Source organism: Saccoglossus kowalevskii, chromosome 1 (genome assembly GCF_978046115.1).
Source record: "Saccoglossus kowalevskii chromosome 1, keSacKowa6.1, whole genome shotgun sequence".
NCBI classification, from domain to species: domain Eukaryota; kingdom Metazoa; phylum Hemichordata; class Enteropneusta; family Harrimaniidae; genus Saccoglossus; species Saccoglossus kowalevskii.
Genome location: NC_140641.1, coordinates 3,057,203 through 3,129,291, shown reverse-complemented (window position 1 = coordinate 3,129,291; position 72,089 = coordinate 3,057,203). Strand labels below are relative to the sequence as shown.

At 34.3% G+C, this 72,089-nt stretch overlaps 3 protein-coding genes across 4 annotated transcripts in view; 2 read left to right on the top strand and 1 right to left on the bottom strand.

The window, feature by feature from the left end:
* Positions 1 to 14,144: 14,144 nt before the first annotated feature.
* LOC146750318 (uncharacterized) lies at positions 14,145 to 27,233 on the top strand. Its single transcript, XM_085502905.1, has 3 exons — positions 14,145 to 14,436; positions 27,092 to 27,178; positions 27,214 to 27,233. Exons 1-3 carry the CDS (start codon positions 14,145 to 14,147, stop codon positions 27,231 to 27,233), a joined length of 399 nt encoding a protein of 132 aa, XP_085359031.1.
* LOC146750317 (short stature homeobox protein-like) lies at positions 27,193 to 66,434 on the top strand. The gene is made up of 3 exons (XM_085497578.1): positions 27,193 to 27,306; positions 45,286 to 45,343; positions 66,067 to 66,434. Exons 1-3 carry the CDS (start codon positions 27,256 to 27,258, stop codon positions 66,378 to 66,380), a joined length of 423 nt encoding a protein of 140 aa, XP_085353704.1. The 5' UTR covers positions 27,193 to 27,255; the 3' UTR covers positions 66,381 to 66,434.
* Positions 66,435 to 71,751: 5,317 nt separating this feature from the next.
* LOC100374232 (Golgi-associated plant pathogenesis-related protein 1-like) overlaps positions 71,752 to 72,089 on the bottom strand; it is a 15,984-nt gene continuing 15,646 nt past the window's right edge. For both annotated transcript variants that reach the window (XM_002735567.3, XM_006817532.3), the window contains exon 6: positions 71,752 to 72,089. This exon is cut by the window's right edge and continues 51 nt beyond it. In XM_002735567.3, coding sequence (XP_002735613.1) covers positions 71,986 to 72,089 — 104 coding nt within the window. In that variant the 3' untranslated portion in view covers positions 71,752 to 71,985.

Genomic DNA, 72,089 nt, shown 5'->3' with positions numbered 1-72,089 from the left:
TGTAATTGCTATATCTCAGGACTGACCATTTCATATGTAATTGCTATATTTCAGTAATGTGCCATTTCATATGTAATTGCTATATCTCAGTACTGCGCCATTTCATATGTAATTGCTATATCTTAGTACTGACTATTTCATATGTAATTGCTATATTTCAATACTGACCATTTCATATGTAATTGCTATATTTCAGTACTGACCAATTCATATGTAATTGCCATATTTCAGTACTATGTCATTTCATACGTAATTGCTATATTTCAGTAATGTGCCATTTCTTATGTAATTGCTATATTTCAGTACTGACCATTTCATATATAATTGCTATATTTCAGTACTGACCATTTCATATGTAATTGCTATATTTCAGTACTGGCCATTTCATATGTAATTGCTATATTTCAATACTGACCATTTCATATGTAATTGCTATATCACAGTACTGACCATTTCATATGTAATTGCTATATTTCCGTACTGCGCCATTTCATATGTAATTGCTATATTTCAGTATTGACCATTTCATGTGTAATTACTATATCTCAGGACTGACCATTTCATATGTAATTGCTATATTTCAGTACTGACCATTTCATATGTAATTGCTATATTTCAGTACTGTGTCATTTCATACGTAATTGCTATATTTCAGTACTGACCATTTCATATGTAATTGCTATATTTCATATGTAATTGCTATAATTCAGTAATGTGCCATTTCACATGTAATTGCTATATTTCAGTAATGTGCCATTTCATATGTAATTGCCATATCTCAGTACTGACCATTTCATATGTAATTGCTATACTTCAGTACTGACCATTTCATATGTAATTGCTATATCTCAGTACTGACCATTTCATATGCAATTGCTATATTGCAGTACTGAACATTTCATATGTAATTGCTATATTTCAGTACTGTGTCATTTCATACGTAATTGCTATATTTCAGTACTGTGTCATTTCTTATGTAATTGCTATATCCCAGTACTGGCCATTTCATATGTAATTGCTATATTTCAGTACTGTGTCATTTCATATGTAATTGCTATCTTTCAGTACTGGCCATTTCATACGTAATTGCTATATCTCAGTACTGACCATTCATTATGTTAATGCAATAATTCAGTACTGTGCCATTTCTTATGTAATTGCTATATTTCGGTACTGACCATTTCATGTGTAATTGCTATATTTCAGTACTGACCATTTCAAATGTTAATGCAATAACTCAGTACTGTGCCATTTCTTATGTAATTGCTATATCTTAGTACTGACCATTTCTTTCGTAATTGCTAAATCTCAGTACTGACCATTTCGTATGTTAATGCAATAACTCAGTACTGTGCCATTTCATACGTAATTGCTATATCTCAGTATAATACGTAATGTGCCATTTCTTATGTAATTGCTATATCATAGTACTGGCCATTTCATATGTAATTGCTATATTTCAGTACTGTGTCATTTCATACGTAATTGCTATATTTCAGTACTGTGCCATTTCATATGTAATTGCTATATTTCAGTACTGCGCCATTTCATATGTAATTGCTATATTTCAGTAATGTATCATTCATGTGTAATTGCTATATTTCAGTACTGTGTCATTTCATACGTAATTGCTATATTTCAGTAATGTGCCATTTCTTATGTAATTGCTATATCTCAGTATTGACCATTTCATATGTAATTACTATATCTCAGGACTGACCATTTCATATGTAATTGAAATATTTCAGTACTGTGTCATTTCATACGTAATTGCTATATTTCAGTAATGTGCCATTGCATATGTAATTGCTATATTTCAGTACTGACCATTTCATATGTAATTGCTATATTTCAGTACTGTGTCATTTCATACGTAATTGCTATATTTCAGTACTGTGCCATTTCATATGTAATTGCTTTATTTCAGTACTGCGCCATTTCATATGTAATTGCTATATTTCAGTACTGTGTCATTTCCTACGTAATTGCTATATTTCAGTAATGTGCCATTTCTTATGTAATTGCTATATGTCAGTATTGACCATTTCATATGTAATTACTATATCTCAGGACTGACCATTTCATATGTAATTGTTATATTTCAGTACTGTGTCATTTCATACGTAATTGCTATATTTCAGTAATGTGCCATTGCATATGTAATTGCTATATTTCAGTACTGACCATTTCATATGTAATTGCTATATTACAGTACTGTGTCATTTCATACGTAATTGCTATATTTCAGTACTGACCATTTCATATGTAATTGCTATATTTCATATGTAATTGCTATAATTCAGTAATGTGCCATTTCACATGTAATTGCTATATTTCAGTAATGTGCCATTTCATATGCAATTGCTATATTTCAGTACAGACCATTTCATATGTAATTGCAATATTTCAGTACTGTGTCATTTCATACGTAATTGCTATATTTCAGTAATGTGCCATTGCATATGTAATTGCTATATTTCAGTACTGACCATTTCATATGTAATTGCTATATTTCAGTACTGTGTCATTTCATACGTAATTGCTATATTTCAGTACTGACCATTTCATATGTAATTGCTATATTTCATATGTAATTGCTATAATTCAGTAATGTGCCATTTCACATGTAATTGCTATATTTCAGTAATGTGCCATTTCATATGTAATTGCTATATTTCAGTACTGACCATTTCATATGTAATTGGTATATTTCAGTACTGACCATTTCATATGTAATTGCTATATTTCATTACTGACCATTTCATATGTAATTGCTATATCTCAGTACTGACCATTTCATATGTAATTGCTATATTGCAGTACTGACCATTTCATATGTAATTGCTATATTTCAGTACTGTGTCATTTCATACGTAATTGCTATATTGCAGTACTGACCATTTCATATGTGATTGCTATATTTTAGTACTGTGTCATTTCATACGTAATTGCTATATTTCAGTAATGTGTCATTTCTTATGTAATTGCTATATCTCAGTACTGGCCATTTCATATGTAATTGCTATATTTCAGCTCTGTGTCATTTCATACGTAATTGCTATATTTCAGTAATGAGCCATTTTATACGTAATTGCAATATCTCAGTACTGACCATTTCAAATGTTAATGCAATAACTCAGTACTGTGCCAATTCTTATGTAATTGCTATATCTTACTACTGACCATTTTATTCGTAATTGCTATATCTCAGTACTGACCATTTCATATGTTAATGCAATAACTCAGTACTGTGCCATTTCATACGTAATTACTATATCTCAGTAATATGCCATTTCTTATGTAAGTGCTATATCTTAGTACTGGCCATTTCATATGTAATTGCTATATTTCAGTACTGTGTCATTTCATACGTAATTGCTATATCTCAGTACTGACCATTTCATATGTAATTGCTATATTGCAGTACCAACCATTTCATATGTAATTGCTATTTTTCAATACTGTGTCATTTCATACGTAATTGCTATATTTCAGAAATGTGCCATTTCATATGTAATTGCTATATCTCAGTACTGACCATTTCATATGTAATTGCTATATTTCAGTAATGTGCCATTTCTTATGTAATTGCTATATCTCGGTACTGGCCATTTGATATGCAATTGCTATATTTCAGTACTGTGTCATTTCATACGTAATTGCTATATTTCAGTAATGTGCCATTTCTTATGTAATTGCTATATTTCAGTACTGACCATTTCATATGTAAATGCTATATTTAAGTACTGTGTCATTTCATACGAAATTGCTATATCTCAGTACTGACCATTTCATATGTAATTTCTATATTTCAGTACTGACCATTTCATATGTAATTGCTATATTTCAGTACTGACCATTTCATATGTAATTGCTATATCTCAGTACTGACCATTTCATATGCAATTGCTATATTGCAGTACTGACCATTTCATATGTAATTGCTATATTTCAGTACTGTGTCATTTCATACGTAATTGCTATATTTCAGTAATGTGTCATTTCTGATGTAATTGCTATATCACAGTACTGGCCATTTCATATGTAATTGCTATATTTCAGTACTGTGTCATTTCATACGTAATTGCTATATTTCAGTACTGACCATTTGTTGCGTAATTGCTATATCTCAGTACTGACCATTTCATATGTTAATGCAATAATTCAGTACTGTTCCATTTCTTATGTAATTGCTATATTTCAGTACTGACCATTTCATGTGTAATTGCTATATTTCAGTACTGACCATTTCAAATGTTAATGCAATAACTCAGTACTGTGCCATTTCATACGTAATTGCTATATCTCAGTAATGTGCCATTTCTTATGTAATTGCTATATCTTAGTACTGGCCATTTCATATGTAATTGCTATATTTCAGTACTGTGTCATTTCATACGTAATTGCTATATCTCAGTACTGGCCATTTCATATGTAATTGCTATATTGCAGTACCGACCATTTCATATGTAATTGCTATTTTTCAGTACTGTGTCATTTCATACGTAAATGCTATATTTCAGTAATGTGCCATTTCATATGTAATTGCTATATTTCAGTACTGACCATTTCATATGTAATTGCTATATTGCAGTACTGACCATTTCATATGTAATTGCTATATTTCAGTACTGACCATTTCATATGTAATTGCTATATCTCATTTCTGACCATTTCATATGTAATTGCTATATTTCAGTACTGACAATTGCATATGTAATTGCTATATGTCAGTACTGACCATTTCATATGTGATTGCTATATCTCAGTACTGTGCCATTTCATATGTAATTGCTATATCTCAGTACTGACCATTTCATATGTGATTGCTATATCTCAGTACTGTGTCATTTCATATGTAATTGCTATATTTCAGTACTGACCATTTCATATGTAATTGCTATATCTCAGTACTGACCATTTCATATGTGATTGCTATATTTCAGTACTGCGTCATTTCATATGTAATTGCTATATCTCAGTACTGTGTCATTTCATATGTAATTGCTATATCTCAGTACTGACCATTTCATATGTAATTGTTATATCTCAGTACTGACCATTTCATATGTAATTGCTATATTTCAATACTGACCATTTCATATGTAATTGCTATATATCAGTACTGCGCCATTTCATATGTAATTGCTATATCTCAGTACTGACCATTTCATATGTGATTGCTATATCTCAGTACTGACCATTTCATATGTGATTGCTATATCTCAGTACTGTGCCATTTCATATGTAATTGCTATATCTCAGTACTGACCATTTCATATGTGATTGCTATATCTCAGTACTGTGTCATTTCATATGTAATTGCTATATTTCAGTACTGACCATTTCATATGTAATTGCTATATCTCAGTACTGACCATTTCATATGTGATTGCTATATTTCAGTACTGCGTCATTTCATATGTAATTGCTATATCTCAGTACTGTGTCATTTCATATGTAATTGCTATATCTCAGTACTGACCATTTCATATGTAATTGTTATATCTCAGTACTGACCATTTCATATGTAATTGCTATATTTCAATACTGACCATTTCATATGTAATTGCTATATATCAGTACTGCGCCATTTCATATGTAATTGCTATATCTCAGTACTGACCATTTCATATGTGATTGCTATATTTCAGTACTGACCATTTCATATGTAATTGCTATATCTCAGTACTGTGTCATTTCATATGTAATTGCTATATCTCAGTACTGACCATTTCATATGTAATTGCTATAACTCAGTACTGACCATTTCATATGTAATTGCTATATCTCATTACTGACCATTTCATATGTGATTGCTATATCTCAGTACTGACCATTTCTTATGTAATTGCTATATTTCAGTACTGACAATTGCATATGTAATTGCTATATGTCAGTACTGACCATTTCATATGTGATTGCTATATCTCAGTACTGTGCCATTTCATATGTAATTGCTATATCTCAGTACTGACCATTTCATATGTGATTGCTATATCTCAGTACTGACCATTTCATATGTAATTGCTATATCTCAGTACTGACCATTTCATATGTGATTGCTATATCTCAGTACTGTGTCATTTCATACGTAATTGCGATATTTCAGTAATGTGCCATTTCATATGTAATTGCTATATCTCAGTACTGACCATTTCATATGTGATTGCTATATCTCAGTACTGTGTCATTTCATACGTAATTGCGATATTTCAGTAATGTGCCATTTCATATCTGATTGCTATATTTCAGTACTGACAATTTCATATGTGATTGCTATATCTCAGTACTGTGTCATTTCATACGTAATTGCGATATTTCAGTAATGTGTCATTTCTTATGTAATTGCTATATTTCAGTACTGACCATTTCATATGTAATTGCTATATCTCAGTACTGACCATTTCATATGTGATTGCTATATCTCAGTACTGTGTCATTTCATACGTAATTGCGATATTTCAGTAATGTGTCATTTCTTATGTAATTGCTATATTTCAGTACTGACCATTTCATATGTAATTGCTATATCTCAGTACTGACCATTTCATATGTAATTGCTATATGTCAGTACTGTGCCATTTCTTATGTAATTGCTATATTTCAGTACTGACCATTTCATATGTAATTGCTATATCTCAGTACTGACCATTTCATATGTGATTGCTATATTTCAGTACTGCGCCATTTCATATGTATTTGCTATATCTCAGTACTGACCATTTCATATGTAATTGCTATATGTCAGTACTGTGTCATTTCATATGTAATTGCTATATTTCAGTACTGACCATTTCATATGTAATTGCTATATCTCAGTACTGACCATTTCATATGTGATTGCTATATTTCAGTACTGCGTCATTTCATATGTAATTGCTATATCTCAGTACTGTGTCATTTCATATGTAATTGCTATATCTCAGTACTGACCATTTCATATGTAATTGTTATATCTCAGTACTGACCATTTCATATGTAATTGCTATATTTCAATACTGACCATTTCATATGTAATTGCTATATATCAATACTGACCATTTCATATGTGATTGCTATATTTCAGTACTGCGCCATTTCATATGTAATTGCTATATCTCAGTACTGACCATTTCATATGTGATTGCTATATCTCAGTACTGTGTCATTTCATACGTAATTGCGATATTTCAGTAATGTGCCATTTCATATCTGATTGCTATATTTCAGTACTGACAATTTCATATGTGATTGCTATATCTCAGTACTGTGTCATTTCATACGTAATTGCGATATTTCAGTAATGTGTCATTTCTTATGTAATTGCTATATTTCAGTACTGACCATTTCATATGTAATTGCTATATCTCAGTACTGACCATTTCATATGTGATTGCTATATCTCAGTACTGTGTCATTTCATACGTAATTGCGATATTTCAGTAATGTGTCATTTCTTATGTAATTGCTATATTTCAGTACTGACCATTTCATATGTAATTGCTATATCTCAGTACTGACCATTTCATATGTAATTGCTATATGTCAGTACTGTGCCATTTCTTATGTAATTGCTATATTTCAGTACTGACCATTTCATATGTAATTGCTATATCTCAGTACTGACCATTTCATATGTGATTGCTATATTTCAGTACTGCGCCATTTCATATGTAATTGCTATATCTCAGTACTGACCATTTCATATGTAATTGCTATATGTCAGTACTGTGTCATTTCATATGTAATTGCTATATTTCAGTACTGACCATTTCATATGTAATTGCTATATCTTAGTACTGACCATTTCATATGTGATTGCTATATTTCAGTACTGCGTCATTTCATATGTAATTGCTATATCTCAGTACTGTGTCATTTCATATGTAATTGCTATATCTCAGTACTGACCATTTCATATGTAATTGTTATATCTCAGTACTGACCATTTCATATGTAATTGCTATATTTCAATACTGACCATTTCATATTTAATTGCTATATATCAATACTGACCATTTCATATGTGATTGCTATATTTCAGTACTGCGCCATTTCATATGTAATTGCTATATCTCAGTACTGACCATTTCATATGTGATTGCTATATTTCAGTACTGACCATTTCATATGTAATTGCTATATCTCAGTACTGTATCATTTCATATGTAATTGCTATATTTCAGTACTGACCATTTCATATGTAATTGCTATATCTCAGTACTGACCATTTCATATGTGATTGCTATATTTCAGTACTGCGCCATTTCATATGTAATTGCTATATCTCAGTACTGACCATTTCATATGTGATTGCTATATTTCAGTACTGCGTCATTTCATATGTAATTGCTATATCTCAGTACTGTGTCATTTCATATGTAATTGCTATATCTCAGTACTGACCATTTCATATGTAATTGCTATATCTCAGTACTGACCATTTCATATGTAATTGCTATATCTCATTACTGACCATTTCATATGTGATTGCTATATCTCAGTACTGACCATTTCTTATGTAATTGCTATATTTCAGTACTGACAATTGCATATGTAATTGCTATATGTCAGTACTGACCATTTCATATGTGATTGCTATATCTCAGTACTGTGCCATTTCATATGTAATTGCTATATCTCAGTACTGACCATTTCATATGTGATTGCTATATCTCAGTACTGACCATTTCATATGTAATTGCTATATCTCAGTACTGACCATTTCATATGTGATTGCTATATCTCAGTACTGTGTCATTTCATACGTAATTGCGATATTTCAGTAATGTGCCATTTCATATGTAATTGCTATATCTCAGTACTGACCATTTCATATGTGATTGCTATATCTCAGTACTGTGTCATTTCATACGTAATTGCGATATTTCAGTAATGTGCCATTTCATATCTGATTGCTATATTTCAGTACTGACAATTTCATATGTAATTGCTATATGTCAGTACTGTGCCATTTCTTATGTAATTGCTATATTTCAGTTCTGACCATTTCATATGTAATTGCTATATTTCAGTACTGACCATTTCATATGTAATTGCTATATCTCAGTACTGACCATTTCATATGTGATTGCTATATCTCAGTACTGTGTCATTTCATACGTAATTGCGATATTTCAGTAATGTGCCATTTCATATGTAATTGCTATATTTCAGTACTGTGCCATTTCATATGTAATTGCTATATGTCAGTACTGACAATTTCATATGTGATTGCTATATCTCAGTACTGTGTCATTTCATACGTAATTGCGATATTTCAGTAATGTGCCATTTCATATCTGATTGCTATATTTCAGTACTGACAATTTCATATGTAATTGCTATGTGTCAGTACTGTGCCATTTCTTATGTAATTGCTATATTTCAGTTCTGACCATTTCATATGTAATTGCTATATTTCAGTACTGACCATTTCATATGTAATTGCTATATCTCAGTACTGACCATTTCATATGTGATTGCTATATCTCAGTACTGTGTCATTTCATACGTAATTGCGATATTTCAGTAATGTGCCATTTCATATGTAATTGATATATTTCAGTACTGTGCCATTTCATATGTAATTGCTATATGTCAGTACTGACAATTTCATATGAGATTGCTATATCTCAGTACTGTGTCATTTCATACGTAATTGCGATATTTCAGTAATGTGTCATTTCTTATGTAATTGCTATATTTCAGTACTGACCATTTCATATGTAATTGCTATATCTCAGTACTGACCATTTCATATGTGATTGCTATATCTCAGTACTGTGTCATTTCATACGTAATTGCGATATTTCAGTAATGTGTCATTTCTTATGTAATTGCTATATTTCAGTACTGACCATTTCATATGTAATTGCTATATCTCAGTACTGACCATTTCATATGTAATTGCTATATGTCAGTACTGTGCCATTTCTTATGTAATTGCTATATTTCAGTACTGACCATTTCATATGTAATTGCTATATCTTAGTACTGACCATTTCATATGTGATTGCTATATTTCAGTACTGCGCCATTTCATATGTAATTGCTATATCTCAGTACTGACCATTTCATATGTAATTGCTATATTTCAATACTGACCATTTCATATGTAATTGCTATATATCAGTACTGTGTCATTTCATACGTAATTGCGATATTTCAGTAATGTGTCATTTCTTATGTAATTGCTATATTTCAGTACTGACCATTTCATATGTAATTGCTATATCTCAGTACTGACCATTTCATATGTAATTGCTATATGTCAGTACTGTGCCATTTCTTATGTAATTGCTATATTTCAGTACTGACCATTTCATATGTAATTGCTATATCTTAGTACTGACCATTTCATATGTGATTGCTATATTTCAGTACTGCGCCATTTCATATGTAATTGCTATATCTCAGTACTGACCATTTCATATGTAATTGCTATATGTCAGTACTGTGTCATTTCATATGTAATTGCTATATCTCAGTACTGACCATTTCATATGTGATTGCTATATTTCAGTACTGCGTCATTTCATATGTAATTGCTATATCTCAGTACTGTGTCATTTCATATGTAATTGCTATATCTCAGTACTGACCATTTCATATGTAATTGTTATATCTCAGTACTGACCATTTCATATGTAATTGCTATATTTCAATACTGACCATTTCATATGTAATTGCTATATATCAATACTGACCATTTCATATGTGATTGCTATATTTCAGTACTGCGCCATTTCATATGTAATTGCTATATCTCAGTACTGACCATTTCATATGTGATTGCTATATTTCAGTACTGACCATTTCATATGTAATTGCTATATCTCAGTACTGTGTCATTTCATATGTAATTGCTATATTTCAGTACTGACCATTTTATATGTAATTGCTATATCTCAGTACTGACCATTTCATATGTGATTGCTATATTTCAGTACTGCGCCATTTCATATGTAATTGCTATATCTCAGTACTGACCATTTCATATGTGATTGCTATATTTCAGTACTGCGTCATTTCATATGTAATTGCTATATCTCAGTACTGTGTCATTTCATATGTAATTGCTATATCTCAGTACTGACCATTTCATATGTAATTGCTATATCTCAGTACTGACCATTTCATATGTAATTGCTATATCTCATTACTGACCATTTCATATGTGATTGCTATATCTCAGTACTGACCTTTTCATATGTAATTGTTATATTTCAATACTGACCATTTCATATGTAATTGCTATATTTTAGTACTGACCATTTCATACGTAATTGCTATATCTCAGTACTGACCATTTCATATGTGATTACTATATTTCAATACTGACCATTTCATATGTAATTGCTATATTTCAATACTGACCATTTCATATGTAATTGCTATATATCAATACTGACCATTTCATATGTAATTGCTATATCTCAGTACTGACCATTTCATATGTAATTGCTATATGTAATTATTTGCTGGACTAATGTCCTTACTCCCTGGTCGATGCATGTGGCGAACTAGATAAATTGAATGGTCTATGCAAGAAATTGCAAAGTGGTATCGCAAAGCAATGTTAACAAACAAGCAAATATGAATTATATGAACTCGCATATGTTGCACAATTCTGTCATAAAATTAGAAAATATGACCTCTTTTAGTATTATAGTGTGAACATGCAGAGAAGTGTTACATTGTATGGGTTGTCATGGTAACCCTTATATGGTAAGTACAGCCCCATGGATTGAATGGGTTATGATAGGTTAACAGTTGTTATGTTTTGATAAGTAATTAGTGTGTATGCTGCGAATTCAATCTGATCAAATTAATTAGCGTGTAGTAGTATTGCTACATTGTGCCCTGCAGCGATAAGTCGAAGCCCGACAACCTAACGATCACTACTCATAAGACCCCCTAAGAAATGCGAATTAAACAAGCTCTGACAATAGTCATTGTGCTTCGTATAAGCCGTGTTTTAATATTGGGGTGTTACGCTCGGATCGCGCAGCGGACACTTCATTAATATTCACGCTACGTGCGACGATGCACTACGTAAAATACATAGTTCATCTGTAAACCAACATTTTTTGAAATGTCTTGATTGCAGCTTCTGGGATATATAAAGTGTTAAATTAAGTACCATAAAATAAATTAATAGTCACGTGTCTATGAGTACCGGGTGGCACTTGCAGATAACGCTATTTTAATTCACTTTCACTGGATATCGCATTTCAAATTGAAAATCAATCGTTATTTAATTTGAAGTTAAATTACATTTTTTTAGAATGCACAATTTTAAATGAATGTACGAGGAGTAAGTTCCAATTAATTGTCAAAATAAAGTGGATTGTTGATAAATAGAAATCATACATAATTAATATATATTATTTTAGGAAATGTGTATTTAGAATCTTCACAGAGACAGTAAGTATTGTACACCTACACAAATTGGTGTCAAATATCCCGTGCTTTGATGAGACAGATTTTTGCACACGATAATAACATTATGGTTCGTTAATTTAACGTATTTTATTTACAATTTGTGAAACAGGTTTTTATATTCTATTTGAAACATGGCATAACGTATCCTACCATCAGCCTTGATCGCGGCTATCCCCATCGTTAATTGACTGCCTCTCTCTATATATGCCGCTATAGGCGTGGCGCAGCGGTTATCTTGTACGACTCAAAACAGGAAGGTAGTGGGTTCGATGCTCAGCCAACTACACATGCACATCAGTGCACACACAATCAGCAGTTCAAAAGCCACAAAACACGCGGTTTGAGAGAAAGCGTCCTATCGGACGGGGCCGATAACATCTTCTAGTTCCTTGTGCATACCCTGCATTTAGTGCACGTTAAATAACGGTAACCTTATCGCAAATATCAGCGGACTTACCGTGGGATAATGATTCCATTCTCTCATGTATATACTGGTAAAAGATGGGTTCCAGAACTGTAATTGGGCTATATGTACATTTATTTGACTTACAAATAAATGAATGAATGAATGAATACATTGAGCAGAAAGTAATCATTGCATTAGAAGACATTTAGTATACCCGGGGTATTGTTCATTACATGATTTGTACACATTGTATTAAATGTGTATACACTGTTTGTCTCGTAACTTTAAAGACATGAATTCCGTTTCAAATCTCACTCCGTAAGCCAAAGATAGTATGTATAGCCTGAGTATAACACGCCCCTCAGCAGTAGGTCTTCTATTAAGGGCTCCAATAATACAATACGATCACCAAATCTCTAATCAGTAGTAGGATTTAAGAATGATTACATACTTAAGGGGTCTTTTATCGGGAGCTAGGTCTTGATAAGAGAAGTTAAGAGTAATTTCATTATTTTTGAGAGTGGGACAGCTGTCAATTCTGTCCTAAAATGCTGCCTTATTGACCGTATAATCCTATGAATTGAATAAGTCGTCCATTTTATCAGCGAAGTCGGCTACAGCGAGTCGTGTTAACCCAAGGCACCTCCACCACTACGTGCACGCCGTCGAGCATCACTCCACCACTGAATCTTGTAACGTGTGCATATCCAGATATAAGGGAGTTATCTATTAAACAACTACGAACATCACCGAACAAAGGCTTGCTACAATTCTTTTTTCAACCTGCACCATATGCATATGGCTCCGGTAGGCAGATTGGGAAGAACATTGCCATGTAAAAAGTAAATACTAACAAATTGTTGTTTCATTCAAATAATTCTCTTCTCGTTCGAAAGTTGAATGATATTGCACCCAGCCTGTCAGAGGTTAGATATTTAAACTATCTATGTACCTTAAGTTGTAACGCATCGAGTGACCCCGTCATACTGTGTACAGGAGCCAGCACTTAACCTACCGTGACCAAACATTACATATCTCCCGCTAAACATTGACGCCGCATTCAACCGGAACGTTGCTAATTCTACATCTACTAAATATAAAACACGGGACAAATATTACGTTCAATCTCACAAACCAACGACGCTGCGCTAAAGAAACGGGTGATATTATTTGGAGACAAGAGAAAGAGACAGTTAACACAAACTCTCGTTTTATCCTCTCACAAGATAGCAATAGCAATGCAATGGAAACACGTTTGAATTAGAAAAAAACATAGCTTCAAAGTTTAAATTTAGTAAAATCAGAAAACATGGAAGAACTCACAGCCTTCGTTTCTAAATCGTTCAACAACTCAGGAAAGAGTGAGAAAGACAAACACAGATCAGACAACGACAGTCACCGGCCAGCGACTGATAACCAAACCAATGAATCTTCGAAAGAAAGAAATGAAGCGGCTGATGACAAATTACACCTGGACAAACATGAAGTTATCTCTCATACCGAGCATGTAGATTTAGATGACGTTAGCCGAGACCAGGAGAATATGACGGACATTGTGATAATTGAAGATGATAGAGACGGTTACATGGCAGATTACACGGGTAAGACATACATATTTTGTCTCATACTCCACGGGTAAGACTTATAAATAGATATTTTATTTTACACCAAATGTTATAAGGTACAACGTCAACAAAAACAAACAATTTACTAGGATTTCTCTCATGGAAAAAACTCGTTTACTTTAGCTCACTGACATTGTAATGCAGCATTGACTTTATTGCCAACTGATTGGTTGTCACAGAAATGTCATCGTCTCTCCTTTCGAGTTTGGTATCTTGATATTGCGTGTGCTTAAATTCGGAACGTTTTTTTCCTGGTTTTAAAACGATCTATATTTCATAAATGTATTTTCTAGCCGTGCTTTTAATTATATGACAAATACTTCAGTGCCACATAATTTGACTGAATTAAATAGCATGGTATAGAACAGTTCTTTCATGTGTGTTTGATAATTTGAAAGTAACAGTTCTTCCATACATATGCACCATATATAGGATAGTTTTATCATATAGACGGGATGCAATTTAGAAGCACACTTTGATACATAGACGTTTCTTAACTAAATTACCAATTGCTAAAGCGAAATTATTTAAACATAAATAAGTTTACAACTGAAATTTTGTAAATAACCAGAGAACAATCATTACTAATATGTTCACCTGTGAGTAGAATATCATTCGTATAACTTACATTTTTCAGTTCCCATTTATCACAATAATCAATGAAATTGTTTAAATGATTCTGTTACCTTTTTTTCAATTCGATATTATACGTATATCATCCACAAAAAAAGTATACATACCACACTGTACATCGTCCAAACTTACTGGTTTTGAATTTACAAAAATGTCTGATATATAATTTATGTATATATTACACGTTTGTTACTGTTTGAGTGTATCCTTAGCTTGTCTTGACAGAGTAGTTTATGTCTAAATACATTATATACTTGTAATATATACACAAACCAACGAAACACTACGAATAAGACATATATATTAGTTGTATGTACGCATACTAACAATACTTATATATATTATTGAGACTTATTTACTAGTTCATGTACAAATACAAATTTTACTCCATAAATAACATTCACGTCGATGTATTGTAGTGTGCAATATAATCAACACGTTACGGAACACCAATTTCATTATAGTTCTAAATTATGACTGTTGTCACACGACCAACAGTTTTATTATGTTACCCACTATGTCACACATGGGTGCCTTCGCCTTGTCCTAAGATAGATCCACTCGAATTGACTGCGTTAACTGAATAATTTGACACATGTGCACTGTGTAAGATTTCACCAAATTAATAATAGTACATTGCCAACAGAATACAAGGTATATTTTACAAGTCACCACTGTGTGAAATATACACGTAAGAAACGCTAATACACATTTAGTCCCGGAAATTAACACACTGCGCGCGACTGTAAGCGGTCCAGACTTAATCATTAATACTAATTTTAATTACTTTCTGTGGGACGATGTAGTAACTCATAAATTTATTGAACAAAGTAATAAAACTAATATTTGTATCGTCTTTAGTGTTACTATTCAGACCTTTAATTATCACCGTGTTTCCCTTTCAACCAAGCATAACGCCCATATTCATTAATTTACAAAGACTATCGGTTCAGTAATCATATTTCTAGGTTTATTTCTATCCATCGCCCATAAAAAAGAGTAATTTATCTTCAAGTAGTAAAAAAAACTAATTGTTTATTTGGAGAAAAAATTATATTATATTTTCCTTTGCCTCGGAAGAACACTTAGCGATGTAGTGAAGCATACTAACATACCCGCTTATATGTCTTCATGGGTGTACACACATAGTGACATGGTGGTGCTGACTGACGTACCCGCTTATATGTCTCCATGGGTGTACACACATAGTGACGTGGTGGAGCGGACTGACATACCCTCTTATATGTCTCCATGGGTGTACACACATAGTGACGTGGTGGAGCAGACTGACATACCCGCTTATATGTCTCCATGGGTGTACACACATAGTGACATGGTGGTGCAGACTGACATGCCCGCTTATATGTCTCCATGGCTGTACACACATATTGACGTGGTGGAGCAGACTGACATACCCGCTTATATGTCTCCATGGGTGTACATACATAGTGACATGGTGGTGCAGACTGATATGCATTATGGCCGCCATTATGTATGCAGTGTGAGTGACATAGCTCTACAAGTAACAGGCATTTTTGGCAGTTCGAGACTTATATTCAACTGTCAATTTATACGGATTTATCAAGTTGTATACCGAGAAAGCAGTGAATCATGACTGACAGCAAAAGAAGTTCAAAATCAACTGTAAACGTTGATTTTGTGTACAACATTCCATCAAATACAGTGAATAACGCATCAATGGCAGAGATACAGGCTGATGAAAATGTACACATTGACTTCATGCAAGATATCAAGACTAATGAAGTGGTACCAACAAATATGAAGTTCAAAACTACAGCAGCCAGACTACCCAAGTGGATTGAGGCAGCAAAGGAAAAATATACAGATGAGTACTGTGTAAAGATGGGGTTGAAATCAGAATGGAAGGAAGTCAACTCAACAGGCAAGAAGGCTATACTCATTCTGTGGAAGGATAAACAAAGCAGTAAGGAACATAAGTATGTTGTATTAACCTTTTTTACTAAAGGGGGAGTGATGATACAAGGAGAAAACTTTGAGGACTGGGTGAAGAAAGACTACAATGAACTGAAATTAAGGGTGGATAGTAATGAAATCAAAGTCAGTGTAAACAACAACCAAGGTCAAGATGGTGAACAAACTGATAGTGTTACACAGGCAATGGAATGTACTTGTGAAGGGGACAAGGTCACACAACAAACCATCACCAGCAGTGTGAATCAAGTAAGTGATGTGATCATGATGGATGGAGAAGGAGAGAATATACAACAAACTACAGACAAGCAAAATAAGACCACTAACAAAATAGGACAAGCCATTACAGAAAAACTTTATAATAACTTAGAGAAAAGACTACATGATACTGAAACATGCATTGAGGTCATTCAAGAGCAGTTTACAGAAATTATAAAAGGAAAGAATGTCATGACTGATCAGTTGAAGGAGATAGAAAATAACATTACCAGCATAAAACACAAATGTAATTGTAAGCAAGAAAACAGTGCTTTAAAATCAACCATAAATGCACTTGTTGAAAATAATGGAAAATTGAAGAGGGAAATGAAAGAAAAAATGGCAGCATTGGAAAATAAAGAGAAGACATTAATTACAGAGAGACAGGCTTGGGAGAAAAGATTAGATAAAGAAATCAAGTACAATGCTAGTCTGTTTGATAAAATGAGAGAAGAAAATACAAGTCTGAAAAATCTAGTGGAAAGTCTAACAGTGAAATGTGGTGCTCTAAGCACTCAATATGACCAATTATCATTAAATTTCAACAAGACATTGGAGTGTCAAATCAACAAACAACATCATTCAAATGAAACAAATCAACTGGACATGTACAAAGAAATGGAGTTGAGGAATGGGTATGAGGTACTAACATCACTCAATGATCAAGATGATACTGAGGAAATGGCTGATAAGATTCAGCAAGAACCAAATATAGAGAAGCAGACACCAATTCAAGATCAAGGTCTCCAGGAAGTTAATTATAATGCGTCAGTTACGCCAAAGATAGCTGCAAAACATATTTTGATTGGAGACTCAATCATAAAAGGTGTAAACATTGATAGGATGTATGGTCCAAATACATCAAATAAGTATATCACTTATACAGTAGATGAAGCATTGAATAAGTTGGAGGAAGTGTCAGCTGATGATACTCAGGTGATATCTGTGGTGTGTCATGTGGGCACCAATGATTTAGGCAATCATAATTGTGAATACATCATTTCACAAACCAAGAAAATAGTCAGCGCTGGAAAAAGAAGATTTCCCAAAGCAAGAATAGGAATATCAGCAATTCTACCAAGAAGAGGAAATGATGGTATCAATAATGATATCAAGCACATAAATGATGAAGTGAAAGATTACTGTCACAAAGAAGATTGTGTATTCATAGTCCATCATAAACTATCACTCAGCAAACATTTATTTGCTGACGATGGGATTCATATCAATACTGATGGTGTCAAACTATTAGTAGCAGATATGAAAAGGTCGATGAGGGGAAAGGATACCAAAAACAGATCACACTATCAACACAGAGACAGACATCCAGCCAGTCAGCCAGTCAGTCAGCTAATCTACAGAGGTAACAACATACACCATTATGTAAGAAACGAAAATACCACAAGAAAATATCAACCTGCAAACAAACAGCAAGAGAGAACCCAGCAGCCGCCAGTGTATAACAGTATACTCAATGACCCTAGACGGAGCAATGATGGACAGTTAGCGCATAAATTAATTGACTTTTTAAAGAGTTTTATATAATTGTGTAGAATGAGCTAAAAAATTGCCAATTACAAGTAGAGCTAAGCCAAATCTAAACACATAATGTGCATAACAAGCAATATTGCTAAAACTACAGAGAATGCATTGTCATTTATGACATGGAACATTCAAAGTATTAAACAAAAATTCCATCATAGTGATTTTCAGAACGCTATTAATCCCTATGATTTTGTAGCATTAGAAGAAACATGGTTAGATTCAGTAGACGATTTTTCTTTAGCAGAGTTTAGTTATATTCGTAGTGATAGAAATAGAAGTAAATTAGCGAGACGAAATTCAGGTGGTGTAGCACTGTTTTTCAAACATAAATATAAACAAGGTATAAATAAGTTAAAAACAACAATGAATGATGTGATATGGGTTAGGTTAGACAAAAATTATTTCCAATTTGAAAGGGATATTTTTATTTGTGTTGCGTATTTACCACCAGAAAACTCGTCTATATTCAGAGAAAAAACAAATAATACTTTTGAAGAATTGGAGAAAGAAATAATTTATCATTCACTAAATGGAGATGTGATTGTAATGGGAGATTTGAATGCACGAACAGGGAGACTAGATGACTATATTTCAGATGATTCTGTAGATCATATACCTCATCCTGATTACTATGAGGTTGATCATTTCAGGAAAAGACTAAATAGAGATGACAATATCAATTCATATGGTAAGAAATTGATTGACCTTTGTTTATCAACTGACTTGAAAATAGTCAATGGAAGAAAAATTGGTGACTTGTATGGAAATTTCACCTGCCATTCTTATAATGGTTCTAGTCTTGTTGACTACATATTGGTACAAACAAGACTCTTTGTAAAAATCCAATTTTTAAAAGTGCATTCAATATCCTACTTATCAGATCATTGTCCGCTAACATTTTCAATTAGTTTACAAAACAAAATTGAAAATGATAGCATAAATAAAGATTTGAATCAATTCCATATGAAATATTTGTGGGAGTCATCCTCAACTGAAAAGTATCAGGAAGCCATACAGAGTGCAGCAATGAGATCCAAAATAACACAGTATTTGCATATGAGTTATGATACAGATGACGCTGTGAAAGGGTTGAATGATATTATATATAATGCTGCTGATATGTCCCTTAAAACTTGCTCAAATAGGTTAGTTAGTCATAAGCAAAGACCAAAGAAAAAAACAAATGAAAAATGGTTTGATAAACCTTGTTTTATAATGAAAAGAGAATTTCAGGGAATGAGTAAGTTGTTAGTTAAACACCCAAGGGACCCATATGTTAGAGCTAGGTATTTTCAGCTAAAAAAGGAGTATAAAAAATTAATTAAATTTAAAAGAAGATCATATAAAGAAGCACTTCTAAATGAGTTGAACCAGAGTGAAAAGAAAGATCCTGCAAAATTTTGGAAAACAATAACAGAATTAAAGACCTGTAGTTCATTACCAACTAACAATGGTATTAGTAATAGTATTAGTGTAGATGCATGGATCAAACATTTCTCAAATCTGAATAAGGAGTGTGAAAACGACTCATCTTTGGATGCAGATATAAGGAATCTAGAAAATATAGACATTAATGTAGAGTTAAATAAAGAAATTACATCAGATGAAATTACAAAGGCAATTAGACAGCTGAAAAAGAAAAAATCACCAGGCAAAGATAAAATATTAAATGAAATGATTATCTATGGACAAACAGTATTGAATACACCTATCAAAAAACTATTCAATATCATTTTAAATACAGGTAAATTTCCAGATAGTTGGCGAAGTAGCATAATCAAGCCAATCTACAAGTCAGGTGATAAGAATAATCCAAGTAATTATAGAGGAATAGCACTGTCAAGTTGTTTGTCAAAACTATTTACATCTGTGATTAATAGTAGACTTCATATACATGTTGAGCAAAATAACATTTTAAATCCATGTCAGGCTGGTTTCAGGCCAGGTTATAGAACAACAGATAACATGTTCATTCTTAAAACAATAATTGATAAATATATAAATAATAGGAGCAATACCAATCAAATAAACCAAACAAATGGTAAATTAAACAAAGTATTTGTTGGATTTGTGGATTTTAGAAAGGCTTTCGATAGCATATGGCGTAAAGGGCTCTATTACAAATTATTAAAAAATAAAATTAATGGAAAAATATATAATGTAATTAAAAACATGTATAATGATGTTAAGTATAGCATAAAATTAAACAATGGATTAACAAATGATTTCAAATCACTCAGAGGGGTGAGACAGGGATGTAACATCAGCCCAATGCTTTTTAACTTATTCTTAAATGATTTGCCAAGTGAGTTAGATGAGTCATGTAAACCTGTTAAGCTAAATGATATATCAATTGGTAGTTTATTATATGCAGATGACCTTGTGTTCATATCTGAAACAGATTCAGGTTTACAAAACTGTTTCAATAAATTATCTCAATACTGCAGTAAGTGGAACCTTGAGGTAAACACTACAAAAACAAAAATAATGGTATTCAATAAAAGTGGAAAATTATTGAACCATAAGTTTATCTTTCATTATAAAAATGAAGAATTAGATATAGTTAGAAATTATAAATATTTAGGCATAGAATTTAAACCTAGTGGAAATTTTGATTTAGCAAAAGAAAAATTATATAAAAAGGCATTGAAAACTTTTTTCTATATTAAGAAATTAATTACTACATCAACTAATATAAGTATACCAACTTGGATAAACATGTTTGACCATGTAATTCGACCCATTCTGACTTATGGATGTGAGATTTGGGGTTCAGAAAAATACACAGATAGAAGTTACCCAGAAATGCTCAACCTTAAAATGTCTAAAATGTTACTACAAGTTAATCAGGCGTCAACAAACTTAGCGGTGCGTGGTGAACTGGGCAGACAACCAATATCAGTCTTTATAAATAAAATGATGATTAGATATTGGCATAATATTTTCAATACCAAAAAACACATCCTAATAAATGATGCAATTACATGCAATATTAATAATCAGCTAAAATGGGCAAAATCAGTACAGGAAATAATAGGAAGTGAAATAAATGGATTTTGGAGTAGAGGTAACAAAAATATACAACAAATAAGTAGCCAAATAGAAAAGAATTATATTGAATTATGGAAAAAACAAATAACCTCAAAAAAATCATCATCAGGTGAAAATAATAAATTAAGAACTTATTGTAAATTCAAAAATGAATTCAAAATGGAACAGTATTTAACACAAATTAAAGACCCCCACTATAGAAAAAGTATCTGTAAATTCAGGATAAGTGACCATGGTCTAATGATAGAGAAGGGTAGGCATGTTAGACCAAAAATAAAGTTTGAAGAAAGGGTATGCAAAAAGTGTGATACGGATGCAGTGGAGGATGAATTCCATTTCCTGATTGATTGTCCAAGTCATAAAAATGCAAGATGTCAGCTGTTTGGAAAAATTGCTCATATACATCCATATTTTAATTTGATGAAACCAGATGACAAGTTCATATACATTATGAGCAATGTAGATAAGGAACTTGCGAACTATATTAGAAAATGTGGTGCATTTTAAATATATATATCAATATTTCATAATTTTAAATATGTATTTATTTAAACTACATATTAATTTCTTCCTTTTTTTTTAATTTTAATTATTAGTTTAGCACTTGACTGTATGTTCTCTTCAAACAGAATGATGTCAATAAAGAAAAGTATATGTCTCCATGGGTGTACACACATAGTGACGTGGTGGAGCGGACTGACATACCCTCTTATATGTCTCCATGGGTGTACACACATAGTGACGTGGTGGAGCAGACTGACATACCCGCATATATGTCTCCATGGGTGTACACACATAGTGACATGGTGGTGCAGACTGACATGCCCGCTTATATGTCTCCATGGGTGTACACACATATTGACGTGGTGGAGCAGACTGACATGCCCGCTTATATGTCTCCATGGGTGTACACACATAGTGACATGGTGGTGCTGACTGACGTACCCGCTTATATGTCTCCATGGGTGTACACACATAGTGACATGGTGGTGCGGACTGACATACCCTCTTATATGTCTCCATGGGTACACACATAGTGACGTGGTGGTGCAGACTGACATACCCGCTTATATGTCTTCATGGGTACACACACAGAGTGACATGGTGGAGCGGACTGACATACCCGCTTATATGTCTCCATGGGTACACACATAGTGACGTGGTGGAGCGGACTGACATACCCGCTTATATGTCTCCATTCGGCGTGTTCACGCAGCGATGTTACATAGTGTTGTCTGTTAACAGGCTTGTACAAATTGCGTTTCTTGACTCAATTGAACCGTAACCAAATGTCATCTGATGTCATACATACTGCGCAATTCCGTACCCAGGCAAGGTCATAACAAATACTATTACAATTTGTTACTGTTGCAAAAATGTTTAGGTCTGCCGCGTGTTTCTTAGTCACCTACTATACGCGTGTTGTCTATGTGTGTGTTAGTCGCTTTTGATTTTGTTCTATGTATGATTCATTGTATGCGATATTAAACTACGTTCTTTATCCACTTGGGTAAAGCATCAATAATATTTATCGGCTCTGCTTACACGGGTACAATGCTACCAACCGATGCGTGAGACAAACATTGCGAATCGGAAGTCACATGTTCTCGTTTAGCTGAATGCCATAAAGTCAAATAGAGAATTCATTTTTCTTGCTTGATATTGTTTTGCTGGCCCGAGTGTCTGGTAATATTGAAAATTATGTTCAGCATTTTTAGCATAGGAAAAAAAAAGTGTCAGGCTAACAATGTGCCCATTACTGGTATTTGGCAGACACGTGGGACAATCGCTTAAAAATCTATTTTGATGAGTTGCTGTTAATTATTTGTTGACATAGTGTTACCCCAACCATTCACAAATAGAAGACACTGTTAGTAACACTACCCATTGTACCTTAAAAAATGCGTATATTCCTATTCGAAATAGTTCGAAACTTTTAGCTTACAACTCCAGCAAGTAAGGTATTGAAACACGAACGCCCAAAATGTCTTCAGGTATAACGTTTTCAAACTACACAGAGAGCTAGATCTTATATTTAAAAATATATAATTATATTTATATATATTACTGTGTAGTTTGTATCACAGAGACCTACGATACTCCTTTTACATGCATATGAATAATATCTACACATACTTATACGACCGGTTATTGTTAACGTAACATACTTATATATGTGGTATTTATCATGTACGAATTTACGACATTCTCACATGAACACGAGAATTTCTGATGAACATGAACATTTTCTTATTCGATGTACATTTGAACTTGAAAATATATGAATTGTTTCCATCGGCTAGTCGAGTATGTATTCATTGGTGTAACATAATATTTTGTTTAAATATGCTGGGCAAGATTATTCACGAATTTGTAAGTCATAACAGCCGTACAAATTCAATGCAATAAACCAATGGAATGTTTTTTATTTTTAAATTTATAAATGTGGAGGTTACCCCAAACCGTACAACAATAATCGATTAATCAATGGCACAGCAATTGCTTCGTGAACAACCACCGTCGCATGCATTGAGTGGACAAAAAGGCTCCGACTTTGTAAGATACAAAATAGAAAAGTTCGTAGTATGACAGTAGTATAACAGAGACATTGAATAGAAAAAATTCTTAGATATGTGAGTATTCGGAATAATAATGGATTAATAATATGTATCATTTTAATATTTTGTAAAATTATAAATGGTTACAAATTGATGCGATTCTGAAAGTTTTGCATGTGCCCGTTTATTTGGTTTTAGTAAAATTGTACTTCATTGATTTGAGACAAGTCTCCGTAATTAGCAAACCCAAGTGGTGGCCATAAATGGTCACTGAATACAGAAACGCTTCATTAATCCCTATCTCGAATATTTCTCACTACTAACCCGTCCTTAATTGTAAATGTATTCTTTATAGCCGCAAAAGTGTATATTGATCTGTGTGCGATGCGACACCTTGGGCTATTACACAGTATGGATAACACCACTGGGAATTGGTTTAGAATCTCGACCTTACTAATTAAGACATCGGATCTTGGCAAATGAGACAAAGACTACCGACGCCGCTAGCAAGGAAGTCAACTTGTAAGATTGAAAAGGGTCTTCTTCATTAGTATATGATGTTAACCCTCTTTGCCCTATAGGCGATTTATACCCAGTAGTTATAGGACTCCGTGGTTGTCAGTAATAACAGTTTCACCCTTAAAACTACATTTTCGCCACATTGTACGAAACAGGAGACAAATTAAAGATGTAATAATTTCTTATCTCAAACACTATAGGACAGAAGTCAATGATAGCATCTATAGGAGAAACAGAGCAGGACGATTCACTATTATAGAGAACTACATGTGCAGTACTATTCATATAAAGAAAACTATAATCTCAGTACTTTTCCCTTTTATAGAGAACTACACCTACAGTAAGATTCACTTTTATAGAGAACTACACCTACAGTAAGATTCACTTTTATAGAGAACTACACCTACAGTAAGATTCACTTTTATAGAGAACTACATGTTCGTCTCGTCGACTCCACATTTTGCGTTGGTTCTTTGTCGGAAATGAGTGAAATATAACGAGTCAGAATAGATTTCGATAGTGATTTCTTAAGTGTATAAAATAAAAACGTGTCATTGAACCCCGGAGGTACTCTGGGAAACATAGGTACATAGCAATGGCGTACGTTGGTTATTTTCCCCCGAAAATTCTTAGATATGGGTCCACTTTTCCAGAAAAAAATCTTTCCAATGACTGGATAAAAAACTAAAAATGTAAGGTTTTTGGGCCAAATACTTACGGAAATGACGCAATTTAAACCCAAAACGTAATTTTACTCAAAAGTGACTGTTTCACTCCAAAATAACATCGTTTGGTAATTTGTTTTGACCAAACTCTCTTTTGGTGAACTGTCCCTTGGTATCTAAATATATTTCATATTCAAGTTCTGCCCCCCCCCATCGATATTTTTTTATTTTTCAGTGAATGTCTGAACAAATGACCCATCAATACTACCATTTTCTAAATAAAGAGATTTGATAATAATAATAATAATAATAATAATAATTTATACGTAACCTCCATTTATTAGACTAAGTAGGTTTGTTGTACTCCATTAAAGGTTGTGAAAAAATCATCCGCATTTTATGTATTATATAATTGTAACAGTTTGACAGTTTCTGGAATGTCATTTACAAAAATGTTAAATATGACCCCCTGTCTAACCCTACAAGCTGAATAAAAATAGTTCGTGACAATCGCACTTGTTTTAATAACATAATTTGTACAAACTTTCACTAGTTGAATAAAATATAACTTTAACTCCAATTGTTTGTAACTTGTATAAAATACCCTTTCCCCAAATACTGTGAAACGCTTACTTAAAATTAACGAAACAGTTCAACGTGAAGAATAATCTAAAAACCGTTAAACCTAAAGCACATCTGAGGACAATCACGTCACACACCATGCTTTGTAACGTCGCTATATCAGCGTTCCGTCGGGTCGTGTTAGTCCCCAGCGCTATACTTGTGTGCCGCTGGGATTCGTGTAATAGTAATAATATTAATTGTTATTGCATCCTCTATGGGACTTTGATTATAAAATACAATAAAGGTATAGAAATGAAAAAATAAAATAAAATTAAAAGAGAATAAAATAAAGTTATCAATAAAATATAATAAATTAAAGTAATGTTTTCATTGATTTTTAGACAGTTGGTAGTATTCTTTTTAAGTTGCTCTCTCGAATATTAAAACAATCATGGATGTACTCAGTAATTTGATGAACCATTTTTATACTACCATTGTTTAGTATTGCAACCATTTTTTTGTTGTCAGAAAGTTTGGGAATCAAAATTAGCATCAAAATGTTGAGAAGGTAATTTAATTCTTTTTTATAAAGGCCGCATTTCTAATTAATTTAATTGACAAAACTGACATTTTATTTTTGAAATGTCAATACTTTTGTGTCTTCCAGTTTCATAGCACAAATGTGTCGCCGGGTGGGGTGGGGTGATATTTTCAGCACTATGCTGAAATTGTAGTTACTTTTCCATAAACTTTTGTTTTGCTAATAAAAAGACCTCATCTAGCGGAACAAGTGTATACTGTTTTTCAGTAGAAGTATCGCATCGGGTATGTTGGCAATTACGATTTCAAGATATTGATATACTAATATAATACAATTTGTTGTAGATTCCCCTAAAACGAAGATAGAACGAGTGACCATTGACATCGATGATGGTGATTCCATACAACAGACAAAAATGAAACAACGAAGAAGTCGAACCAATTTCACACTGGATCAATTAAATGAGTTAGAACGACTTTTCGATGAAACCCACTATCCTGACGCATTCATGAGAGAAGAATTGAGTACCAGACTGGGACTATCCGAAGCAAGAGTACAGGTAAAATCCACACTATTCTGACGTCACATGCCATATTAAATTATAGCATTGCATAGCCATATGAAATCATAACATTACATATCCATATTAAATTATAGCATTACATAGCCATGTGAAATTATAAAATTACATAGCCATATGAAATTATAGCATTGCATGGGCATATGAAATTATAGCATTGCAGAGCCATATTAAAATATAGCATTACATAGCCATATGAAATTATAGCATTACATATCCATATGAAATTGCAGCAATACATAGCCACATGGAATTATAGCATTGCATAGTCATATGAAATGATAGCATTGCAAGGTCATATGAAATTATAACATTACATAGCTATATGAAATTATAGCATTACATAGCCATATGTAATTATAGCATTACATAGCCATATGAAATTATAACATTACATAGCCATATGAAATTGCAGCAATACATAGCCACATGGAATTATAGCATTACATAGCCATATTAAATTATAGCATTGCAAGGTCATATGAAATTATAACATTACATAGCTATATGAAATTATAGGATTACATAGCCATATGTAATTATAGCATTACATAGCCATATGAAATTATAACATTACATAGCCATATGAAATTATAGCATTGCATAGCCATATTTAAATAGCATTACATAGCCATATGAAATTATAACATTACATAGCTATATGAAATTATAGCATTACATAGCCATATGTAATTATAGCATTACATAGCCATATGAAATTATAACATTACATAGCCACATGAAATTATAGCATTGCATAGCCATATTTAAATTATAGCATTACATAGCTATATGAAATTATAGCATTACATAGCCATATGTAATTATAGCATTACATAGCCATATGAAATTATAACATTACATAGCCATATGAAATTATAGCATTGTATAGCCATATTTAAATTATAGCATTACATAGCCATATGAAATTATAGCATTACATAGCCATATGAAATTTTAACATTACATAGCCATATGAAATTATAGCATTGCATAGCCATATGAAATTATAGCATTACATAGCCATATGAAATTATAGCATTACATAGCCATATGAAATTTTAACATTACATAGCCATATGAAATTATAGCTTTGCATAGCCATATGAAATTATAGCATTACATAGCCATATGAAATTATAGCATTGTATAGCCATATTAAATTATAGCATTGTGTAGCCATATTAAATTATAGCGGTGTATAGCCATATGAAATTATAGCATTGTATAGCCATATGAAATTATAGCATTACAATCTAAAGCCATATAAAATTATAGCACTTTAAAGCCATATAAAATTATAACAATCTAAAGTCATATAAAATTATAACAATCTAAAGCCATATAAAATAATAGCACTCTAAAGTCATAAAAAAGTATTGCACTCTAAAGTCATATAAAATTATAACAATCTAAAGCCATATAAAATTATAGAACTTTAAAGCCATATAAAATAATAGCACTCTAAAGCCATATAAAAGTATAGCACTCTAAAGCCATATGAAATTATAGCACTCTAAAGCCATATGAAATTATAGCACTCTAAAGCCATATACAATTATATCATTCTAAAGCAATACGAAATTATAGCACTCTAAAGCCATATGAAATCATAGCACTCTAAAGGCATATGAAATTATAGCACTCTAAAGCCATATAAAATTATATCATTCTAAAGCAATACGAAATTATAGCACTCTAAAGCCATATGAAATCATAGCACTCTAAAGGCATATGAAATTATAGCACTCTAAAGCCATATAAAATTATATCATTCTAAAGCAATACGAAATTATAGCACTCTAAAGCCATATGAAATCATAGCACTCTAAAGGCATATGAAATTATAGCACTCTAAAGCCATATACAATTATAACACTCTAAAGTCAAACACAATTATAGCACTCTAAAGTCATATAAAAGTATAGCACTTTGAAGTCATATAAAATTATAGCACTCTAAAGCCATATAAAAGTATAGCACTCTAAAGCCATATAAAAGTATAGCACTCTAAAGCCATATAAAATTATAACAATCTAAAGCCATATAAAATTATAGCATTCTAAAGCCATATAAAATAATATCACTCTAAAGCCATATAAAATTATAACAATCTAAAGCCATATAAAAGTATAGCACTCTAAAGCCATATACAAGTATAACAATCTAAAGCCATATAAAAGTATAGCATTCTAAAGCCATATACAAGTATAGTACTCTAAAGCCATATAAAATAATAGCACTCTAAAGCCATATAAAATTATAACAATCTAAAGCCATATAAAATAATAGCACTCTAAAGCCATATAAAATTATAACAATCTAAAGCCATATAAAATAATAGCACTCTAAAGCCATATAAAATTATAACAATCTAAAGCCATATAAAAGTATAGCACTCTAAAGCCATATAAAATTATAACAATCTAAAGCCATATAAAAGTACAGCACTCTAAAGTCATATAAAAGTATAGTACTCTAAAGCCATATAAAATAATAGCACTCTAAAGCCATATAAAATAATAGCACTCTAAAGCCATATAAAATTATAACAATCTAAAGCCATATAAAAGTATAGCACTCTAAAGCCATATAAAATTATAGCATTCTAAAGCCATATAAAAGTACAGCACTCTAAAGTCATATAAAAGTATAGTACTCTAAAGCCATATAAAATAATAGCACTCTAAAGCCATATAAAATAATAGCACTCTAAAGCCATATAAAATTATAACAATCTAAAGCCATATAAAAGTATAGCACTCTAAAGCCATATAAAAGTATAGTACTCTAAAGCCATATAAAATAATAGCACTCTAAAGCCATATAAAATAATAGCACTCTAAAGCCATATAAAATTATAACAATCTAAAGCCATATAAAAGTATAACAATCTAAAGCCATATAAAATTATAGCATTCTAAAGCCATCAAAAATTATAACAATCTAAAGCCATATAAAATAATAGCACTCTAAAGCCATATAAAATTATAACAATCTAAAGCCATATAAAATAATAGCACTCTAAAGCCATATAAAATTATAACAATCTAAAGCCATATAAAATAATAGCACTCTAAAGCCATATAAAATTATAACAATCTAAAGCCATATAAAAGTATAGCACTCTAAAGCCATATAAAATTATAACAATCTAAAGCCATATAAAATTATAGCATTCTAAAGCCATATAAAAGTATAGTACTCTAAAGCCATATAAAATAATAGCACTCTAAAGCCATATAAAATAATAGCACTCTAAAGCCATATAAAATTATAACAATCTAAAGCCATATAAAATTATAGCATTCTAAAGCCATATCAAATTATATCACTCTAAAGCCATATAAAAGTATAGTACTCTAAAGCCATATAATATAATAGCACTCTAAAGCCATATAAAATTATAACAATCTAAAGCCATATAAAATTATAGCACTCTAAAGCCATATAAAATTATAACAATCTAAAGCCATATAAAATTATAGCATTCTAAAGCCATATAAAAGTATAGCACTCTAAAGCCATATAAAAGTATAGTACTCTAAAGCCATATAAAAGTATAGCACTCTAAAGTCATATAAAATTATAGCATTCTAAAGCCATATAAAAGTATAGCACTCTAAAGCCATATAAAATAATAGCACTCTAAAGCCATATAAAAGTATAGCACTCTAAAGCCATATAAAAGTATAGCACTCTAAAGTCATATAAATTATAGCATTCTAAAGCTATATAAAAGTATAGCACTCTAAAGCCATATAAAATTATAGCACTCTAAAGCCATATAAAATTATAACAATCTAAAGCCATATAAAAGTACAGCACTCTAAAGTCATATAAAAGTATAGCACTCTAAAGCCATATAAAAGTATAGCACTCTAAAGTCATATAAATTATAGCATTCTAAAGCTATATAAAAGTATAGCACTCTAAAGCCATATAAAATAATAGCACTCTAAAGCCATATAAAATAATAGCACTCTAAAGCCATATAAAATTATAACAATCTAAAGCCATATAAAAGTATAGCACTCTAAAGCCATATAAAATAATAGCACTCTAAAGCCATATAAAATTATAACAATCTAAAGCCATATAAAAGTATAGTACTCTAAAGCCATATAAAATAATAGCACTCTAAAGCCATATAAAATAATAGCACTCTAAAGCCATATAAAATTATAACAATCTAAAGCCATATAAAAGTATAACAATCTAAAGCCATATAAAATTATAGCATTCTAAAGCCATAAAAAATTATAACAATCTAAAGCCATATAAAAGTATAACAATCTAAAGCCATATAAAATAATAGCACTCTAAAGCCATATAAAATTATAACAATCTAAAGCCATATAAAATAATAGCACTCTAAAGCCATATAAAATTATAACAATCTAAAGCCATATAAAATAATAGCACTCTAAAGCCATATAAAATTATAACAATCTAAAGCCATATAAAATTATAGCACTCTAAAGCCATATAAAAGTATAGCACTCTAAAGCCATATAAAATTATAACAATCTAAAGCCATATAAAAGTATAGCACTCTAAAGCCATATAAAATTATAACAATCTAAAGCCATATGAAATTATAGCACTCTAAAGCCATATGAAATCATAGCACTCTAAAGCCATATAAAAGTATAGCACTCTAAAGCCATATAAAATTATAGCACTCTAAAGTCATATAAAATAATATCACTCTAAAGCCATATAAAAGTATAGTACTCTAAAGCCATATAATATAATAGCACTCTAAAGCCATATAAAAGTATAGCACTCTAAAGCCATATAAAATAATAGCATTCTAAAGCCATATAAAATTATAACAATCTAAAGCAATACGAAATTATAGCACTCTAAAGCCATATAAAATTATAACAATCTAAAGCAATACGAAATTATAGCACTCTAAAGCCATATAAAAGTATAGCACTCTAAAGTCATATAAAATTATAGCATTCTAAAGCCATATAAAAGTATAGCACTCTAAAGCCATATAAAATAATAGCACTCTAAAGCCATATAAAAGTATAGCACTCTAAAGCCATATAAAAGTATAGCACTCTAAAGTCATATAAATTATAGCATTCTAAAGCTATATAAAAGTATAGCACTCTAAAGCCATATAAAATAATAGCACTCTAAAGCCATATAAAAGTATAGCACTCTAAAGCCATATAAAACTATAACAATCTAAAGCCATATAAAATTATAGCACTCTAAAGCCATATAAAATCATAGCACTCTAATGCCATATGAAATTATATCACTCTAAAGCAATATGAAATTATAGCACTCTAAAGACATATGAAATCATAGCACTCTAAAGGCATATAAAATTATAGCATTCTAAAGCCATATAAAAGTATATCACTCTAAAGCCATATGAAATTATATCACTCTAAAGCCATATAAAATTATAACAATCTAAAGCCATATAAAATTATAGCATTCTAAAGCCATATAAAAGTACAGCACTCTAAAGCCATATAAAATTATAGCACTCTAAAGTCATATAAAATTATAGCATTCTAAAGCCATATACAAGTATAGTACTCTAAAGCCATATAAAATAATATCACTCTAAAGCCATATAAAAGTATAGCACTCTAAAGCCATATAAAATTATAACAATCTATAGCCATATAAAATTATAGCATTCTAAAGCCATATAAAATTATAGCACTCTAAAGCCATATAAAAGTATAACAATCTAAAGCCATATAAAATTATAGCATTCTAAAGCCATATAAAATAATAGCACTCTAAAGTCATATAAAAGTATAGCACTCTAAAGTCATATAAAATTATAGCACTCTAAAGCCATATAGAAGTATAGCACTCTAAAGCCATATAAAATTATAGCACTCTAAAGCCATATAAAAGTATAGCACTCTAAAGCCATATAAAATAATATCACTCTAAAGCCATATGAAATTATAGCACTCTAATACCATATAAAATTATAGCACTCTAAAGCCATATCAAATTATATCACTCTAAAGCCATATAAAATAATATCACTCTAAAGCCATATGAAATTATAGCACTCTAAAGCCATATAAAATCATAGCACTCTAAAGGCATATGAAATTATAGCACTCTAAAGCCATATACAATTATAACAATCTAAAGCCATATACAATTTATAGCACTCGAAAGCCATATGAAATTATTGCACTCTAAAGTCATATGAAATTATAGCACTCGAAAGTCATATGAAATTATAGCACTCTAAGGCCATGTGAAATTATAGCACTCTAAAGCCATATAAAAGTATAGCACTCTAAAGCCATATAAAATTATAACACTGAAAAGCCATATAAAATTATAGCACTCTAAAGTCATATAAAATTATAGCACTCTAAAGTCAAACACAATTATAGCACTCTAAAGCCATATGAAATTATAGCACCTTAAAGCCATATAAAATTATAGCACTCTAAAGCCATATGAAATTATAGCACCTTAAAGCCATATAAAATTATAGCACTCTAAAGCCATGTGAAACTATAGCACTCTAAAGCCATATGAAATTATAGCACTCTAAATCCATATGAAATTATAGCACTCTAAAGCCATATAAAATTATAGCACTCTAAAGCCATATGAAATTATAGCACTCTAAAGCCATATGAAATTATAGCACTCTAAAGCCATATGAAATTATAGCACCCTAAAGCCATATAGAAGTATAGCACTCTAAATCCATATAAAATTATAGCACTCTAAAGCCATATGAAATTATAGCACTCTAAAGCCATATGAAATTATAGCACTCTAAAGCCATATGAAATTATAGCACTCTAAAGCCATATGAAATTATAGCACCCTAAAGCCATATAGAAGTATAGCACTCTAAAGCCATATAAAATTATAGCACTCTAAAGCCATGTGAAACTATAGCACTCTAAGGCCATATGAAATTATAGCACTCTAAGGCCATATAAAATTATAACACTGAAAAGCCATATGAAATTATAGCACTCTAAGGCCATATAAATTATAACACTGAAAAGCCATATGAAATTATAGCACTCTAAAGCCATATCAAATTTAGGATATCCATACCTCTGGCGAAGTGTCAATGTTCTATGACTATATTCCATATTCTATGGTTGGTGTGGTTTTCAATACATTGTTTCAATGAGCCTCCACTGACACGCATCAATGCATTTTGTAACTCAATTATAAGGGACGATATATTTATTGGCAATTAAATTACAAACAATTAACTAATTGAACATTTGTTTCAAAGGTTCATTTCAAATCAGGTGTAACGGTGACATCTAAATTTGTTGCGACGTCACGTGTTCACTGATTAACGCTCACAGGCGGCTGTACTGCAAGTTGACGTGGTCACTATATGCTTTAAATAATGCCACTATAGAAGATTTTAGCCAATGTGCAACATTTCCCCCATGGTCTGTCTGTATTTCACGGACATCATGACCACATAGTGGCCATATTGTACTAACACTGGTGAAATTACTCTGAAGGACCGAGTTGTCTGCTTGTAGCTGTATTTCACGAACGGTGACGTCACAATACAGTGCACGTATATCATAAACAATATGACGACAATACAGCTAGAGGCACGTTGATTTCCTAGTGCCTGTATGTCGTATTTCACGGGCAGTATGCTCACAATACAGTGAAAGGGTAAATTGATTTAATGTGTTTCACAACAAGGTGAAGTAGCAATTCTTCGGTTATTCCCTGGTCGTACTTTAATTGTTTTATTGAAATAAAAATAGTTGTCATAAATATGAACCCTCGTATAGAAACGTGCTCTAGCAGTAAAGGCGAACTGTTGATATTTATATCAAGTATCGATTATAATTATTAAATCAATTCACTCATATAGCAAATATTATATTGTTTTCAAATTTGACAATTTTCCACTACGAAAGTACTCTCCGTCATCTACAACAACGCATTTGATATCCCGCGTTCTAGGCGGCTAGCGGTAAGCAACGTTACATACGGAGATTTGAAAGGACTCAAAGACAACACTGTGACGGCGTGATACTACCCAGTGGACAATATAGCTGTATTTTCAAATAGAAAACCCCACTTTAAACGTAAATTTGGACACACCTGAGGCAAGGTTTATTTAACCAATTCCATGTGATTAATTTAACGTGTAATTGTTTTGCAAACAACGGTTGAACCCTATTAAGTCAAATTGCTACTTCAATATAATATAAGGGTTTTCACGCGGTGGCAACCTCCCTCAGGATATCACCCACTTACTCTATATCCTAGTTATTACATTGTACATGAATTAATCCATTTACTAGGATTCATTTTGATGAAGTGAAAAGTCATTCTTTTAACGGAGTTGTTTTTTATGAGTTATCCAGGGAGCACTGACGTCACTTTTTAACTAGGCAGTTTCATGTATCTGGCTTGCTCTATGGGGTATATTTTTAGTTTGTACGTCACTATATTCAAGCTGTGCTCAATGATTTTTTTTTGCAGATGACGACTATACCAAAAATATATTATTGTATAATTACTTCAGGTAGAATAATACATTAATTGTAAGTGCCTTGTGAGCAGCAGGTCGATCAATGACCCCGTTTAGTTTAGAGTTATGTGAATAGGTGTTCTGGCGTGCTTGTGTTGGCCATATTCAAATAAGTGTTCAGTTTTGAACTTCTGTAACTGATTATTGTGGGAGTGTGCTTGCAATGGTCCTTTGTAACTGATTATTATGGGAGTGTGCTTGCAATGGCCCTCTGTAACTGATTATTATGGCAATGTGATTGCTAAGGCCCTCTGTAACTGATTATTATAGCAGTTTGCTTGCTATGGCCCTCTGGAACTGACTATTATGGTAGTGTGCTTGCTATGGCCCTCTGTAACTGATTATTATGGCAGTGTGCTTGCTATGACCCTCTGGAACTGATTATTATGGGAGTGTGCTTGGTAAGACCCTCTGTAACGGATTATTATGGCAGTGTACTTGCTATGGCCCTCTGAAACTGATTATTATGACAGTGTGCTTGATATGGCCCTCTGAAACTGATTATTATAGCAGTTTGCTTGCTATGGCCCTCTGGAACTGATTATTATGGCTGTGTTCTTGATATGACCCTCTGTAACTGATTATTATGGCAGTGTGCTTGCTATGGCCCTCTGGAACTGATTATTATGGCAGTGTGCTTGCTGTGGCAATCATGAACTGATTATTATAGCAGTGTGCTTGATATGCCCCTCTGGAACTGATTATTATAGCAGTGTGCTTACTATGACACTCTGGAACTGATTATTATAGTAGTATGCTTGCTATGGCCCTCTGTAACTGATTATTATAGCAGTATGCTTGCTTTGGCCCTCTGGAACTGATGATTATGACAGTGTGCTTGCTATGGCCCTCTGGAATTGATTATTATGACAGTGTGCTTGCTATGGCCCTCTGGAATTGATTATTATGACAGTGTGCTTTCTGTGGCCCTCTGGAATTGATTATTATGACAGTGTGCTTGCTATGGCCCTCTGGAACTGATTTTATGACAGTGTGCTTGCTATGGCCCTCTGAAACTGATTATTATAGCAGTGTGCTTGCTATGGCCCTCTGGAACTGATTATTATTGCTGTGTTCTTGATATGACCCTCTGTAACTCATTATTATGTCAGTGTGCTTGCTATGCCCCTCTGGAACTGATTATTATCGCAGTGTGCTTGCCATGACCCTCTGGAATCGATTATTATAACAGTATGCTTGCTATGACCCTCTGTAACCGATTATTATAGCATTATGCTTGCTATGGCCTTCTGGAACTGATTATTATGACAGTGTGCTTGCTATGGCCCTCTGGAACTGATTATTATAGCTGTATGCATGCTATGGCCCTCTGGAACTGATTATTATGACAGTGTGCTTGTTATGACCCTCTGGAACAGATCATTATGGCAGTGTGCTTGCTATGGTCCTCTGGAACTGATTATTATAGCTGTATGCATGCTATGGCCCTCTGGAACTGATTATTATGACAGTGTGCTTGTTATGACCCTCTGGAACTGATCATTATGGCAGTGTACTTGCTATGGCCCTCTGGAACTGATTATTATGACAGTGTGCTTGCTATGGCTCTCTGGAACAGATCATTATGGCAGTGTGCTTGCTATGACCCTCTGGAATTGATGATTATGACAGTGTGTTTGCTATGGCCCTCTGGAATTGATTATTATGACAGTGTGCTTGCTATGGCCCTCTGGAATTGATTATTATGAGAGTGTGCTTGCTATGGTCCTCTGTAACTGATTATTATGGGAGTGTGCTTGTTATGGCCCTATGGAACAGATTATTATGGCAGTGTGCTCGCTATGGCCCTCTGTTTCTGATAATTATGGCAGTGTGCTTGCTATGGCCCTCTGGAACAGATCATTATGGTAGTGTGCTTGCTATGACCCTCTGGAATTGATGATTATGACAGTGTGCTTGCTATGGCCCTCTGGAATTGATGATTATGACAGTGTGCTTGCTATGGCCTTCTGGAATTGATTATTATGACAGTGTGCTTGCTATGGCCTTCTGGAATTGATTATTATGACAGTGTGCTTGCTATGGCCTTCTGGAATTGATTATTATGACAGTGTGCTTGCTATGGCCTTCTGGAATTGATTATTATGACAGTGTGCTTGCTATGGCCCTCTGGAATTGATTATTATGACAGTGTGCTTGCTATGGCCCTCTGGAATTGATTATTATGACAGTGTGCTTGCTATGGCCCTCTGGAATTGATTATTATGGCAGTGTGCTTGCTATGGCCTTCTGGAATTGATTATTATGACAGTGTGCTTGCTATGGCCCTCTGGAATTGATTATTATGACAGTGTGCTTGCTATGGCCCTCTGGAATTGATTATTATGACAGTGTGCTTGCTATGGCCCTCTGGAATTGATTATTATGGCAGTGTGCTTGCTATGGCCTTCTGGAATTGATTATTATGACAGTGTGCTTGCTATGGCCCTCTGGAATTGATTATTATGACAGTGTGCTTGCTATGGCCTTCTGGAATTGATTATTATGACAGTGTGCTTGCTTTGGCCTTCTGGAATTGATTATTATGACAGTGTGCTTGCTATGGCCTTCTGGAATTGATTATTATGACAGTGTGCTTGCTATGGCCCTCTGGAACTGATTTTATGACAGTGTGCTTGCTATGGCCCTCTGAAACTGATTATTATAGCAGTGTGCTTGCTATGGCCCTCTGGAACTGATTATTATTGCTGTGTTCTTGATATGACCCTCTGTAACTCATTATTATGTCAGTGTGCTTGCTATGCCCCTCTGGAACTGATTATTATCGCAGTGTGCTTGCCATGACCCTCTGGAATCGATTATTATAACAGTATGCTTGCTATGACCCTCTGTAACCGATTATTATAGCATTATGCTTGCTATGGCCTTCTGGAACTGATTATTATGACAGTGTACTTGCTATGGCCCTCTGGAACTGATTATTATAGCTGTATGCATGCTATGGCCCTCTGGAACTGATTATTATGACAGTGTGCTTGTTATGACCCTCTGGAACAGATCATTATGGCAGTGTGCTTGCTATGGTCCTCTGGAACTGATTATTATAGCTGTATGCATGCTATGGCCCTCTGGAACTGATTATTATGACAGTGTGCTTGTTATGACCCTCTGGAACTGATCATTATGGCAGTGTACTTGCTATGGCCCTCTGGAACTGATTATTATGACAGTGTGCTTGCTATGGCTCTCTGGAACAGATCATTATGGCAGTGTGCTTGCTATGACCCTCTGGAATTGATGATTATGACAGTGTGTTTGCTATGGCCCTCTGGAATTGATTATTATGACAGTGTGCTTGCTATGGCCCTCTGGAATTGATTATTATGAGAGTGTGCTTGCTATGGTCCTCTGTAACTGATTATTATGGGAGTGTGCTTGTTATGGCCCTCTGGAACAGATTATTATGGCAGTGTGCTCGCTATGGCCCTCTGTTTCTGATAATTATGGCAGTGTGCTTGCTATGGCCCTCTGGAACAGATCATTATGGTAGTGTGCTTGCTATGACCCTCTGGAATTGATGATTATGACAGTGTGCTTGCTATGGCCCTCTGGAATTGATGATTATGACAGTGTGCTTGCTATGGCCCTCTGGAATTGATTATTATGACAGTGTGCTTGCTATGGCCCTCTGGAATTGATTATTATGACAGTGTGCTTTCTGTGGCCCTCTGGAATTGATTATTATGACAGTGTGCTTGCTATGGCCTTCTGGAATTGATTATTATGACAGTGTGCTTGCTATGGCCTTCTGGAATTGATTATTATGACAGTGTGCTTGCTATGGCCTTCTGGAATTGATTATTATGACAGTGTGCTTGCTATGGCCTTCTGGAATTGATTATTATGACAGTGTGCTTGCTATGGCCCTCTGGAATTGATTATTATGACAGTGTGCTTGCTATGGCCCTCTGGAATTGATTATTATGACAGTGTGCTTGCTATGGCCCTCTGGAATTGATTATTATGGCAGTGTGCTTGCTATGGCCTTCTGGAATTGATTATTATGACAGTGTGCTTGCTATGGCCCTCTGGAATTGATTATTATGACAGTGTGCTTGCTATGGCCTTCTGGAATTGATTATTATGACAGTGTGCTTGCTTTGGCCTTCTGGAATTGATTATTATGACAGTGTGCTTGCTATGGCCTTCTGGAATTGATTATTATGACAGTGTGCTTGCTATGGCCCTCTGGAATTGATTATTATGACAGTGTGCTTGCTATGGCCTTCTGGAATTGATTATTATGACAGTGTGCTTGCTATGGCCCTCTGGAATTGATTATTATGACAGTGTGCTTGCTATGGCCCTCTGGAATTGATTATTATGACAGTGTGCTTGCTATGGCCTTCTGTATTTAAGGATACTACTATCATACTATACGCAGTTGATTTCATGTCTAATTTATCACGTCTATTGTTTGCGGTACTTTTTCATTCGAGTTTGCCTTGACATAGGGTTATAGCGATTTGACATTAGATAACGTTAGTGTAATTTATTAGACAGTTTTTAACTAATACGTACGTTATCGAAAAGAAGTCATTTCATAACACAAGTTGTGTCATTTATGACGCCTTATTTATTGCACTATTAAACAACAAAAAAACATATTTCTTCCTCAAAATGTAGTTTTTCCAGTAAAAAAAACGTGAGTGTGTTTTGGGAAAATTTTAAATTAGTACGATCAATTGTCGTAAGTTCTTACTTAAGCGAATAAAATACAGTGGTTTATATGGCACTTAGCTAAATTAACAAGATAACGCCATGATTGCGTTTGTGTTGACTCGTGGTGTTCACGTGTCGCTCCGTCGAATGTTTCTAGTGGTCATATCTAGAAGCGTGGTTCGTTATTAGTGTTCTTGTGTATATTTCAAACCGTATCAAAAAAGGTGTATTTTCTCAAAATGTGACCGTTTTTTATACAAAAAGCTGTGTTTACAGTCACTGAACTCGGACTGAAAACTGAGCGCAATTATTAACACAATATATGGGGTTATTAAATTGAATTCAACTGATGTCAAATTAAAAAAAAAAAAAAAAACATTTACGTCAGTGCCATCCATCATCAAACCCACCCCGCGCAGAACTAAACCCACAAGGCCATAACACATATAATGATGGCGCTTCCTAATTAACTAATTTGTTTCAATGGACGGAAGGCGTTGTACTTATTGCACTGTACAAAACATGCCGATGAATGATACACGTATTCACATAGATAGAATGCTGGTAGCTGGCATGTACTTAATAATTTGAAGTTCGGACTCGTTTTCCTTGTGACAATTAGTGATCACGTGGTTGAGACTAAAACTAAATGCAGAGATGACTCATTTTACCGAGATACAAATGGTATATGTCGCATTACCAGCTATTTGTTGACATCTTATATCAGTATTAACACTATATTTAGTAATTCGTTCAGGATAAAACACCTCTTTTGCTTCATATGGCATCCCCTCCAAATCAGACATATCTGACTCAAAACTAAATCTGCACAATTTTGTCTGGGCTAACAAATTAAAAACTGATTTGAAAATATGTGACGCGGCAGAAAAAAATAAAGACAGAAAAGCAGGCTGCATGTAACAAGTTGTCATTTTCGTCCACCTTAATTAAAATTGAAGCAGTGATATTTAACACACATGTTTTCAATTCAGAGTTGTTATAAATTAGAAACGAGAAAGAATGTTACTACTCTAAGCTGTGACGCCTTTTTATTGGATTGGCTTACATGCTGACTAATTGGATAGTTAATTAATCTTTTCATTCTTACTGCCAGTGTGCGTACCATATGTACCTTACACAAATTATTACTTGGCTTCGTGGAATCAAGAACAATACAATAACAATACATGACGTCATTCATTTTTCGAGTATTGTGTACATACATATTGTATTTTCTGTTCATAATTTCAGTTATTTCAAAACTAAACACACTGTGTTTACAGTATCAGCTTTTTGCATTTATTTTAATTAATATTTTTAATTTTGCCGGTATACAAATAATAGAATGATCTAGTTTGCCAAGCGATGTGGCGCTAGGATTTTCCTTTATCGTGTTCATTTCCATCGCAGGGCGTATTTTACTATTTTTTGTTAGAATTAATGAAAAAAATCACCCGTCGTTAATGTTATAAATCTTATACTGATTTTAAACATTCCCCATTGAAATCTTGCTGTAGAATGGTAATCCAAACTAAGTTAAGGTAATTATCGTAGCGTATCTTTCAGTTCCAATCTGGCACGTTATATACAGGAATGTACTCTATGTTATCGATCTTCGTCTCCAATCTAATCATATGGTCTTCTTTTTAAAATTATATTTGTTCAATATTTATACATATTTCTATATTAACACATATATTTTTTTTAGAAAACCGAGTGTTTTACCAACATAGATTAAATCAAATCATAAATTGACGTATTTGGAGAGCGTATCCGTTGAAGAAACCGATAGACTATAAATTATATAAGCAAGAATAAAAATGAGCGGCCGCATGTTAAATCAAAACAGTTCTCGTGATTATGAACACAATCTGTCTGGCTTCATTAAATTCAAAACTGTTTCCCGTGACAAATAATGTCGTATTTATTTCCCATAGGGGTGTTTCAAGATTAACAGAAGGGCTTTAGAACAGTTTATATCGACACAACTTAATTTTAACAGAGCCCCGACTTTTTCATAATTGACACTAATATTTCATTTTGGTAATTGATTCTGTTTATTACGCCTTTTCATTGCTACAGCATGTCACTTATTAAGCTCCGGTAATAATAGATTGGGGCGATGTAATTTGATTAATTAAGACGATGTGATGTGGAAGGCAGATGAGGTGTGTCCACAATTTGTATTACTCCGAGTTAAATTAATTGGCCCGATGTTTTAAAATCCCCGTAAACTAATACAGAATTTTTGTAGATTATTAGTTTGATAGCTGCCAGCGTCCATACGTGAATGCTGTGGGTTCTTCCAAAGACTAGCGAGCCTCATTGGTCGTTATTAAGTTAACAGTATAGAAGGTAAAATATCGGGTAACAAAGTTAGAGATTTGAGAGGAAATTAAAATATCATTAATCAAATCTCCCAGTACACGCAATTCTACATATTAAAAACTAGGTTCAAACATATAATGAGTTTGGCGTTATATACTCTGTTTCAATCACATTACTCAAGCCTTGCGTAAAAAGTATTTCATATTATTTAGACATTGCGTGAAATGATAAATATAAAAACAACATATGCACGTATGTATTGCAGTTAGAATCAATTCTCAGAATGAATATAATGTGTAGCGTTTTGATGATAATGATGACGATGGTCATTATTATTATTATTATTATTATTATTATTATTATTATTATTATTATTATTATTATTATTATTGTTGTTGTTGTTGCTGGGTAAATTGTTGTTGTTGTTGTCGGGTAAATACTTGGCAGATTTACAATACCAAAGCAACAACTATCAGATGAAGAACGGGTTTTATTCTCTCGGCGTTTCGATCTATTTCTGAATAGATTTAATCAGCTTAGAAATTGGATAGATGGATTATGTTTTCGAGAGATGACAGTCGATATTGTAGCTAGGTTAAACACTATTTAATGAATTTAATCCTATTGAGTCGTCCGGTATGCTAACAAAATCTCGTCCTACGGAAAAAAGAGAAATGAGACTTTGGTCTTCCTTGGTTTAATCCCGACCGACAGACAATTAGCCACAGCTCTTGATTCTAATCAGGCAGACAAAAGCTGCATTTCTTTTCTCATAATGTACCAGGCAACAAATCTGTGTTTTGACAAGTGTTTCTGTAGTAGTGAATCAGCTGAACGTTGCTCTCAGTGTGAAATCTACTTTCCTATATATTTCCAGTGATAGTAATGGAAGGTGTTTTTTTTATTTAGTTTTAAACATAAATTATCGTTTGTTATTTTTTGTCTGTTCTTGTGTATACTTTAGCTCTTGTTTCCATGTTTCAGTGTCACAATAGACGTAATACAACACATCGCGATACTGATAAATGAGTGATTTGATATGTCATCAATAAATACAAACAAAAAAATAAAGTGACTACACAGCGCACATACATTAGTGTTTTATTGGAACTACTGTCTATAAAGCATACTACTATTAGAACTGCAACATTGTGTATCATGAATGGAAAACGTTGTGAACACATGAAATGAGGCAAGTGTCCAACACGCATATACACATGGGCGTATATTAAAACAATCACTGGACATGCTTATGAATGTTTTTTCATTTTTCATTAAAGGAATACTGCTACGCTGCAAAAGCAAAATGTTCAGTTTACGACAAATCATAACCCCATTGGGTGGTTTTCAGCATACAAATATATGTTTTTGTCTAAATTGAATATATGACGATAAAGTAGTATGGAATAAATGTTGCTCAGGTCGTGTATCTCACTGACTTGATCCTTATCTCAGTATGTACCGATGACCTTCGACACGCTGCGGTCGAGTCGGTAGGCGCCTCCCCTCGCCAATTGAAGTTCACTCGATCTCCTTTTGATATGATCTCCCTAACGCTGTCTGACGATTCATTAATTGGTCGGATTAGACCAAATCAAGCATGATTAAGGAATCGCGACCCATCAAAGGAGCAATTTAAAACTGACTAGTTAATCCTCCGTGTCAGGGCGATAATTATTGTTTCTGTCGAATAGAGAAATGGCCCCGCTTCGATGTAGTGAGAGAGTGTCTGGCGCTATCCTGAAAAGACACCGACACGGTCGGCGGAAATGCAAACACGTTGATCTGTGACAAAACCTGAACAAATACAAAACAAGTGGATTTCTCTCTGTTACACATCCTGATCAATTCCCACTTTATCCCTCACCTGTGCACCTGATGTACATTTCATTCGTGCTTCATTATAACACATATCGCCCGTGAGTAATAAAACAGGACTCCTTAAGCCCTTTAAAATAAATATGTGGCAATCATGATGTATACTGGTTTAATGATGTCTTCATGGAAAATGTGTTAACAGTATCCACAAATTCACTGGTGATTCATATTTTACACGGGAATGGGTATCACTGTTACTTATTTTGTCTTTCTTTATTTCCCTTTTTTTTAACTGAAACTGGATAATTTAGATTACATTGGCTTCTAGTTTGATGAACACATTGTAATAAAAATGAATGGGGTGTGTAAAGGTGCGACAACTGTCAGACAATACACACTTGAATAGTAAACCCACAAGTAATCTGGACCATGATTTGAAAACATGGTACTAGTATATTTTTAAAACTTTCTTTGAATTGGCGACATTTAGATAACAATTATCATTGCACTCACACTTATACACATGCGCTTTGAATTACTGGTGCGTATTATTAATTACATATTATGTTTTGATATTAATGAAGGTATGGTTTCAAAACAGGAGAGCCAAATGCCGGAAACAAGAAAACCAGATGCACAAAGGTAAGTTAATTATGTACACGGCGCGACGTTACCACCACTTAACTTTTAAATGACATATAGCACTCTTCTTACGGACGATACAGGCACCAATGTACTCTCAAAGCATTTTCAAATGTTCGTTAATTTCTTTATTGTACGTCACTGGAAACCTGTGCACACTTATCTAACGTTGTAAACACACACTATTCTACGTCTATTTTATTAAATATTTTGAATGTTATTATGGTGGTGATACTCGGAGTTAGTATCTACGAATAAAGCAATAGTAGAATGAAGTGACACACATAGCATTACACGCAAATTAAGGTAGAGATGCAGTTTACCTGACAGCTATTTTAATTAGTTAATTAGGAAACCAAGATGACCTCCCTAGTCCACAAAACTATTTATTTTCGGGAAGCTTAATGTATGCATTTTAAAATTTGAAATATGCACAAAAATGTACTTTTTTGGTCAAAAGTGATTTAAAAAAATTAGCTTCTAAACCATGCTTCTGTTTCCAGTCAAAATTGGTTTACGGGTACATCTGTTTACTATGAAAAAAGTGCCGTCTTGAAAACTGTCTACCAGTTGTCAATTTTGCAGGGCAGCATCTCAAATTTCACTACATAAAGTTTATGCATAAATTAACACCCATGCTAGTTGTATGTACGATTGTTGTAACACTGTTCAACCAAAAACAATGCCCTGACGGCATTTTGAAGATAAACACATTGTCAATCATTTGTGAACATTTCAAAACAAAAGGTCAAAGCGTCTAGGATTTTAACATTCTATAGCCAAGACTGTTTGGATAATAAAAAGCAAAAAAAAAAAAAAAAAAATTCACTCCCATGTGCCCACAAACCTGCATCTTTACCTTAATAACACAAATTGGTGAATTTTACTGACATGTAATTGCATTAGAAATACTCAACTGCGCACGTGTGTTCTTAATGCATAGTCATTACAATTGATAACTAGTGGCTTATTTTATCTATACGCTCCACATTTATATAGAACAGAAAAGTCCAAACGTAGTGACACTCAGTGCACCTGGTATTTCCCATTTTTACAAATCGATATTACGCGACCTTCTTCTACATTCTTTGCTGTCTATACATAACCCCCTACTCCATTAACCAATCCCACCGTCTACTCGTCATACAAATAACACCCCATCCACCAATCCCACCGTCCACTCTCCTTTTAATACCACATCAACAAATCCCACCACCCACTCTCTTTCAAACACCACCCCATCCACCAATCCCACCTTCCACTCTCCTTTTAATACCACATCAACAAATCCCACCTTCCACTTTCCTTCAAATACCAATCTCTCTTCACTCGCCTTCCTCCAATCTGACCAATTACCTCTCTTTTCATCTTGAATCCCATTCTTTATCCTCCAATAACATTGTTTAAATTGTTCACCTAATCTCCACTTAGACGATGCAGAAAAGAGATGTATATTAATTGAATCAAGTAATCTTCTCAGTTATCTCAAATTCAACCTGCATCATCCCGTCTAATTAGAAGTACTTTTTTTAGGACAGAAGCTGTTTTATCAAATACTTTAATTGGTCTTTTGTGTAGAGTAGATCTGCTATTCTTTTAATGTGATTAATCATGCTGACTTACATCACTTACTGGGTCTGACACCCTGCTTTGTGCAATATCAGTCAGATGTTTTTACCTTTCAAAATAACAGATGGGTGACGCTAAATAACATAGCTTGCCTAATATACTTGAACAGCCAGTCAGAAAGACCTAACCTTTATAGCATAATAGCAGATACATAGCAACACCTTACCATGTCTAATAGTAGTCAGATACATGGCAACAACATACCATGTCTAATACTAGTCAGATACATAGCAACACCTTACCATGTCTAATAGTAGTCAGATACATAGCAACACCTTTACATGTCTAATAGTAGTCAGATACATGGCAACACCTTACCATGTCTAATAGTAGTCAGATACATAGCAACACCTTACCATGTCTAATAGTAGTCAGATACATGGCAACACCTAACCATGTCTAACAGTAGTCAGATACATGGCAACACCTTACCATGTATAATAGTAGTCAGATACATAGCAACACCTTACCATGTCTAATAGTAGTCAGATACATAGAAACACCTTACCATGTCTAATAGTAGTCAGATACATAGCAACACCTTACCATGTCTAATAGTAGTCAGATACATAGCAACACCTTACCATGTCTAATAGTAGTAAGATACATAGCAACACCTTACCATGTCTAATAGTAGTCAGATACATGGCAACACCTAACCATGTCTAACAGTAGTCAGATACATGGCAACACCTTACAATGTCTAATAGTAGTCAGATACATGGCAACACCTTACGATGTCTAATAGTAGTCAGATACATAGCAACACCTTACCATGTCTAATAGTAGTCAGATACATAGAAACACCTTACCATGTCTAATATTAGTCAGATACATAGCAACACCTTACCATGTCAAATAGTAGTCAGATACATAGCAACACCTTACCATGTCTAATAGTAGTCAGATACATAGCAACACCTTACTATGTATAATAGTAGTCAGATACATAGCAACACCTTACCATGTCTAATAGTAGTCAGATACATAGCAACACCTTACCATGTCTAATAGTAGTCAGATACATAGAAACACCTTACCATGTCTAATAGTAGTCAGATAAATAGCAACACCTTACCATGTCTAATAGTAGTCAGATACATAGCAACACCTTACTATGTATAATAGTAGTCAGATACATGGCAACATTTTACCATGTATAATAGTAGTCAGATACATGGCAACACCTTACCGTGTCTAATAGTAGTCAGATACATGGCAACACCTTACCATGTCTAATAGTAGTCAGATACATGGCAACACCTTACTATGTCTAATAGTAGTCAGATACATAGCAAAACCTTACCATGTCTAATAGTAGTCAGATACATGGCAACACCTTATCATGTCTAATAGTAGTCAGATTTATAGCAACAGCTACCATGTCTAATAGTAGTCAGATACATAGCAAAACCTTACCATGTCTGGTAGTAGTCAGATTTATGGCAACAGCTACCATGTCTAATACTAGTCAGATACATGGCAACACCTTACTCTGTCTAAGAGTAGTCAGATACATAGCAAAACCTTACCATCTCTAATAGTAGTCAGATACATAGCAACACCTTACCATGTCTAATAGTAGTGAGATACATAGCAACACCTTACCATGTCTAATAGTAGTCAGATACATAGCAACACCTTACCATGTCTAATAGTAGTCAGATTTATGGCAACAGCTACCATGTCTAATAGTAGTCAGATACATGGCAACACCTTACTCTGTCTAAGAGTAGTCAGATACTTAGCAAAACCTTACCATGTCTAATAGTAGTCAGATACATAGCAACACCTTACCATGTCTAATAGTAGTCAAATGCATGGCAACACCTTACTCTGTCTAATAGTAGTCAGATACATAGCAACACCTTACCATGTCTAATAGTCGTCAGATACATAGCAACACCTTACCATGTCTAATAGTAGCCAGATACATAGCAAAACCTTACCATGTCTACGAGTATTCAGATACATGGCAACACCTTACCATGTCTAATAACAGTCAGATTTATAGCAACACCTTACCATGTCTAATAGTAGTCAGATACATAGCAAAACCTGACCATGTCTACGAGTATTCAGATACATGGCAACACCTTACCATGTCTAATAGTAGTCAGATTAATAGCAACACCTAACCATGTCTAACAGTAGTCAGATACACGGCAACACCTTACAATGTCTAATAGTAGTCAGATACATGGCAACACCTTACGATGTCTAATAGTAGTCAGATACATAGCAACACCTTACCATGTCTAATAGTAGTAAGATACATAGCAACACCTTACCATGTCTAATAGTAGTCAGATACATAGCAACACCTTACCAATGTCTAATAGTAGTCAAATACATGGCAACACCTTACTCTGTCTAAGAGTAGTCTGATACATAGCAAAACCTTACCATGTCTAATAGTAGTCAGATACATGGCAACACCTTACCATCTCTAATAGTAGTCAGATTTATAGCAACAGCTACCATGTCTAATAGTAGTCGGATGTATGGCAACACCTTACTACTCTGTCTAAGAGTAGTCATATACATGGCAACACCTTACCTTGTCTGATAGTAGTCAGATACATAGCAACACCTTACCATGTCTAATAGTAGTCAGATACATAGCAAAACCTTACCATGTCTACGAGTATTCCGATACATGGCAACACCTTACCATGTCTAATAGTAGTCAGAAACATAGCAACACCTTACCATGTATAATAGTAGTCAGATACATAGCAACACCTTACCATGTCTAATAGTAGTCAGATACATGGCAACACCTTACTATGTCTAATAGTAGTCAGTTACATGGCAACACCTTACGATGTCTAATAGTAGTCAGATACATAGCAACACCTTACCATGTCTAATAGTAGTCAGATACATAGCAACACCTTACCATGTATAATAGTAGTCAGATACATGGCAACACCTTACCATGTCTAATAGTAGTCAGATACATAGCAACACCTTACCATGTCTATTAGTAGTCAGATACATAGCAACACCTTACCATGTATAATAGTAGTCAGATACATGGCAACACCTTACCATGTCTAATAGTAGTCAGATACATAGCAACACCTTACCATGTATAATAGTAGTCAGATACATGGCAACACCTAACCATGTCTAATAGTAGTCAGATACATAGCAACACCTTACCATGTCTATTAGTAGTCAGATACATAGCAACACCTTACCATGTATAATAGTAGTCAGATACATGGCAACACCTTACCATGTATAATAGTAGTCAGATACATAGCAACACCTTACCATGTCTAATAGTAGTCAGATACATCGCAACACCTTACCATGTCTAATAGTAGTCAGATACATAACAACACCTTACCATGTCTAATAGTAGTCAGATTTATAGCAACACCTTACCATGTATAATAGTAGTCAGATACATGGCAACACCTTACCATGTCTAATAGTAGCCAGATACATAGCAAAACCTTACCATGTCTACGAGTATTCAGATACATGGCAACACCTTACCATGTCTAATAACAGTCAGATTTATAGCAACACCTTACCATGTATAATAGTAGTCAGATACATAGCAAAACCTTACCATGTCTACGAGTATTCAGATACATGGCAACACCTTACCATGTCTAATAGTAGTCAGATTAATAGCAACACCTAACCATGTCTAACAGTAGTCAGATACACGGCAACACCTTACAATGTCTAATAGTAGTCAGATACATGGCAACACCTTACGATGTCTAATAGTAGTCAGATACATAGCAACACCTTACCATGTCTAATAGTAGTAAGATACATAGCAACACCTTACCATGTCTAATAGTAGTCAGATACATAGCAACACCTTACCAATGTCTAATAGTAGTCAGATACATGGCAACACCTTACTCTGTCTAAGAGTAGTCTGATACATAGCAAAACCTTACCATGTCTAATAGTAGTCAGATACATGGCAACACCTTACCATCTCTAATAGTAGTCAGATTTATAGCAACAGCTACCATGTCTAATAGTAGTCGGATGTATGGCAACACCTTACTACTCTGTCTAAGAGTAGTCATATACATGGCAACACCTTACCTTGTCTGATAGTAGTCAGATACATAGCAACACCTTACCATGTCTAATAGTAGTCAGATACATAGCAAAACCTTACCATGTCTACGAGTATTCCGATACATGGCAACACCTTACCATGTCTAATAGTAGTCAGAAACATAGCAACACCTTACCATGTATAATAGTAGTCAGATACATAGCAACACCTTACCATGTCTAATAGTAGTCAGATACATGGCAACACCTTACTATGTCTAATAGTAGTCAGTTACATGGCAACACCTTACGATGTCTAATAGTAGTCAGATACATAGCAACACCTTACCATGTCTAATAGTAGTCAGATACATAGCAACACCTTACCATGTATAATAGTAGTCAGATACATGGCAACACCTTACCATGTCTAATAGTAGTCAGATACATAGCAACACCTTACCATGTCTATTAGTAGTCAGATACATAGCAACACCTTACCATGTATAATAGTAGTCAGATACATGGCAACACCTTACCATGTCTAATAGTAGTCAGATACATAGCAACACCTTACTATGTATAATAGTAGTCAGATACATAGCAACACCTTACCATGTCTAATAGTAGTCAGATACATAGCAACACCTTACCATGTCTAATAGTAGTCAGATACATAGAAACACCTTACCATGTCTAATAGTAGTCAGATAAATAGCAACACCTTACCATGTCTAATAGTAGTCAGATACATAGCAACACCTTACTATGTATAATAGTAGTCAGATACATGGCAACATTTTACCATGTATAATAGTAGTCAGATACATGGCAACACCTTACCGTGTCTAATAGTAGTCAGATACATGGCAACACCTTACCATGTCTAATAGTAGTCAGATACATGGCAACACCTTACTATGTCTAATAGTAGTCAGATACATAGCAAAACCTTACCATGTCTAATAGTAGTCAGATACATGGCAACACCTTATCATGTCTAATAGTAGTCAGATTTATAGCAACAGCTACCATGTCTAATAGTAGTCAGATACATAGCAAAACCTTACCATGTCTGGTAGTAGTCAGATTTATGGCAACAGCTACCATGTCTAATACTAGTCAGATACATGGCAACACCTTACTCTGTCTAAGAGTAGTCAGATACATAGCAAAACCTTACCATCTCTAATAGTAGTCAGATACATAGCAACACCTTACCATGTCTAATAGTAGTGAGATACATAGCAACACCTTACCATGTCTAATAGTAGTCAGATACATAGCAACACCTTACCATGTCTAATAGTAGTCAGATTTATGGCAACAGCTACCATGTCTAATAGTAGTCAGATACATGGCAACACCTTACTCTGTCTAAGAGTAGTCAGATACTTAGCAAAACCTTACCATGTCTAATAGTAGTCAGATACATAGCAACACCTTACCATGTCTAATAGTAGTCAAATGCATGGCAACACCTTACTCTGTCTAATAGTAGTCAGATACATAGCAACACCTTACCATGTCTAATAGTCGTCAGATACATAGCAACACCTTACCATGTCTAATAGTAGCCAGATACATAGCAAAACCTTACCATGTCTACGAGTATTCAGATACATGGCAACACCTTACCATGTCTAATAACAGTCAGATTTATAGCAACACCTTACCATGTCTAATAGTAGTCAGATACATAGCAAAACCTGACCATGTCTACGAGTATTCAGATACATGGCAACACCTTACCATGTCTAATAGTAGTCAGATTAATAGCAACACCTAACCATGTCTAACAGTAGTCAGATACACGGCAACACCTTACAATGTCTAATAGTAGTCAGATACATGGCAACACCTTACGATGTCTAATAGTAGTCAGATACATAGCAACACCTTACCATGTCTAATAGTAGTAAGATACATAGCAACACCTTACCATGTCTAATAGTAGTCAGATACATAGCAACACCTTACCAATGCCTAATAGTAGTCAAATACATGGCAACACCTTACTCTGTCTAAGAGTAGTCTGATACATAGCAAAACCTTACCATGTCTAATAGTAGTCAGATACATGGCAACACCTTACCATCTCTAATAGTAGTCAGATTTATAGCAACAGCTACCATGTCTAATAGTAGTCGGATGTATGGCAACACCTTACTACTCTGTCTAAGAGTAGTCATATACATGGCAACACCTTACCTTGTCTGATAGTAGTCAGATACATAGCAACACCTTACCATGTCTAATAGTAGTCAGATACATAGCAAAACCTTACCATGTCTACGAGTATTCCGATACATGGCAACACCTTACCATGTCTAATAGTAGTCAGAAACATAGCAACACCTTACCATGTATAATAGTAGTCAGATACATAGCAACACCTTACCATGTCTAATAGTAGTCAGATACATGGCAACACCTTACTATGTCTAATAGTAGTCAGTTACATGGCAACACCTTACGATGTCTAATAGTAGTCAGATACATAGCAACACCTTACCATGTCTAATAGTAGTCAGATACATAGCAACACCTTACCATGTATAATAGTAGTCAGATACATGGCAACACCTTACCATGTCTAATAGTAGTCAGATACATAGCAACACCTTACCATGTCTATTAGTAGTCAGATACATAGCAACACCTTACCATGTATAATAGTAGTCAGATACATGGCAACACCTTACCATGTCTAATAGTAGTCAGATACATAGCAACACCTTACCATGTATAATAGTAGTCAGATACATGGCAACACCTAACCATGTCTAATAGTAGTCAGATACATAGCAACACCTTACCATGTCTATTAGTAGTCAGATACATAGCAACACCTTACCATGTATAATAGTAGTCAGATACATGGCAACACCTTACCATGTATAATAGTAGTCAGATACATAGCAACACCTTACCATGTCTAATAGTAGTCAGATACATCGCAACACCTTACCATGTCTAATAGTAGTCAGATACATAACAACACCTTACCATGTCTAATAGTAGTCAGATTTATAGCAACACCTTACCATGTATAATAGTAGTCAGATACATGGCAACACCTTACCATGTCTAATAGTAGCCAGATACATAGCAAAACCTTACCATGTCTACGAGTATTCAGATACATGGCAACACCTTACCATGTCTAATAACAGTCAGATTTATAGCAACACCTTACCATGTATAATAGTAGTCAGATACATAGCAAAACCTTACCATGTCTACGAGTATTCAGATACATGGCAACACCTTACCATGTCTAATAGTAGTCAGATTAATAGCAACACCTAACCATGTCTAACAGTAGTCAGATACACGGCAACACCTTACAATGTCTAATAGTAGTCAGATACATGGCAACACCTTACGATGTCTAATAGTAGTCAGATACATAGCAACACCTTACCATGTCTAATAGTAGTAAGATACATAGCAACACCTTACCATGTCTAATAGTAGTCAGATACATAGCAACACCTTACCAATGTCTAATAGTAGTCAGATACATGGCAACACCTTACTCTGTCTAAGAGTAGTCTGATACATAGCAAAACCTTACCATGTCTAATAGTAGTCAGATACATGGCAACACCTTACCATCTCTAATAGTAGTCAGATTTATAGCAACAGCTACCATGTCTAATAGTAGTCGGATGTATGGCAACACCTTACTACTCTGTCTAAGAGTAGTCATATACATGGCAACACCTTACCTTGTCTGATAGTAGTCAGATACATAGCAACACCTTACCATGTCTAATAGTAGTCAGATACATAGCAAAACCTTACCATGTCTACGAGTATTCCGATACATGGCAACACCTTACCATGTCTAATAGTAGTCAGAAACATAGCAACACCTTACCATGTATAATAGTAGTCAGATACATAGCAACACCTTACCATGTCTAATAGTAGTCAGATACATGGCAACACCTTACTATGTCTAATAGTAGTCAGTTACATGGCAACACCTTACGATGTCTAATAGTAGTCAGATACATAGCAACACCTTACCATGTCTAATAGTAGTCAGATACATAGCAACACCTTACCATGTATAATAGTAGTCAGATACATGGCAACACCTTACCATGTCTAATAGTAGTCAGATACATAGCAACACCTTACCATGTCTATTAGTAGTCAGATACATAGCAACACCTTACCATGTATAATAGTAGTCAGATACATGGCAACACCTTACCATGTCTAATAGTAGTCAGATACATAGCAACACCTTACCATGTATAATAGTAGTCAGATACATGGCAACACCTAACCATGTCTAATAGTAGTCAGATACATAGCAACACCTTACCATGTCTATTAGTAGTCAGATACATAGCAACACCTTACCATGTATAATAGTAGTCAGATACATGGCAACACCTTACCATGTCTAATAGTAGTCAGATACATGGAAAAACCTTACCATGTCTAATAGTAGTCACATACATAGCAACACCTTAACATGTCTAATAGCAGTCAAATACATAGCAACACCTTACAATGTCTAATAGTAGTCAGATACAAAGCAACACCTTACCATGTATAATAGTTGTCAGATACATGGCAACACCTAACCATGTCTAACAGTAGTCACATACATAGCAACACCTTAACATGTCTAATAGTAGTCAAATACATAGCAACACCTTACAATGTCTAATAGTAGTCAGATACAAAGCAACACCTTACCATGTATAATAGTTGTCAGATACATGGCAACACCTAACCATGTCTAACAGTAGTCAGATACATGGCAACACCTTACCATGTCTAATAGTAGCCGGATTCTTGGCAACACCTTACCATGTCTAATAGTAGTCAGATACATATCAACACCTTACCATGTCTAATAGTAGTCAGATACATAGCAACACCTTACCATGTCTAATAGTAGTCAGATTTATAGCAACACCTTACCATGTATAATAGTAGCCAGATACATAGCAACACCTTACCATGTCTAATAGTAGTCAGATACATGGCAACACCTTACCATGTCTAATAGTAGTCAGATACATGGAAACACCTTACCATGTCTAATAGTAGTCAGATTTATAGCAACACCTTACCATGTATAATAGTAGTCAGATACATGGCAACACCTTACCATGTCTAATAGTAGTCAGATACATAGCAACACCTTACCATGTCTAATAGTAGTCAGATTTATAGCAACACCTTACCATGTATAATAGTAGTCAGATACATAGCAACACCTTACCATGTCTAATAGTAGTCAGATACATGGCAACACCTTACCATGTCTAATAGTAGTCAGATACATGGAAACACCTTACCATGTCTAATAGTAGTCAAATGCATGGCAACACCTTACTCTGTCTAATAGTAGTCAGATACATAGCAACACCTTACCATGTCTAATAGTAGTCAGATACATGGCAACACCTTACCATGTCTAATAGTAGTCAGATACATAGCAACACCTTACCATGTCTAATAGTAGTCAAATGCATGGCAACACCTTACTCTGTCTAATAGTAGTCAGATACATAGCAACACCTTACCATGTCTAATAAGTCAGATACATGGCAACACCTTACCATGTCTAATAGTAGTCAGATACATAGCAACACCTTACCATGTCTAATAGTAGTCAGATACATAGCAACACCTTACTCTGTCTAATAGTACTCAAATGCATGGCAACACCTTACTCTGTCTAATAGTAGTCAGATACATAGCAACACCTTACCATGTCTAATAGTCGTCAGATACATAGCAACACCTTACTCTGTCTAATAGTAGTCAGATACATAGCAACACCTTACCATGTCTAATAGTAGTCAGATACATAGCAACACCTTACCATGTCTAATAGTAGTCAAATGCATGGCAACACCTTACTCTGTCTAATAGTAGTCAGATACATAGCAACACCTTACCATGTCTAATAAGTCAGATACATGGCAACACCTTACCATGTCTAATAGTAGTCAGATACATAGCAACACCTTACCATGTCTAATAGTAGTCAGATACATAGCAACACCTTACTCTGTCTAATAGTACTCAAATGCATGGCAACACCTTACTCTGTCTAATAGTAGTCAGATACATAGCAACACCTTACTCTGTCTAATAGTAGTCAAATGCATGGCAACACCTTACTCTGTCTAATAGTAGTCAGATACATAGCAACACCTTACCATGTCTAATAGTAGTCGGATATATGGCAACACCTTACCATGTCTAAGAGTAGTCAGATACATAGCAACACCTTATCATGTCTAATAGTAGTCAGATACATAGCAACACCTTACCATGTCTAATAGTCGTCAGATACATAGCAACACCTTACCATGTCTAATAGTAGTCGGATATATGGCAACACCTTACCATGTCTAAGAGTAGTCAGATACATAGCAACACCTTATCATGTCTAATAGTAGTCAGATACATAGCAACACCTTACCATGTCTAATAGTAGTCAGATACATAGCAACACCTTACCATGTCTAATAGTTGTCAAATGCATGGCAACACCTTACCATGTCTAATAGTAGTCGGATATATGGCAACACCTTACCATGTCTAATAGTAGTCAGATACATAGCAACACCTTACCATGTCTAATAGTAGTCAGATACATAGCAACACCTTATCATGTCTAATACTAGTCAGATACATAGCAAAACCTTACCATGTCTAATACTAGTCAGATACATAGCAACACCTTACCATGTCTAATAGTAGTCGGATATATGGCAACACCTTACCATGTCTAAGAGTAGTCAGATACATGGCAACACCTTACCATGTATAATAGTAGTCAGATACATGGCAACACCTTACCATGTATAATAGTAGTCAGATACATAGCAACACCTTACCATGTCTAATAGTAGTCGGATATATGGCAACACCTTACCATGTCTAAGAGTAGTCAGATACATGGCAACACCTTACCATGTATAATAGTAGTCAGATACATAGCAACACCTCATCATGTCTAATAGTAGTCAGATACATAGCAACACCTTATCATGTCTAATACTAGTCAGATACATAGCAAAACCTTACCATGTCTAATACTAGTCAGATACATAGCAACACCTTACCATGTCTAATACTAGTCAGATACATAGCAACACCTTACCATGTCTAATAGTAGTCAGATACATAGCAACACCTTACCATGTCTAATAGTAGTCAGATACATAGCAAAACCTTACCATGTCTAATAGTAGTCAGATACATAGCAACACCTTACCATGTCTAATAGTAGTCAGATACATAGCAAAACCTTACCATGTCTAATAGTAGTCAGATACATAGCAACACCTTACCATGTCTAATAGTAGTCAGATACATAGCAAAACCTTACCATGTCTAATAGTAGTCAGATACATGGCAACACCTTACCATGTCTAATAGTAGTCGGATACATAACAACACCTAACCATGTCTAACAGTAGTCAGATACATGGCAACACCTTACCATGTCTAATAGTAGTCAGATACATAACAACACCTTACCATGTCTATTAGTAGTCAGATACATAGCAACACCTTACCATGTATAATAGTAGTCAGATACATTGCAACACCTTACCATGTCTAATAGTAGTCAGATACATAGCAACACCTTACCATGTCTAATAGTAGTCAGATACATGGCAACACCTAACCATGTCTAATAGTAGTCAGATACATAGCAACACCTTACCATGTCTATTAGTAGTCAGATACATAGCAACACCTTACCATGTATAATAGTAGTCAGATACATGGCAACACCTTACCATGTCTAATAGTAGTCAGATACATAGCAACACCTTACCATGTCTAATAGTAGTCAGATACATCGCAACACCTTACCATGTCTAATAGTAGTCAGATACATAACAACACCTTACCATGTCTAATAGTAGTCACATACATAGCAACACCTTACCATGTATAATAGTAGTCAGATACATGGCAACACCTTACCATGTCTAATAGTAGTCAGATACATGGAAAAACCTTACCATGTCTAATAGTAGTCACATACATAGCAACACCTTAACATGTCTAATAGCAGTCAAATACATAGCAACACCTTACAATGTCTAATAGTAGTCAGATACAAAGCAACACCTTACCATGTATAATAGTTGTCAGATACATGGCAACACCTAACCATGTCTAACAGTAGTCACATACATAGCAACACCTTAACATGTCTAATAGTAGTCAAATACATAGCAACACCTTACAATGTCTAATAGTAGTCAGATACAAAGCAACACCTTACCATGTATAATAGTTGTCAGATACATGGCAACACCTAACCATGTCTAACAGTAGTCAGATACATGGCAACACCTTACCATGTCTAATAGTAGCCGGATTCTTGGCAACACCTTACCATGTCTAATAGTAGTCAGATACATATCAACACCTTACCATGTCTAATAGTAGTCAGATACATAGCAACACCTTACCATGTCTAATAGTAGTCAGATTTATAGCAACACCTTACCATGTATAATAGTAGCCAGATACATAGCAACACCTTACCATGTCTAATAGTAGTCAGATACATAGCAACACCTTACCATGTATAATAGTAGTCAGATACATGGCAACACCTTACCATGTCTAATAGTAGTCAGATACATAGCAACACCTTACCATGTCTATTAGTAGTCAGATACATAGCAACACCTTACCATGTATAATAGTAGTCAGATACATGGCAACACCTTACCATGTCTAATAGTAGTCAGATACATAGCAACACCTTACCATGTATAATAGTAGTCAGATACATGGCAACACCTAACCATGTCTAATAGTAGTCAGATACATAGCAACACCTTACCATGTCTATTAGTAGTCAGATACATAGCAACACCTTACCATGTATAATAGTAGTCAGATACATGGAAAAACCTTACCATGTCTAATAGTAGTCACATACATAGCAACACCTTAACATGTCTAATAGCAGTCAAATACATAGCAACACCTTACAATGTCTAATAGTAGTCAGATACAAAGCAACACCTTACCATGTATAATAGTTGTCAGATACATGGCAACACCTAACCATGTCTAACAGTAGTCACATACATAGCAACACCTTAACATGTCTAATAGTAGTCAAATACATAGCAACACCTTACAATGTCTAATAGTAGTCAGATACAAAGCAACACCTTACCATGTATAATAGTTGTCAGATACATGGCAACACCTAACCATGTCTAACAGTAGTCAGATACATGGCAACACCTTACCATGTCTAATAGTAGCCGGATTCTTGGCAACACCTTACCATGTCTAATAGTAGTCAGATACATATCAACACCTTACCATGTCTAATAGTAGTCAGATACATAGCAACACCTTACCATGTCTAATAGTAGTCAGATTTATAGCAACACCTTACCATGTATAATAGTAGCCAGATACATAGCAACACCTTACCATGTCTAATAGTAGTCAGATACATGGCAACACCTTACCATGTCTAATAGTAGTCAGATACATGGAAACACCTTACCATGTCTAATAGTAGTCAGATTTATAGCAACACCTTACCATGTATAATAGTAGTCAGATACATGGCAACACCTTACCATGTCTAATAGTAGTCAGATACATAGCAACACCTTACCATGTCTAATAGTAGTCAGATTTATAGCAACACCTTACCATGTATAATAGTAGTCAGATACATAGCAACACCTTACCATGTCTAATAGTAGTCAGATACATGGCAACACCTTACCATGTCTAATAGTAGTCAGATACATGGAAACACCTTACCATGTCTAATAGTAGTCAAATGCATGGCAACACCTTACTCTGTCTAATAGTAGTCAGATACATAGCAACACCTTACCATGTCTAATAGTAGTCAGATACATGGCAACACCTTACCATGTCTAATAGTAGTCAGATACATAGCAACACCTTACCATGTCTAATAGTAGTCAAATGCATGGCAACACCTTACTCTGTCTAATAGTAGTCAGATACATAGCAACACCTTACCATGTCTAATAAGTCAGATACATGGCAACACCTTACCATGTCTAATAGTAGTCAGATACATAGCAACACCTTACCATGTCTAATAGTACTCAAATGCATGGCAACACCTTACTCTGTCTAATAGTAGTCAGATACATAGCAACACCTTACCATGTCTAATAGTCGTCAGATACATAGCAACACCTTACCATGTCTAATAGTAGTCGGATATATGGCAACACCTTACCATGTCTAAGAGTAGTCAGATACATAGCAACACCTTATCATGTCTAATAGTAGTCGGATATATGGCAACACCTTACCATGTCTAAGAGTAGTCAGATACATAGCAACACCTTACCATGTCTAATAGTCGTCAGATACATAGCAACACCTTACCATGTCTAATAGTAGTCGGATATATGGCAACACCTTACCATGTCTAAGAGTAGTCAGATACATAGCAACACCTTATCATGTCTAATAGTAGTCAGATACATAGCAACACCTTACCATGTCTAATAGTAGTCAGATACATAGCAACACCTTACTCTGTCTAATAGTAGTCAAATGCATAGCAACACCTTACCATGTCTAAGAGTAGTCAGATACATAGCAACACCTTATCATGTCTAATAGTAGTCAGAAACATAGCAACACCTTACCATGTCTAATACTAGTCAGATACATAGCAAAACCTTACCATGTCTAATAGTAGTCAGATACATAGCAACACCTTACCATGTCTAATAGTAGTCAGATACATAGCAAAACCTTACCATGTCTAATAGTAGTCAGATACATGGCAACACCTTACCATGTCTAATAGTAGTCGGATACATAACAACACCTAACCATGTCTAACAGTAGTCAGATACATGGCAACACCTTACCATGTCTAATAGTAGTCAGATACATAACAACACCTTAACATGTCTATTAGTAGTCAGATACATAGCAACACCTTACCATGTATAATAGTAGTCAGATACATTGCAACACCTTACCATGTCTAATAGTAGTCAGATACATAGCAACACCTTACCATGTCTAATAGTAGTCAGATACATGGCAACACCTAACCATGTCTAATAGTAGTCAGATACATAGCAACACCTTACCATGTCTATTAGTAGTCAGATACATAGCAACACCTTACCATGTATAATAGTAGTCAGATACATGGCAACACCTTACCATGTCTAATAGTAGTCAGATACATAGCAACACCTTACCATGTCTAATAGTAGTCAGATACATCGCAACACCTTACCATGTCTAATAGTAGTCAGATACATAACAACACCTTACCATGTCTAATAGTAGTCAGATTTATAGCAACACCTTACCATGTATAATAGTAGTCAGATACATGGCAACATCTTACCATGTCTAATAGTAGTCAGATACATGGAAACACCTTACCATGTCTAATAGTAGTCACATACATAGCAACACCTTAACATGTCTAATAGTAGTCAAATACATAGCAACACCTTACAATGTCTAATAGTAGTCAGATACAAAGCAACACCTTACCATGTATAATAGTTGTCAGATACATGGCAACACCTAACCATGTCTAACAGTAGTCACATACATAGCAACACCTTAACATGTCTAATAGTAGTCAAATACATAGCAACACCTTACAATGTCTAATAGTAGTCAGATACAAAGCAACACCTTACCATGTATAATAGTTGTCAGATACATGGCAACACCTAACCATGTGTAACAGTAGTCAGATACATGGCAACACCTTACCATGTCTAATAGTAGCCGGATTCTTGGCAACATCTTACCATGTCTAATAGTAGTCAGATACATATCAACACCTTACCATGTCTAATAGTAGTCAGATACATAGCAACACCTTACCATGTCTAATAGTAGTCAGATTTATAGCAACACCTTACCATGTATAATAGTAGTCAGATACATAGCAACACCTTACCATGTCTAATAGTAGTCAGATACATGGCAACACCTTACCATGTCTAATAGTAGTCAGATACATGGAAACACCTTACCATGTCTAATAGTAGTCAGATTTATAGCAACACCTTACCATGTATAATAGTAGTCAGATACATGGCAACACCTTACTCTGTCTAATAGTAGTCAGATACATAGCAACACCTTACCATGTCTAATAATAGTCAGATACATGGCAACACCTTACCATGTCTAATAGTAGTCAGATACATAGCAACACCTTACCATGTCTAATAGTAGTCAAATGTATGGCAACACCTTACTCTGTCTAATAGTAGTCAAATGCATGGCAACACCTTACTCTGTCTAATAGTAGTCAGATACATAGCAACACCTTACCATGTCTAATAGTCGTCAGATACATAGCAACACCTTACCATGTCTAATAGTAGTCGGATATATGGCAACACCTTACCATGTCTAAGAGTAGTCAGATACATAGCAACACCTTATCATGTCTAATAGTAGTCAGATACATAGCAACACCTTACCATGTCTGATAGTTGTCAAATGCATGGCAACACCTTACCATGTCTAATAGTAGTCGGATATATGGCAACACCTTACCATGTCTAAGAGTAGTCAGATACATAGCAACACCTTATCATGTCTAATAGTAGTCAGATACATAGCAACACCTTACCATGTCTAATAGTAGTCAGATACATAGCAACACCTTACCATGTCTATTAGTAGTCAGATATATGGCAACACCTTACCATGTCTAATAGTAGTCAGATACATGGAAACACCTTACCATGTCTAATAGTAGTCAGATACATAGCAACACCTTACCATGTCTAATAGTAGTCAGATACATAGCAAAACCTTACCATGTCTAATAGCAGTCAGATACATAGCAACACCTTACCATGTCTAATAGTAGTCAGATACATAGCAACACCTTACCATGTCTAATAGTAGTCAGATATATGGCAACACCTTACCATGTCTAATAGTAGTCAGATACATGGAAACACCTTACCATGTCTAATAGTAGTCAGATACATAGCAACACCTTACCATGTCTAATAGTAGTCAGATACATAGCAACACCTTACCATGTCTAATAGTAGTCAGATACATAGCAATACCTTACCATGTCTAATAGTAGTCAGATACATAGCAACACCTTACCATGTCTAATAGTAGTCAGATACATAGCAACACCTTACCATGTCTAATAGTAGTCAGATTTATAGCAACACCTTACCATGTATAATAGTAGTCAGATACATAGCAACACCTTACCATGTCTAATAGTAGTCAGATACATGGCAACACCTTACCATGTCTAATAGTAGTCAGATACATGGAAACACCTTACCATGTCTAATAGTAGTCAAATGCATGGCAACACCTTACTCTGTCTAATAGTAGTCAGATACATTGCAACACCTTACCATGTCTAATAATAGTCAGATACATGGCAACACCTTACCATGTCTAATAGTAGTCAGATACATAGCAACACCTTACCATGTCTAATAGTAGTCAAATGCATGGCAACACCTTACTCTGTCTAATAGTAATCAGATACATAGCCACACCTTACCATGTCTAATAATAGTCAGATACATGGCAACACCTTACCATGTCTAATAGTAGTCAGATACATAGCAACACCTTACCATGTCTAATAGTAGTCAAATGCATGGCAACACCTTACTCTGTCTAATAGTAGTCAAATGCATGGCAACAGCTTACTCTGTCTAATAGTAGTCAGATACATGGCAACACCTTACCATGTCTAATAGTAGTCGGATATATGGCAACACCTTACCATGTCTAAGAGTAGTCAGATACATAGCAACACCTTATCATGTCTAATAGTAGTCAGATACATAGCAACACCTTACCATGTCTAATAGTAGTCAGATACATAGCAACACCTTATCATGTCTAATACTAGTCAGATACATAGCAACACCTTACCATGTCTAATAGTAGTCAGATACATAGCAACACCTTATCATGTCTAATAGTAGTCAGATACATAGCAACACCTTACCATGTATAATAGTAGTCAGATACATAGCAACACCTTATCATGTCTAATACTAGTCAGATACATAGCAACACCTTACCATGTCTAATAGTAGTCAGATACATAGCAACACCTTATCATGTCTAATAGTAGTCAGATACATAGCAACACCTTACCATGTCTAATAGTAGTCAGATACATAGCAACACCTTATCATGTCTAATACTAGTCAGATACATAGCAACACCTTACCATGTCTAATAGTAGTCAGATACATAGCAACACCTTATCATGTCTAATAGTAGTCAGATACATAGCAACACCTTACCATGTCTAATAGTAGTCAGATACATAGCAACACCTTACCATGTCTAATAGTAGTCAGATACATAGCAACACCTTATCATGTCTAATACTAGTCAGATACATAGCAACACCTTATCATGTCTAATAGTAGTCAGATACATAGCAACACCTTACCATGTCTAATAGTAGTCAGATACATAGCAACACCTTACCATGTCTAATAGTAGTCAGATACATAGCAACACCTTACCATGTCTAATAGTAGTCGGATATATGGCAACACCTTACCATGTCTAAGAGTAGTCAGATACATAGCAACACCTTATCATGTCTAATAGTAATCAGATACATAGCAACACCTTACCATGTCTAATAGTAGTCAGATACATAGTAACACCTTACCATGTCTAATAGTAGTCAGATATATAGCAACACCTTACCATGTCTAATAGTAGTCAGATACATAGCAACACCTTACTCTGTCTACTCGTAGTCAGATGCCAGGAAACTTGATGAAATCTGTTGGTCTGTTAAATATGATAGTAGGTAATTTTAGTCCTGGGTAATTATTCAATATAACATGATGTTTCTGTCGTTGATTCACTATAACTTCAATGCCACTTAACCTTCCGTGTAGCAATCATATATTCAACACAACCGATGAGAATTCAGACTATTTGAATCACTTTTAATGAGATCTACTATTTATCTATCATTAACTTTGCTATTGTGTGCTGATAATTTGCAGGATTGATGCTGAATTCCGGAGTGGATACTTGTCGGGTTGCCCCCTACGTCAATATGGGAGCAGTACGCATGCCATTTGACCGAATCCAGGCACATTTACATTTGAATGGAAGTACTGCTAATACCATGGTAACAGCTGCTTCAGCTCCCACGTTCGTCACGCCAGCACACTCGATGATGATGTTTCAACACCCAGCATTCCCGGTCACTATGGCGACACTTCTTGACACCGCGAAAACTGCTAAAAGTTCCAGCATTGCCGATCTCCGTCTAAAAGCTCGAAAACATACAGCCGCACTTGGCATCGGTTTATGATATGAAACTCTGATTTTGAATTACCTATTGCATCCACTGCTACGTATAACTGGTATAACAGTGCATATACATGCCTGGCTGGTTATCAAGTTCAATTAAGAATCTATTGTAACCGATATCACTGACTGCATATACTGCGCTTACCACTTAACTGTCATATTAAGTAGTAGAAAATAGAGTCTGTCCAACTACAACGCTAGAAGTCTTCATTGGAGTATGGTAACACACCAAGTGGTTAATATAGTGTCATATTACATACAAGTAATACACAGAAAAAACATTACTGTTGTATAACTGTCTAATGTTATATCCGAATAAATAAAGGCTAACCACAATCAATAAGGTAAAATGATCGGGGAAAAAACGAGCACAAATAGAATGTAAGATACCCAACATTTTACTTTTACATGAAAAACATTAAAACTGATAATTCTTATCACAGTCATTTAATATAGCAAGTGCACACTGGGTTATGATGCAATACACACTTATCTTGGTTCAACACAAAATACTAAGTGTACTCGTTTTATGAAATAATACACGATTATATTATAGAACGAAAAACATTTTTTGTTTAACCAAATAACCGCTGCCACCAAGCTCATGTGATAATGTCAGTTCATTTTAAATTAGTTGTTGTTACAATGTACTTGATCACATGGTTTATTTACCATTATGCCTTGTTATTTGCAAGACCAATTCACTACAGTTTCTTTTCATGCATACATTTGAAGTTTCAAAACAAAATGGTGTAATTTGTTCATGCACATGCGATGTTGTTATAGATATTAAAGTAATAACATACAGGTAACACTGTACATGACAATGTAGTAACAGAAGGTATGTGACATTGTAGCATAGACAACTTATACACGTATATTTACATGTGGATTTGTGTCAAGAGGTGCCTATGTCGGCGTTACACAACCAGTACTATGTATTCTGTACACTGCTGTTTTGTTGTTTCACTATCATGGATTTTGCTATTCAGAAAACATCTTATACCACTGAGAAATAGATGACAAGTAATTGGCAGTATTGGCAGTGGGTACAAGACCTGAATCGGTAGTATCCGCATGAGATACGAGACATGTATTGAGAGTAATCGTATGAGAAACACGGGAGTATTTTGGGAGTATCTGTATGAAATACGTAAACTGTATTGGGAGTATCGGTATGAGATACGTAAATTGTATTGAGAGTATCTGTATGAGATACGTAAACTGTATTGAGAGTATCTGTAGGAGATACGTAAACTGTATTGGAAGTAATTGTACGAGATTCGTAAACTGTATTGGTAGTATATGTATGAGATACGTAAACTGTATTGGTAGTATATGTACGAGATACGTAAACTGTATTGGTAGTATATGTACGAGATACGTAAACTGTATTGGGAGTATCTGTATGAGATACGTAAACTGTATTGGAAGTAATTGTATGAGATACGTAAATAGTATTGAGAGTATCTGTATGAGATACGTAAACTGTATTGAGAGTATCTGTAGGAGATACGTAAACTGTATTAGGAGTAATTGTATGAGATACGTAAATAGTATTGAGAGTTTATGTATGAGATACGTAAATCGTATTGAAAGTGTCTGTATGAGATACGTAAACTGTATTGAGAGTATATGTATGAGATACGTAAACTGTATTGGGATTATTGTATGAGATACGTAAATAGTATTGGGAGTTTATGTATGAGATACGTAAACTGTATTGGTAGTATATGTACGAGATACGTAAACTGTATTGGGAGTATCTGTATGAGATACGTAAACTGTATTGGAAGTAATTGTATGAGATACGTAAATAGTATTGAGAGTATCTGTATGAGATACGTAAACTGTATTGAGAGTATCTGTAGGAGATACGTAAACTGTATTAGGAGTAATTGTATGAGATACGTAAATAGTATTGAGAGTTTATGTATGAGATACGTAAATCGTATTGAAAGTGTCTGTATGAGATACGTAAACTGTATTGAGAGTATATGTATGAGATACGTAAACTGTATTGGGATTATTGTATGAGATACGTAAATAGTATTGGGAGTTTATGTATGAGATACGTAAACTGTATTGGGAGTAATTGTATGAGATACGTAAATAGTATTGAGAGTATCTGTATGAGATACGTAAATTGTATTGAGAGTATCTGTATGAGATACGTAAACTGTATTGAGAGTATCTGTAGGAGATACGTAAACTGTATTGGAAGTAATTGTACAAGATTCGTAAACTGTATTGGTAGTATATGTATGAGATACGTAAACTGTATTGGTAGTATATGTATGAGATACGTAAACTGTATTGGGAGTATCTGTATGAGATACGTAAACTGTATTGGAAGTAATTGTATGAGATACGTAAATAGTATTGAGAGTATCTGTAGGAGATACGTAAACTGTATTAGGAGTAATTGTATGAGATACGTAAATAGTATTGAGAGTTTATGTACGAGATACGTAAATCGTATTGAAAGTGTCTGTATGAGATACGTAAACTGTATTGAGAGTATATGTATGAGATACGTAAACTGTATTGGGAGTAATTGTATGAGATACGTAAATAGTATTGGGAGTTTATGTATGAGATACGTAAACTGTATTGGGAGTAATTGTATGAGATACGTGATGTGTGTTGGGAGTGTTTGTATGGAGGTACGAGACCTTGTATGGAGGTACGCGGTCTTGCCATGAGCCATTCCAATTCATGCTTGTACTTTTAAGGACATTGCAGTAACTGCGCTTGTCAATTAATTATAACGTCACTGAAACCACACGTGTTTGTAATTAGGTTATTGTTAATGTTATTGTCATCTTGTGCTAGATTTGCCTGCACATGAGTGGAATGCTGTCATTGTTCATTTCTGTGTGTGATCAAATATATGTCACATACGTTTATATTAGATCTACATTTGTCACAAATACGTTAATTAAATTTATAGTACAATTTCAAGAAAGACTGCATCACATGTCTTTCGAAGAGGTTTGCCGCTTTTGGGCTAATTCTCAATGCATCAGATAGTGGGAGATACAATGTTAGCAAATTGTATACAACTTTACACGCGTTGACTCAGCATTCGCGACAAGAGGTATGCAAGCCAATCTTTACCACCACCCCCTTTGTGTAATGACATGGCGCTTATGCATATTATGTATTTAGGTCACGTGATACATTACATATCATTTAAGTGACAAATTCTTTGAACACGATACAATATATAAGTGACCAACATTGTTCAACGCATGCTAAAAGTGCTAGCGTTCATCGCAAACTTTATACAAAATATGTTTTAATATGTTAAAATAGCAAGACTATTGTTGGTTTTAAATGTTAAAACGTAATAAATAAGTGTATGGTGACGAACTATGGACTGGTAATTTTTTTCAGAGATGAATTCAAGTTTAATGACCAAACAAGCTACTCCCTGCCAGCTACTGCACACACAGTAATTGTTACCATGGTAACAATATGACATTTGAGTATGGTTGAGTATGTTTCTGTAACTTTAAACACAGGAAAATAGAATACGACACAGTTGTGGGATTATTTTTTTCATATCAGCATAACACGGTGGCTCATATAATGATAATATGAGCGTATATTCGAAGTGTCAGGCTAATTATTTAAATTCTAAGCAACATATGATGTGCAGTATTTTGATTGGTCACATCATTTTATGGGTCCATCAGCAGTAGTTATTATTTTGGGTCAAAATTTAACGCATTTAGCATTTGAAACTATATCTTCATTTTGTTTAATGACTGGAAAAATGTTTTTTTTCCGAAATAAACATATCCATATCAAATTCCTCAACGACAATATATACAAACGTTAGCCCATTGAGAGCGGTATTCTTAAGACTCAATTATGTATTTTGTTTATAAAAGCATTAGAAGGATTCGAGGTATTGCTAAAGCCATGTTCTACTCCGATAAGTAAAACAATAAATAAAACAAATCTTTGTTGCCAAATGTGTATTTTCTGAACTCGCACAACATAATCTCTTATATCACCAATATTCAATATAAGACTCAGTTCAGCAACAGTTTCTATAACTAATTATTTTATCAACACTTTGATAAACTCGGTTCCCCTGGCTTAGTTCGTAGTGTGTTGTTTCGTACAGTCTCCGATCTCTAGTAAGTTTTAGATTATTATAGTACAATTATCCGTCTTCTATGATTAGATTTAGGGTGATTCATGTGTATTCTTGAATATTTAGTAAATGTCCGCACATACTCACTAAGATACAGCCCACACCATCTTGTTTACTTGCTAGTATATAAAACGGGGGAAAGCCGGGTTGGAATGCTCATTTAGGATAATATGTCTGAATTTGCAATGTCCTGATGTCTCGGTGACGTGGATGTATAAATCAGTTTCCGCATAGCACAGTTACAATCAATCGTTTTCCTTGTTTCAAATGATGAGAGGCAGTGAAAGTTACACAGTAGTTAGATTGATTATGATCATTTCTTTCAACACTTAGTTGGCGGACCATTACCACACATCTGAAATCCCCGATTGGCATTGGTAGACACATCGCTCACCCATATAAATTTTTTGCACCAAGGTACGCAATATGAAGAGGAAGATTCACTGCGGTCACATGACACAACTTCTGGAATTACTACGACCGCATTACTACTAAATTATCAGGTGGCTTGACTGAACGAGACTTGTTATATAAAATCATTGCATCGTCCTGTACTGGATGTGGTATCCGTACGCTATACTTAATGCGCTGTACTCCTATATACTAGTACAAAACGCTTAAAAAATAATTGAGTTATTGAAGCCAGTTACCATTTAAAATAGAGTTTTATTTATTTGATTATGTGTTTAATTTTCAAAGTACAAATACTTGTAAATATGGCACTAATACTTGAAATTCTTTCCTGATGAAATTAAATGCGTTAATTAAAGACACTAGCGTCTAGTGTATGTGGTTAAATTGATTTGTATGTTTGTTTGTTGTTTCGTTTCAAAATATGATAATAGCTCGTTAATGGCGTAGTTATGAATACACAAAGGAAAGTGACATATTTCATATTCTGCAGTTTTGTATGTCGTTCTTTTTTTCTAAAATGTTAATATTATTTTTCTCAGTTCGCTAAAAGAAATGCTAATGGACTATTATAAGTAAACAAAGTATGTAAATATTAATATAACAAAAGGTTGATAGAAATTAGTCAGAAGATATGCACTGTTATAGGCTGCACACAAAAAACAAATCAACCCTCTCGGCAGTTTTAAGAAGTCTTCAACGGCCAGATATATCAGCATCCATACTATAGGTCTGCAGTGTCTTCGCTCGAACATTCGTAATTGTGCAAAGTGCGATCAAATAAAACATTGAATGACACAGACCCGGCGTTTTATTCTGATCTAAATACTTGATGCTAAATATCTAAATAAAAGTGACAAAATACGGGATCACATATCGTTTATCTGTGAATGATCTAACGTACCGTTACTACAAAGTTGAGAACATTTGTGCATTGTCTGACCATAATCCCAGTACCCTTGTGCAAAATAGTTGATCAGTAATACTCCATAATCCAATCGTTTTATGCGTCATAATTTTGTGTTATTTACTTGGCTGATACGTTCTTCTGATACTGTCCTTGTACATTACCGGCAGGGTTGTAATTAGCCACCACATACCATGTGTTGGCTTTATTTTTACTTGGTGCGA

What these genes read in the sequence shown, in the direction of transcription:
- LOC146750318 (XM_085502905.1), top strand. Translation starts at nt 14,145, where the DNA reads ATGGAAGAACTCACAGCCTTCGTTTCTAAATCGTTCAACAACTCAGGA. An exon ending in TTACATGGCAGATTACACGG is followed by an intron (nt 14,437 to 27,091) that starts GTAAGACATACA and finishes AATTTGTTGTAG; the next exon opens with ATTCCCCTAAAACGAAGATA. An exon ending in AAAAATGAAACAACGAAGAA is followed by an intron (nt 27,179 to 27,213) that starts GTCGAACCAATT and finishes CAATTAAATGAG; the next exon opens with TTAGAACGACTTTTCGATGA.
- LOC146750317 (XM_085497578.1), top strand. Translation starts at nt 27,256, where the DNA reads ATGAGAGAAGAATTGAGTACCAGACTGGGACTATCCGAAGCAAGAGTA. An exon ending in TATCCGAAGCAAGAGTACAG is followed by an intron (nt 27,307 to 45,285) that starts GTAAAATCCACA and finishes ATATTAATGAAG; the next exon opens with GTATGGTTTCAAAACAGGAG. An exon ending in AGAAAACCAGATGCACAAAG is followed by an intron (nt 45,344 to 66,066) that starts GTAAGTTAATTA and finishes GATAATTTGCAG; the next exon opens with GATTGATGCTGAATTCCGGA.